This window comes from Oryx dammah, unplaced genomic scaffold, assembly GCF_014754425.2.
Source record: "Oryx dammah isolate SB20612 unplaced genomic scaffold, SCBI_Odam_1.1 HiC_scaffold_11210, whole genome shotgun sequence".
NCBI classification, from domain to species: Eukaryota; Metazoa; Chordata; class Mammalia; order Artiodactyla; family Bovidae; genus Oryx; species Oryx dammah.
The window spans coordinates 3,093,938-3,166,026 of record NW_024080603.1 but is presented as its reverse complement, the minus strand read 5'-3'; positions in this window follow the sequence as shown (position 1 = coordinate 3,166,026).

Below are 72,089 nucleotides of genomic sequence, written 5' to 3'. Positions count from 1 at the left end.
TGGGTGAGTAACTTAAGTTCAACTCAAAGGGCCTGAGAGGTGGACTTCTAGCACAACTCGTGGCTATATTTGGAAAGCCCTAACCAGCCTTAACTGCCCAGTGGAAATGAGGGCTGAGCCTGTGAACAAGAGCTAAGGGAACTGTAATCGTGGAGGTCATCCCCATGGACGCCACTGCAATGCTGCTGATCTGGGCCAACAAGGCCTTAATGCAGCAGTGGACACACGTTGCTTCTCATCTTTGAATGTGCCCATGAATCGCTTGCAGATCTTCTTGGAGTGTGCTTTCAGCAGGTCTGAGATGGGGCTGAGATTCTGCATTTCTAACATCCCTTCCAGGAATGCTGCTGCTGCTGCTCTGTGGATCACATCCTGAGCAGCAAGCTGTACAGGACAGTGGCCAATAGCAATACTTAGCAGCAGTAACAAAAGTTATAACCGTGGCCATGATTAGACTCATCAGATCTCAGACTCTGTTTCTGGGTTCTTCATGTGTTGTTCCCTTTGGCTTCTGAAAGAAGGATAAGGAGGAGAAGAATGGGACCTAATAAATTATTATGGTTTTCAAGCACTGTGGAGACCTGTGACAAAAATTTGGTGATAGAGGCATTAGGGGAACAGTGAACGAAAATCAGAGAAGTAAGCTAGTGAAATGGGTTGTAACCTACTAAATTCTCAGTATTGCCTCACCAGACTTTACAACTCTTGACTCTAACACCTGAAATGAAGATTTGGGCATTTTCATGGCCCTGGGTGGAAAGACATGGGCTGCAAGAGTAGTGATAGAGACTATTTTATCAAAATAAACGTTCAAATGTGAACTGTTCTCTGCTAATGCTGTTTGAAAAATTGCTCACTTAGAGGTGTTTCAAGACATTCAGCAATGGGAGAAGATTTTATTTCAAAGACTAAAGTGTATCTCGAATGTCACATATTAGATACTGACTCGGAGGAATGAATGGACGAGTGAATAAATGAATGAAGGTGATGATGAAACAGAGTTTTCTAAATCTAGTTAGATTTCTATTGACTGTGTTTTGAATATCTAGCAAGATACAAGAGAGGGTATAATGATTTGCCATTTAATTTTAATCATCTCCTTGTGGAGCTTCTTGCAGCATGCTTTTGGAATGCAAAACATTCATCTCAGAATTAAACGGCAGTAAAATCCACTTACTCAAGACGTCCAGAGAAAGACGTGCAGCTCAGCTCTGAGCCTGCATCCCGAGAAAGGAGTGTGTCTATTGAGATATACACAACTTTGCTGTTCATTTGTCTTACATGGTTTTCCTGGAGCCCTGATGATGAGGCAAATGCTATCTACTTTTCTTAAAAATGCCTCTGAGTCATGACAACCAGGAGGTAACGTGGGTCTGAGAGATAAATAGCCTATTTTAATGACCCTGGAAGTCTTGCCTTAAAAACAAAAACAAAAGCCCCAGTGGGAAAGTTTCTCTGCTCCTCTGCTTTTCCATTATAATAATCTGCAAGCAATAAATGCTGGAGAGGATGTGGAGAGAAGGGAACCCTCCTACACTGTTGGTGGGAATGCAAACTAGTACAGCCACTATGGAGAACAGTGTGGAGATTCCTTAAAAAAATTGCAAATAGAAATGCCTTATGACCCAGCAATCCCACTGTTGGGCATACACACAGAGGAAACCAGAATTGAAAGAGACACATGTACCCCAATGTTCATTGCAGCACTGTTTATAATAGCCAGGACATGGAAACAACCTAGATGTCCATCAGTAGATGAATGGATAAGAAAGCTGTGGTACATATACACAATGGAGCATTACTCAGCCATTAAAAAGAATACATTTGAATCAGTTCTGATGAGATGGATGAAACTGGAGCCGATTATACAGAGTGAAGTGAGCCAGAAAGAAAAACACCAATACAGTATACTAACACATATATATGGAATTTAGGAAGATGGCAATGATGACCCTGTGTGCAGGACAGCAAAAAAGACACAGATGTGTATAGCGGACTTTTGGACTCAGAGGGAGAGGGAGAGGGTGTGATGATTTGGGAGAATGGCATTGAAACATGTATACTATCATGTAAGAATCGAAATGCCAGTCTATGTCTGATGCAGGATATGACACGCTTGGGGCTGACACACGGGGATGACCCAGAGAGATGTTGTGGGGAGGGGGGTGGGAGGGGGGCTCATGTTTGGGAACGCATGTACACCTGTGGTGGATTCATGTCAATCTATGCCAAAACCAATACAGAATTGTAAAGTAAAAATTAAAAATAAATAAATAAATTAAAAAAAAAAAAAGAAAACTAAAAAAAAAAAATAAAAAAAAATAAAAGTATTTATTGTGTGGCTACTTTATCCCAGAACTTGACGACGGGGATATAAGGAGGGGCAGATTCGTGGACTCTCAGGGTGCTCACAGTCTTTGGGAGAGACAGAGATATACACAGAAATGTACAATATATAGTAAGTACAGAGAGAGGGTGTTCAGACTGTCTTGGGAACAGAGGAAAAACAACATGTTTTCACGATCAAGGAAGACTTCACTGAGAAGATGACATGTGAGATGGATCTTGAGGGGTAAATGGGGTTTTGACAGCAAAGAGGGAGAGGCATTTCATACTCACAGAACAGTAGGTGTTCATATAAAGGTGTAGAAATGTGGAAGAAGATGCTTAAAGTTGTAGAAATCTTGGTGAGACTTGGGAATGCTCTCAGATCTCAAGGGCTGGGAAGCCTCTGTTGATATCTAGATGACCTGACATTAGGACTCACATGCTCTACATAAGGAAAAAAAGTTAAAACTTCAACAAAGTTTTGATAGAATAAGTTTCAGATCCTTCCCCCAACTCTATCTCAAAGTAGGTTTGAGGTTCATTTCCCAGATTGGTAATCAAAAGAGGGACACAGAGTAAGGCTTCATAAGGTGATGTTTTTCTTTTGTCCTTTATCTGGAATAAGGGACCTTGAACATTTGGGATGCTTGGCTACAAGGATGCTCAACATATTTATGTTCATCTTGAATATTTTAGATGCAAGTGACAGAAAGCCCAACCCAAACATGCTCATGTTTCCAGGAGGTGGGAGATCACAGAAGGTCATCATAGAGGCTGCCCACAAGCTCACAGACTATGTCCAAGGGAGAATGGCCAGGTTCTATGCCAAGAAGACCAACTCACTTTTGGGTCTAGAGGAAGCCCACCTATGGCCACCAGGCAGTGGGGATGTGGGATGTGACTGCAGAGTGTGCCGCCACAATGCCCTTCTCAATTTAAGAGCCACAAAATGAAAAAGTCCTATTCCTCCTTTGAGTTCTTATTCCTCCACAATCCAAAGAGCTATTTCCTCTGAGAAAAACTTCTGGGCTCTCCATTCCTCTTCTAGACAAGTGGCTGGACTTCCTGTCTGGGATCTGCAACCCTTGTACATCTCATTCCCCTGGTGAGAGTGTATCTCCCTGGGTTACAGCTGTCCGTTTAGCTGTGCCATCAGACTGTGAGCTCCCGGAGGCTGACCACTGTGCCAGGCATGGGACATAGTGGTGAATAAAGGGCAGACAGGTCCTATTCCATATGAAACCCCGAGCTGATGGGAGAGTTAGGCATCACTGTGATAATTACATAAACAATTTGAAATCGTGATAAGTGCCGTGAATCCAAAGTCCAGGTGCCAGAAGAGAGCCACAGCACAGAGAGCTCCAGTCTGGCTTGCCTTTGTGTTCATCTGTGTGTGTGCACACTCAGTCGCTTCCACTGTGTCTGATTCTTTGTGACTCTATGGACTGTAGCCCGCCAGGCTCCCCTGTCCATGGGATTCTCCAGGCAAGAATACTGGAGTGGGGTGCTATACCCTCCTCCAGGGGCTCTTCCTGAGCCAGGGATCGAACTCACGTCTCCTACATCTCCAGCATTGCAGGCAGATTCTTTATCCACTGAGTGACCTGGAAAGCCCATTCATCTGTATATCACTAGCTTACGGCAGTGAGAAAGGTCCAGACCACTCACTGAGCAAATGTTTCTTATATGAAGGAATGAAACAAAGAATCTTTCAAAAATATGTTTATTTTAGTCTTCCTGCTTGGAATATATATTCTTTGAGCATGGGTGCTGTTGCCTAGCTCATATAATCCATACAATTTAAGCTTAGCAAATAGATCAAGAGTTTGGCTTAATGTGCTATTTATTTTCAATTATTATAATTAGTATGCTTAGTATGCTATGCAGGATTTTTTGTTGTAAATGGCAGAAACCCAGGTCAGATGAGTTCCAGCAAAAAAAAAGGGGATTGATTATAACTGGGAAGTCCCCGGGGCAGCACAGGCGTCAATCACGGGTCCTCACTGTCATCAGTACCTGACAGCCCCCATCTCTCGACTCTGCTCTCGATGAAGTCTCAGACAGGCTCTTTTTAGGTGATGACAGAAGTGACCACTAGCTGTTCTGGGTTTAATAACCACAGCCAGTGGAGAGCAGCACTTTCCTGAAAGCTCCAGCAAATTCCCAAGCCTGGCTCCTATTCTTCCAGCTTGGCGCTCTGTTCTCATCTAGACCAGTGGGATGCAGGATCACCTTGGTCAGGCCTGGGTCACGTGGCCACACTGAGTGTCAGGGCACCGAATGCCTCCTGCCCTCCCCTAACACAACCACATGGTCTGAGACTAGGTCAGAGGTGGTTTTGCATGGAGACACTGAGCTGCCCAAAATCCCCATCCAGATTTGCTTACACTCTAGGAGATGCAAAAGAGTATGACTCTTTAGACGGCAAAATCGAAGCCTCAAAATAAACTTTTGCCTAAACAAGAAAAGCCTTTCTATTATGATTGCAGAGTAGAGTTTCATGTTCTATAAAAGATCTAAAAATGAAAACTGAGTTAGATTGCTACATTTTATAACCTGCCATTTCCAGACAATGGATAAGTACTAATTATTTCTCCCACACCCCCTTGAAAGGCAAATAGTGCTATTAAAATAAATCTCTCACAGATTAAACAACGGAGAGGTTGTGACAACATCTGTATCAGAGATAAGACCCGTGCGTGTGCTATGTCGCTTCAGTCATGTCCGACTCCTAGTGACCCCATGGACTGTAGCCCGCCAGGCTCCTCTGTCCTTGGTATTCTCCAGGCAAAAGTACTGCAAGGGGTTGCCATGCCCTCCTCCAGAGGATCTTCCCAAGCCAGGGATTGAACCTGTGTCTCCTGCATTGCAGGTGGAGTCTTTAACCCCTGAACCACCTGGGAAGCTCAAATTAAGACTGGTATTAATGGCTTAAGAGCTCTGGGGTCATAAATTCTGGGTTAAACTCTCCCTTCGTCTCTAAGAGGCACAAATAAACCTCTTCATCTTCCTGGGCCATGATGATATAGCCCCCAGAGGCCTGTAAAGAGGGCCAAAATATATTCTTAAATGTAAAACTGATGGTCATGCCATTTCTTCAGCCAGCCAATCAGCATTTATTTGCCCTAGCACTAGAGATAAGAGTCTTGTGCTTGAGATACATGAGCCGAAACCAGCTGTGTAAATAAAAGATTGTGAAGAGATGTGTAGTTATTGAGATAAAGCCTGTTCCTAGGCATCTGAGGAGGGAGAAACTGGTTCTCCTAGTGGGTGTGGAGAAGGCAATGGCACCCCACTTCAGTATTCTTGCCTGGAAAATCCCATGGATGGAGGAGCCTGGTAGGCTGCGGTCCGTGGGGTTGCTAAGAGTCAGACCCGACTGAGCGACTTCACTCTCACTTTTCACTTTCATGCATTGGAGAAGGAAATGACAACCCACTCCAGTGTTCTTGCCTGGAGAATCCCAGGGACGGGGGAGCCTGGTGGGCTGCTGTCTATGGGGTCGCACAGAGTCAGACACGACTGAAGCGACTTAGCAGCAGCAGCAGTGGGTGTAGAGGCTAGTTCACAAAGCCAGAGGCTAAGGCTTGAAAGATGTGTGGATGCTCACAGGGTGAAAGGTGAAAGAGGCAGGTGACAAACACTGGGATACATGCCTGCCCAGCTCAGCTCACAACCCCCACCTCTAGACTGGTCCTCTGCAGCCATGCTTCACAGTGCTTGGCCTGTCTCTGCCTGGCTGCAGCTGACTGGACCAAGGTGGATAGCTGGCCCAGGACACAGTCTACTGGCTGAATGGAGCCAATCCGATTGTTTTTCTTGGGAATTTGAAGTTGAAAACTTTGGTCAGAGAGAAGAAAATGTTGGACCTTCAAGGCTATGTCAGCTTGGGGCCAAGGCTGCCGTGCAGAGGTGGTCCATTGGGATTTTCTACCTTGATATATAAATAGAAGGTTTGCAGGAAAATCTGAAGAATGAGAGTGAAGAGAAAAGCAGAGTGAGAGACCCTAAGGCCCAGGCACACAGATACACGTACACATACACACACGTACACACACGCAAGCACAAACACGTGAAGAGAGTGTCTGCACCTAGCTTCAGGGCCTGTCTTACAATGAATCATTTTTAATTAAAACTCAAGATTTTTGTTTGTTTATAACAAACAAACCTTGACGCAAATGGTTTTCCAGACACTAGCACAAGCAAAGTCCAAGAGATGCAGTCTCTTAATTCATGCTATTTTTCTCGCCTCCTTTTATTGTGTGTACTTTAAGTTCTTTCCTCCTCCTCCTTCTCTCACGGAGCTAATCTTTTCTGATGCTGATTCACATTTTTTGAGCCTTTTTTTGGAAAATGGACAATAGCTTCACATTATCCATCCCACCATCACCATTATCATCATGTTAGTACACAAAATTACAAATTAAAAAAGTCACATTTAAAATTTTTCTTTAAGTCACGTTCAGTCTAAGTTGGAACTTCCGTCCACCTGGTTGCTGGGAAATTTAGTCTCAGCTGCTGTCAGGTCACTATCAATCGAGGCTGCTATAGAAACATGTGAGGTCCTGCCACATCGTGGGGGCTGCCAGCATCCTTCACTGCTCACCATGACTTGCTCAGTCTGCAAGAGACCCTTCCTCATTTCCCAAACTTCCCTCAGAGGTATGCCCTCTCTCCCTTCCCCATGCATAATCCCCTTATTGGATACCTGTTCTGGAAAGCAAACACCCAGAAGGCAGTTCTTGGAGGAGAAACACTGAAATAAAAATGAAAATCTCTTTAACATGCCACCCAGATAACATTGCTTGAATGGTTAGTTGAACATATAACCATAAGTCAAGCATTGTGCTAAGAGGGTTATTTTCACCCAATTTTTAACAAAACTGTGAGAAGACATATATATAACATGTGCTGAAAGTTTTATGGGCTCCCCTGATCGCTCAGATGGTAAAGAGTCTACCTGCAATGCAAGAGACCCTGATTCAGTTCCTGGGTTGGGAAGATCCTGTGAAGAAGGGGATGCCTACCCACTCCAGTATTCTTTCCTGGAGAATTCCATGGACAGAGGGGCCTGGCAGGCTACAGTCCATGGGGCAGCAAAGAGTCGGACACAACTGAGCATTTAACACAAGTGTTTTACACACTTTATTTCATTTTAACCTGGATATTGCATCAACTCTGGGTAATGCATACTGTAATACACTGAAAGCATCTGGGCCACCAGGGAAGCCCAGTATACTACATATGCCATAATATTGTCTCTATTAAGGATGAGGACATTATGGTTTAGGAAGGTTAAGTAGCATTCCCAAAGCCACCCATGAGGACACAGCAGTGCAGACCTCCACACCGGGTCAGCCTTACCCTGGACTCTTTATCCGTGCTCCCTCCTCCAGCTGATTCAATTGAAGGACCTTATAAGAAGTGGTCTGTCACCTCTGCAAACAAAAGGTGTGTGAGTCCTCTGAATTAGGTGCTCCTAAAAGCTCCATTTCCTGAATTCTGTTGGTGCCATTCCTGGGGCTTTTCAGAGGAATTTGAAATTAGAAAAAAATGAAAATTTTACATCTTGAAAGGCCACTGTGTTTAACTTGAGATAATTCTTGTTCCATTTAGAAGGTTCACAGTCCCAAAGTGAGTTCTAGAGAGAGCGTCTTGATGTGAAGCTTGCCGTGGGTCTGGGGTCAGTGTTCTGGGATGGATGACCAGGCTGGTCGACTTATCAGAAACCAATGGCGAAAAGTGATAAGGTTCATTTTTTCCCAATGAGGTGCTGTCGATGAGGGGAGGAACTCCTGTGATGTGGCTGGAGGCGGCATCTCTGATCAGAAGTCGTACCAGGATGTCTGCTGTGGGTCATGGGTGGGACAGCCTCTAGAGTGGGCTGCACGCTTGCCTCCCCCAAAAGTCATACACTGAAGCTTTAACCCCAAAGTGATGTTTGAGGAGGAGAGATGGTTAGATCAGTGAGTGATGTCCTCAGGAATGGGATTAGTGCTCCCTTGAGACCCGTGCTCTCTGTCTGTCTCCCTGTCATGTGAGAACACAGCAAGAAGGTGCGTGCCTACAAGCCAAGTGGGGAGCTCTCACCTAGAAACAAGATGGCTGGCTCCTGGATCTTAAACTTCTCAAACTTCAGAACTGTGCGGAATACATTTCTGATGCTTAGGTCACCCAGTTGCTGGTGCTCAGCAGCCCCAGCTAAGACAAACATGTGGAGGTTGATGCTGATACCAGGGCGCTCAGCGGCAGGCTCCTTGGTGCCTCTGCTGAGAGGTCACTCTGGCAGAGTTTGGGCAGCCTGTAGCACTGGATTGATTTGTTTCTCTTCCTGTTTTAATTCAAACTTTCTTGCGATCCCACTGCTAAAAGAATCGTTCCCTGGCCCCGTCCTTATGGAACTTCCGGGAGCGGGGCAGGATGGAGCTGGGGGCAGGTCCTCTCATCCACGTGGAGTTCTTGTATTGGTGCCACTGCACCTCGTCCAGCCCAGTCCTGGTGTGGCAGAAGCACGCCTACTGATGGTCCCGAATCACCAGCGCACCAGGCTGCGGTCAGTCCTGGTGCCTTGAGCTATGGAGCTGGTTTCCAGTTTGAGTCTTTGACCTTAGCTTGCAGATGAGCACAGAATAGGAGCCCAGGAAATGTTTACTGAACTGTGAACAAATGGAGACAGACAAGTTTCTCACTGATGGCTTCTTTGTAGTACCATTTTTGTCAAGTTGAATAAGTGAGTCTGTAAAGGCAGCCCCTCCATAAATCTAAATTTATTGAAATAAAAATGGCAAATGGGGAAAAAGGGGAAACAGTGGCAGATTTTATTTTCTTGGGCTCCAAAATCACTGCAGACAGTGACTGCAGCCATGAAATTAAGACCCTTGGAAGAAAAGCTATGGCAAACCTAGACAGCATATTTAAAAGTGGAGACATCACTTTGCCGACAAAGGTCCATCTAGTCAAAGCTATGGTTTTTCCAGTAGTCATGTAGGGATGTGAGAGTTAGACCAAATTAAGGCTGAGCGCCAAAGAATTGATGCCTTCAAACTATGGCACTGGAGAAAACTCTTGAGAATCTTGGACAGCAAGAAAAAAAAAATCAAACCAGTCAATTCTAAAGGAAATTAACCCTGAATATTCACTGAAAGCAGTGATGCTGAAGCTGAAGCTCCATACTTTGGCTACCTGATTTGAAGAGTTGACTCATTGGAAAAGACCCTGATACTGGGAAAGTTTGAGGGCAGGTGAAGGGGGCAACAGAGGATAAGTTGGATGGAATCACTGACTCAATGCACATGAGTTTTATTAAACTCTGGGAGATGGTGAAGGACAGGGAAGCCTGGCATGCTGCAGTCCATGGGTCTCAAAGAGTCAAACATAATGTAGCAACTGAACAACAACAAAATGAAAATACTGGCAAAACCTTACTTTGCTTTTTATGTTCACAGGAGGCCAAATACATTTGATTTTCAAAAAAATATATTCTGCTTTGTTACTTACCATCTCAGTACTAAAAGGACAAGTCACATGGGCTTGACCAAAAATGGACATAAACCTAGGATTCCTAGGGCCCAATTGACGGCATCACATGAGAGCTGCTTGAGGCAGAGTAGCTCCTGTCCCTACTAGTATTACTGAAAGAAACTGGAGGAAAGAGGGAAGAGAGAAGAGAAGGAGCAGGAAAGAGAGGAGGCGGGGAGAGAAGCACGTGAAGGCTTAGCTGAGCAGAGCAGCAGGCGGAGGCATTCGGCTTCCTGGGAGGAAGGAGCATGTGCTTCATAGCAATGGCACTGAGCCTACTGACTCTCTTCCCTGGGTGCTAACTCAGCACAGGCGTGGGTGCAAGGGCCTCCACGGGCCCCTGGGAACAAACAAGCTTCTCCTGGTTCTGACTGTAGTCCTTGCTCAGGGCACTGGTCCCAGCGGGGGACAAGACAAATGACAACTGGGACAACGAAACGGGAAGGGTCTGCACTGCCTGACGGGCTCGGTGGTGGGCATTCGTCCATCCCTGATGTTAAGGACTGATGAGGACTGATGCTCAGTAGGGGGAAGAGAGCCTGCTGTTGGCTGAGGCCCGGCCATGGGAATAACATGAGGCCTGGGACCACTGGAAGAATACTCGGAATCTCAAGAAGCAGGAAGTTTGAATGAATCAAACCCCCACCGTGGCAGCCACCACAGCTATGAAAGAGGAGGTGGTGCTTGGACGGAGGTGGTGGGTCCCCAAGGCTATGGAAGTGGCCCACTCAGTCCAATGCAGGAGACCCTGCAAGCAACCCCGGGAGGGCAGGAAGTCTGACCTGTCCTGCTCACAGCTGAGTGCTCAGTGCCTGGAGCATGGCCGATGTCCTAAGTCAATGTCTGTGCCATAAACGTTCAGTGATTGTGAATATGCAGATGGGCCAGATCAGGGCTGTAGAGTTCACACCCCCAGCCTCTGCAGCTTCCAAGAAGCCAAACCAAAGCACCTCTAGCAATCTTCCCAGAACAGTCAGGACCTCATCAATGACTCTGAGCTTCCCTATTTTCAGAGCCTGCTTCCAATTCAGAACCAACCAGAGAATGCCAAATATGCTCCCCAAACCAGCATCTCAGGGACCTCAGTCTAGTTAGCCCACCTCCAGCCTCCCTACACCAACAGCTTCCCATCAGAGATAGTCTCTTCCCTTCTCCCCACTCCCCTGCCTGCCTTCGCATCTCTGCCCAAGAGAGGTGATGGTGGCTGACCCCCCCATCACTTCCTCTGTTGGAGGCAGGTGTCTAAGCAATTGTAACCTCTGCCTCTCAATGAATTCACAGAGCGATCCTCCCAGGAATGTGTTTTCCATTCCACAGTTGCAAAAACTGATGTCAGAGATGTATGACTTGCCAGGACTAAAATCCAGGGATATTTGACCCCAAAGCCCTGTGCTCTTTTCCTAGCTTGGTGTCAAATTGGGTACCATATTGCTTTTTGCAAAGAATCACAAGTGGTTTTCTTTCAGTTTTTCCCAGCTCCTTCTGACTGCCACAATGACGACGCAGAGAAACTTAAAATAACCATAGGATTTGTCCTTGGGGAGGCTTTCTGCCTGCACCACTCTCATCAGCTCTGACTAACGTTCCCAGGTTGGCCGGATGTCTCTGAGCCCTTCACTTCTATGCAGAATCCTCTGTGAGGTGGACTGTGTGAAATCCACCTGTGTTGTGAAATGGGTAGAGATGTTTTAGGCAGGCTTGTGTTACTTCTGAGAGCATTCTTGTGGGGCAAGCTGCATAGAAGTGGATTAATTGAACTCCTTCATTCATTACTCAGGCTTCCCTGGTGGCTCAGATGGTAAAGAATCCATCTGCAATGCAGGAGGTCCGGGTGTGATCCCTGGGTCAGGAAGATCCCCTGGAGAACGGAATGACAACCCACTCCAGTATTCTTGCCTGGCGAATCTCATGGACAAAGGAGCCTGTCCATGGGGTCGCAAAGAGTTGGACATGACTGAGTGACTAACACGTTCATTACCTGAAACCTTACCTTTACTGAGCACCAGCTGTATGCCAGGCCCTGTGTGCTGCGTGGGGCATGCGGCCCGCAGACCCCCTGCACCAGGATCCTGGTCCCCATCCCGGACCTCCTGAGTCGGTTTCTCCTGGGAGGCCTGAGGGTCTGCATTTCTAAAAAGCTCTTGGGGGACTGTTTATGTTTTCTAAAGCTGGACAGCCATTGGCTTCAGGAACAGGTGGCCCAGTTGAGGAGCTCACATTGAGATATGCAGCCAAAGTCATCAGTCTAGCTTTGAGTTAACTTGGGTTGGCCTCAGTTCCTCTTTATTCTACTCAATCTGGCTAAATGCCAAGCACTCCTCACACCTCTCTGCCTTTGCACATGGGTTTCCTGCCATCAGGAATGGCCTTTCTTTCATTCTTCACTTGGTAAGTTCATATGTATCCTTCAAGAACTATCTCCAATATCCCCTTCTCTGGAAAGACATCCCTGACTCCACTCTCCTGCCCCAGAAAATTCTCATGGTATTTTAGGTATCTTTCTTTTGAAATGGACATATTCTGCCAAGGCCTCATGACAAGAGACATCTTATTCCAAAGTGAGGTGAAAAAACATGTTGCATCACTAGCAAGGGAGGAACTCAAAACCTAGCTCTGCTTCTATTATCGCCTGCCTCCCATTAAAGGTGGAACAAATCTAAGAACTCACAGAATTTCTTCTGTGGTCCTCAAACCTGCCAGAGTCTTCTCCATGACAGCCTCACAAGCGCCCTCCCCTCTGCTTGCACCGTCCTTCCCCATCACCCCTCCATCCCTACGCTTCAACCTACAGAAGTCTTCCTCATTCCATGGGTCTCTGACCCCCCCTGTCCTGTTCCAAGGAGGAAAGGGCTACCCTGGTGCACTCCCTCCCAGTTGCCTGCATGTTTCTCTTCTAAGACTGATCTTAATAACAGTTGCAAATTTATCAGCATGGTGATTTGTGTAGCCCTTCGTCCACTGCTGACCTGTGATCGGACAAGGAATTTGCACCAGAGTGCCAATCACAATAATACTGCTTTTGTTGAGAAAGTCTTGCTATGGAGAATATGTCCACTGCCCTGAACAATGTGCACAGTTAATCTGGTACACTTCCTAGCACAAGCTACAGGGGGTGGGATAGATGGCCACAGATTTCAGGCCATAGTTTAGGAACTGGTACCCTAAACCACGACCTGATGCAGCTGTTGTTCAGAATATAGTTACTGGAGCTACACCCCCTGGGTTCAAATCCCAGCTTTGCTATTTACCGTGTGACTTTGACAAGACAACTTTGCTCCAGTTTTGTCTCTGAAATGGCTGTAATAATATTACCTTCCTCATACATTTGTCAGGAGAATTAAGTGAGTCTTTGGAAACAGAGTGCTTAGAACAGTACCTGGCAGATAGCTGGACTTTGCATGCGTAGCTGTCATCGCTAGAAGCTCTGTAAGAGCAGGAATGACATCCACTGGCATGCGACAGCAATGCTCAGGAGCGTGTGTTCTTGAACAAATGAGTAAATGAGTGTTCCATTGGCCCTGATCTCTTTCATCCACTGCTACTCACAGTGTTGCCCCTGTGGCTAGATAAGGAGTTTGAACCAGTGTCAATCACAATAATATTCCTTCACTGAGAAAGTCTTGCTATGGAGGAAATGTCGGCTGAACTCAATAGTGTGCAAAATGAAGCCGGTGCACTTTCTAGCACAAGCTAAGAAAACACAGACTATCTCCAAACTCAGGTTATCACACTGGTTTGGAGCTCCTTTGGATGGCTCCACTTGTGAAGGACCTGTCCCTTGAATGGGAATGATAGTAGCACCGATCCTGTAGGGCTGTTGGAATTAACCAGTCAAAGCACGTCATGAGCGTTACCGGAAGAAGACATGCCTGGTACTCAGCCAAGGCTCGGCAACTATTTAGCTGCCCTTATTGTTATTTTTTCCTGACTATTTCAAAAGAAAATTGTTCACAATTCTTTTTAGCTTCTCTACAACGACTCTGAGAGCTCTTAAAACACAAATCTTGGCATCAATTCGTTCCCTTGTGCCCTGAAGTCTTCAGGACAAGGTTTAATCAAAATCATATATATTTTTGCCTGGATGTATAAGGTGTCCCAAATGCTTATATTCATACACCTTATTTTATTTAATCTTCACCCCACTCATGAGAGGTAGGTAACACTATAATCCCATTTTATCAACGAGAAGACTGAGGTAAATGAGGTAGAATCAAGCTCCCAGATACAGCATGAGGGACCTTTACAGACCTGGCCCCTCCCTGCTCATCTCTCTTTCCCAAGAATGTTTGTGTGCACAGTGCTTCTCTCCATCCCAGTCTGGAGTCTCCTGTCTCAGGGATTTTGCCCATGGTGTTCCCTTCACCTGGAACACTTTCTCCCTGACCTTTATCTGGAAAACTCACATGTATTGAAACCTCAACCTGAACGTCATCTTTGGACTGATTCCCTGGCCTTCCTCTCTGAAACAGAGTTTCTTAGTTCTTCCTCTTGGCTATTGTAACCCTTGGTTAATCTTCTGGTACTGTGGTTATTATACTGAATTCCATGTGTTTCCTGGTATAAGAGTTCCTCTAAAAAGGAACTGAATACTGTTTTTCTTTGTGTCCCCAGCACTGAGCACAGTTCAGGCACCTAAAAAGACAAGAAAGAAAGGTTTGATGAATAACTGGATTAATTGGTCTTCCCAACATTTAAAATTCAACATTCAAAAAACGAAGATCATGGCATCCAGTCCCATCACTCCAGGGCAAATAGATGGGGAAACAATGGAAACAGTGACAGACTTTATATTCTTGGGCTCCAAAATCACTATGGATGGTGACTGCAGCCATGAAATTAAAGGACACTTGCTCCTTGGAAGAAAATCTATGACAAACCTAGACAGCGTATTAAAAGGCAGAGACATTACTTTGTTCACAAAGGTCCATATAGTCAAAACTGTGGTTTTTCCAGTAGTCATGTATGGATATGAGAGCTGGACAATAAAAAAGGCTGAGCAGTGAAGAATTGACGTCTTCGAACTGTGGTGTTGGAGGAGACTTTTTAGAGTCCCTTGGACTGCACAGAGATTCAACCAGTCCATCCTAAAGGAAATCAGTCCTGAGTATTCATTGGAAGGACTGATGCTGAAGCTGAAGTTACAATATTTTGGTCACCTGATGGGAAGAACTGACTCATTGGAAAAGACCCTGATCCTGGGAAACATTGCAGGCCAGAGGAGAAGGGGACGACAGCGGATGAGACAGTTGGATGGCATCACCGACTCTATGGACATGAGTTTGAGCAAGCTCCAGGAGACGGTGAAGGACAGGGAAGCCTGACTTGCTGCAGTCCACGGGGTTGCAAAGACACAACTGAGTGACTGAACAACAGCAACACTGAAACATGGGAGGATCATATGCTGATGATTCTATCACTCAGTACCTGACATGAAATATCAAAGCTGGACTCACCGCTTACTAGAGTAAGGGCGGCCATCCTGGTCAGGCAGTTCTCTGAGCAGAGCAGACTACTGATGTTGTACAAGGCTTTGGGGAAACATGTATTGAAGAGACTGGCTGACTTTTTAAAAATCAAAATATAGTTTCCTGGTGGCTCAGAGGTTAAAGCGTCTGCCTGCAATGCGGGAGACCTGGGTTCAATCCACGACTGAATGACTAACTCTTTCACTGTTTCACATAGTTGGTGCTCAATATTATATAAGTTACAGGTGTCCAATATAGTGATTCATAATTTTTACAGGTTATATTTCATTTATAGTTATTGACTGTGTGTTGTACACTATATCCTTATAACATTTTATTTTTGAGAGCCTTTAAAAAATGTAGCGGAGTCTAGTTGATTGACAATGTTGCATCAGTTTCAGGGGCACAGCAAAGTGAATCAGTTATACTTATACATACACCCACTCTTTTTTAGATTCTTTTCCCATTTGGCCATTACAGAGTATTGAGTACACTTTCCTGTGCTATACAGCAGGTTCTTATTAGTTATTTACTTTCTATATCCTGTGTATGTTAGTTGTTCAGTCGTGTCTGACTCTTTGCGATCCCAAGGCTCCTCTGTCCACGGAATTCTCCAGCCAACAATACTGAAGTGGGTAGCCATTCCCTTCTTCAGGGGATCTTCCTGACCCAGGAATCAAACCCAGGTCTCCTGCATTGCAGACAGATTCTTTACTGTCTGAGCCACTAGGGAAGATCCATAGTAGTGTTTATATATCAGTCTCCATCTCCCAATATATCCCTCCCCTGCCTTACCCTCCGATAACTAAGTTTGTTTGCAACATCCATGACTCTACTTCTATTTTGTAAATAAGTTCACTTGTACCTGTTTTTTAGATTCCACATGTAAGTGATAGCAAATGATACGTGTCTTTCTGTGTCTGACTTACTTCACTCAGTATGACAATCTCTAGGCCTATCCATGTTACTGCGAATGGCATTGTTTTGTTCTTTCTATGGCTGAGTAATCTTCCATTGCATATATGTACCTCTTCTTTATCTGTTCCTCTGTTCACGGACATTTCCGTCGCTTCCATGTCCTGGCTATTGTGAACAGCGCTGCAATGAACACTGGAGTGCATGTATCTTTTTGAAGTGTGGTTTTCTCTGGATATGTGCCTCGGAGGAGAATTGCTGGGTCATATGGTAGGTTCTATTTTTAGTTTCTTAAGGAACCTCCATCCTGTTCTCCATAGTGACTGTAGCAACTTACATTCCCACCAACAGTGCTGGGGTGTCCCCTTGCTGCACACCCTCTCCAGAATGTACTGTCTGCAGGCTTTCTGAGGATGGCCATTCTCACTGGTATGAGGGGATTCCTCACAGTAGTTTTGACCTGTGTTTCTCTAATAATTAGTGATGCTGTAATTTTGTTTTTTCATTGTAGCTTATACATAAGTTTTGCCTCTTATACATAATCGTTTGTACCTATTTTATTTTATACATAATATTTTGAACATAGTAGTTTTATTTTTACATATTTTATACATAATTGTTTATACCTCTTAATCCCTTAATCTTGCCCCTCCCCGTTCCCTCTCCCCGGTGGTTACCACTGGTTTGTTTTCTGTAAATGTGAGTCTGCTTCTGTTTTGTTCTTTTCACTAGTTTACTGTGTTTTTAATATTCTCCATACAAATTATATCATGCAGTATTTATCTGTCTCTGTCTGACTTATTTCACTTAGCATAACACCCTCCAAGTCTGTCCATGTTGCTGCAAATGGCAAAATTCCACTCTGGTTTATGGTTGAGTAGTATTCCATTATATATATTATATATATGCATTCCATTATATATATACATTATGAGTATATATACATACATTATATACATTTTATGTATATGTATATATGCATGACAATATGAAGCACTAATATTATATATATATACATGAATACCACACCTTCTTTATCCATTCATATATTGATGGACACTTAGGTTGGTTCCATGTCTTGGCCATTATAAATAGTGCTGCTATGAACATTGGGATGCGTATAACTTTTTGAATTCGTGTTTCTGGTTTTTTGGAGTATATACCATAATGACATATCTCTTCATACATGTCAGAATGGCTATCATTAACAAGAACACAAATAACAAATATTGGGGAGAATGTGGAGAAGAGGGAACCCTTGTACATTGTTGGTGGAAATGTAAACTGGTGCAGTAACTGTGGAAAACTTTGGACATTTCTCGAAAAACTGAAAAACAAAAAGCAAAATAAAAAAAGGAAAAATGGGATTGGTTGACTTTTAGAAAACTCATATCAGTTGATATTGTTTATAGAAGTATAATTACTTAAAGTTGATAGTTGTTGATATGTTTCACTCAAAGACATCATTTTATGGCATGAGTTTGTCCCAATTTGACTGAATTTCAGAAGCAAGAGGCTGACTGTTTGCAAAAGCAGATTCGCTGAAGCAAGTTGTCACTGATTAATTGAACAGATTTTAAATCGCTCCTATGGCCACTTGTTACCATGGCTACAGAAAAATCCTCTTTTCCTAAGTTTTAGGTACTTAATTTTTTCTCAGAGAGAAAGTATTTATGGTCCAATATATATTAGCAATTTTAGTTAATGCAACTAACTTTCATGGGCTCCAGATTTCACAATTTCATATGATTCACAGAAACACACTCTTTGTTTTACGATTACAAAATCAAGATTCTGTATCAGCATTTATATATTAAGTGTTTCCAAGAAGTTCAATTCTAATGTTTTCCCAAGTTAATAACTTCTTAGAATCAGACTATAAGTGGTATTTAACCTCCAAGCTTTGAAAAATTGTATGATGTTGTTGGCAGATCACAAATAGAGACAGGATGCCTGAGTTCTGGATCTTTAGGGAAATACTCATTGTACGTTGTTTTTTTTCAGTAAATGGACAACATTCAAGAAAGTCTTGGAATTTCATACGAAAATATAACATCAGCCAGAAATTAGTAATCACTTTTTCTGAGTGAGCCTGCTTCTGCCCCACAGGCTTGCTGCTGCTGCTGCTAAGTCGCTTCAGTCGTGTCTGACTCTGTGCGACCCCATAGACAGCAGCCCACCATGCTCTGCCGTCCCTGGGATTCTCCAGGCAAGAACACTGGAGTGGGTTGCCATTTCCTTCTCCACCACAGGCTTAGAAAATGCCAAAAAGTCCCATAGAGTGTGGCTTATGTGGGAGCAATGACAGAAGGAGCCCGTGAGGGGTCCTTGTGAGAGTGAGAGTCCCCGAGGCTTTCCTGAGGTCTCTTCTCTCCCCAGTGGCTTGCAGGAAAAGGGCTGGGTGCCCTGGGACAGCATTCACAGCTCGTATTAATGAGCTATCCTGTGACCTCAAATGCTCGCTTTCGATGGAGCAGGGAGCGTACGGCTGCCCAGGCCACTGGTGGCCCTTCCATGTTGCCCAAGGCAATGGTCAGTTCCTGTGTCTGCCTTACTTTCTTGAAGCATCTGATTCATTTCCTCCCTTCTTCTTTCTTTCCTGGCTTCTGTGATTGCACACTCTCCTGGGATCCCCTCCTCGTTCAAGGGTGACTCATTTTCAGTCTCTTTTCAGCTCCTTCCTTCTCTCCTCCTCCATCTCTCAAAGCTGGAAGCCCACAAGGCCCTCTGGGGGCACCCTCTTTTCTGTGCATGCAATCTTTCCTTCAGGGTCAGTCATATGACAGTGACTCCCAACTGCATATCTCTGGTCTCTATGCATCCTTGAACTTGATACTTGAACACCCACTGCACCTCTGGAATGTCCACTTGGGTGTTTAATTGGCATTCTAAAAGTAGCACTGTCAGATTAAACCTCCTGATTCCTTCTCCCAGTTCCCCTCTGTCCTCCCACTCCTTACAAATATGCCTGTTTCTGGCCTCCCCACCAAGCAAGTGGCTTAGCTTAGAATTGGATGTCAAGGCTGATTCTCCCTGTTCCCTGAACCCCCACAACCAATCCATCAACAATCCTGATGACTCTTCCTCCCAGACACACTCCAGCCTGCCTATGTCTCTCCTTCTCCTCCAGCTCCACTACCAACCAGGCCATGTCTACCCGCTGCCTGGACCATTGCAGTAGTTTTTCTGCTGGGTTTCCTTCTTCCACTCTTGCCTCCTATGGTTTTGCCTCCTTGGTGGGATGTTATAGATGTGTGAACATTCCAGTAGCCATTGTTTGCCTCTGAATCAAACCCAAGCCTCTTTCTAAAGCCCACCAGGCTTGCTCTAATCTAGTCCCTACCTCTATTCCAGCTTCTTCCTGCATCATCGTCCGTATGCTCAATACACTCCAGGTCCACAGGCCTTTTTATGTTTGTCATACATATCACACTTCTTCCCTTTCAGAACACTGGCCTTTGCTGCATTCTCTGCCTCAAGACCTCTTTTCCCAGATTTTTCACACACTTTCCCTCTCTTCATTCAGGTCTTAGTTCAAATATTACCCCTTTCAAGAAGGTCTTTCCTTACTCCTTCATCTAGACTGGCTGGGTCTCTGGCAGCTGTGAGGTGTCACATTTCTCTATTTTATTTTCATCACAGCACATCACACTCAATATTCTCTTGTTTATTTATTGTTGGTTGTTTCTCAGCTTGAAAGTCAGCTCCAGAGAGCAGAGACCTGTCTGGCCTCTCTGCCTTGTGCCGCACTATGGTGCATAAGAGCTGGATTTGTGGAAGACAACTGATAAATATCAATTGCATAAGCAGTTGAATTATAATGGATGATTTGTTTTTATTTCAAATTTTCCAAAATGAGTTCTCATTATTTTATAACAATAGAGTAAAATTTTAAATTGATTGAGAGAGAGAGAGAATTAACCAAATTCTTGAAGTCTAAAACAAGCTGACAGAGTGAAAAGTCTTCTTAGGTTGGTAAAGTATACATAAGGCAGTCCCTCAACCAGGTATTGGCTTCCTAGGTGGGTTAGTAGTAAAGAATGTGCCTGCCAGTGCAGGAGGCACAAGAGATCTGGATTCAATCTCTGGGTCAGGAAGATCCCCTGGAGTAGGAAATGGCAACCCACTCCAGTATCCTTGCCTGGAAAACTCCACGTACAGAGAAGCCTGCTGGGCTACAGTCCATGGGGGTCACAAAGAGTCAGACACAACTGAACACACACACACACACATGCATGCACACACACACACACACACATAGAACCAGGTTTATTAACCTGAAACCATTCTGCCTGAAAGGAAGAGGCCTTGTGCTTAGTCTTTATATTTATCTCCATTTTTCATTCAATTCTTAGAACAAACTTAGAGCAGCAATTATCCTCACTTTGCTCACCCACTCCCATTCCATCCTCCCTACCATCATTTTACACATAAAAAGACTGAGGCTCAGAGAGATAAGGTCATTTATCCAAAGTTGTGTGATTCATAAATGGCAAGACCAGATGTTAAATTTAGATCTCTTCAGAAGGCTGTAACGATTAAATTTGGCATTCTAATTCCTAATGGAGGATGTGAAATCATGAAGCCAACCTCAATCTGAATCCAGTTTACCACATGCTTTCCCACCTACCACCACTTTTAAGCCTCACAACAACAAAACGAGTTATTGTCCTTTATCTTTTACCCCTTAATCTCACTCAATTTCAGATGAGAAACTTGATGTCCTGGGCTGTAGACAGTCTCACAAAGTCACTCAGCTGGGAGTGAGAGAGCCAGGTCTGGCTACAATTCGACTGTTTTTCTCAGATGCTCCAATGCCCCTGAGTAGACAAACCTGTGGTTTTTTGGTGCTGACTTCTGTCCTCTCAAAATGGGGAGGCTAACTCGGTAGCATTTCCTATTTTGCTACATTACTTCTGATGCCCATGCCTTCCGCATTTCACATCCAAAGAATATTAAGGAGGAAGGGAAGGAAGAGCCTATTTATTGAGCATTTGCTATGTGCCAGGGGCTTTAGTTCCACATGGTATTATTGTTGCACATGGTATTTTGTTTAGCAGCAGACCTGATCAGACTGACTTTGTAAAAGAGGTTTTGGTAAACTCACTGGGAGAGAAACAAGCTTGGACCAGATTCACGTGCAAAGAGAAAAGAAAGTTGGGAGGGAAAGCTGTCCTGCAGAAGACTCTGTTGACAACATCAGCAGGAAAGTCTTGGGGAGAATGGGAAACACTGGGCGAGCAGTTTGAGGTCATCTTCTGTGAAATGAGGGCTTCTCAGGTGACACCAGTGGTAAAGAACCCACCCGCCAGTGTAAGAGACATGAGAGATGAGGGTTCAATCCCTGGGTCAGTTAGATCTCCTGGAGGAGGGCAGGGCAACCCACTCCACTGTTCTTGCCTGAAGAATCGCACGGACAGAGGAGGCTGATAGGCTACGGTTCACAGGGTTCCAAAGAGTCAGATGCAACGCATACATGCCCTGTGCAATGCGTGGTGTAAAGCCAGTGCTCGTCTTCCTCCTTTGACTTCAGTAAAAAGCCCATTGTTCATTATTGTTCTGAAATCATGAATGAAAGCACAGCAGAGCTCAGCCCTACGTCAAAGGTAGTCCACAGTCAATCTGGCAGCTGCCTGGGGTGAGGTTGCATCTACTGTCTCTAGTCCTCTTCACTTCCTTAAACCAAAGCTTTCATGAGTCTCATCACAGAATGGAGGATGACTCCCAAACTAGGGAGGAGGAAATCCAAGAGGATTCATGACTTCCCAAAGATCCTATGCTGGTGAATGGTAGTGGAATTCTTCTGCCAGAACTGAAGCTTACCCTGCAGCATTTTAGTTCCAAACTGCTCGATGGCAGTAGCTTGAATTTTACCAAGTCCTGTCAGCTGTGGATATAAAAGAGGTCATAGAAACCCTACAGATAGGACTCCAGGGGTAAGCTGCCCCCATCTGCTAAGAGTTTCATACAAAGAAATTCTCCTTTACCCGAAGAGGTTTCTTGAAGCTCTCAGGGTGACTCACAGAGACTCACATATACAAGCCTGCTTCTGCTGACCCACCATGCCTGCTTTGTCAGTTATCACACTGCATTTTTGGGGGGCACTTGCTGCCACTAGGTATAGCATTTCCCAGGGGTGGTAACCAATGATCCATAAGGGCGCAAAAGGTGTTTTAGAGCCTTGACCAAATTGGAAAAGGACTTCTTCTTTGGATTTAACCTCATTTTGGAATTATTTTTAATTTTGGAGGCATGGAATTTCAGAACTCTGCTCACCCAGACAATTCCTAATCAGCTCATCCTACTTTTAGCTCTCTGCTAAAGATGGTTAGTTTTATATGTCAACTTGATTGGGCAAAAGGTTGTTCCGGTTAGCTGATGTAACATTATTTCTGGGTGTGTCTATGAAGGTGTTTTTGGGAGAGATTAGCTTTTGATTTTCAGACTGAGGGAAAACCTCAACCCTCACCAATGTGGGTGGGCATCAGACAATCTGTTGGGGCCTGAATGGAACAAAACGTGATGGAAGAACAAATTCTCTCCCTTTCTTTTTAGCTGGGAAGTCATCTTCTCTTGTCCTTGAACATCAAAGTCCCTGGTTCTTGGACTTTTGGACTCTGACGCTTACATTGGTGGCCCCTAGTTTCCAAGCCTTTAACCTTAGACTGGGAATTCCATCAGTGACTCCCTTGGTTCTTGGTCATTTGGACTCAGACTGAGTTATGCCATTAGCTTTCTTGTTTCTCCAGCTTGCAGACCATAGATAATGGGATTTCTTTATTGGCCTCCTGAGGTGAAGAACTGGTTCACTGGAAAAGACCCTGATGCTGGGAAAGATTGAAGGCAGGAGGAGAAGGGGACGACAGAGGATGAGATGGTTGGATGGCATCACCGACTCAATGGACATGAGCTTGAGCAAGCTCCAGAAGATGGTGACGGACAGGGAAGCCTGGAGGGCTACAGTCCATAGGGTCACAGAGAGTCGGACACAACTGAGCCACTGAACTGAACTGACAGGTGCCTCAGACAATCCTTTTCATAAATATCTTCATATATCTGTCTATCTACCTATCCTATTTGTTTTGTTTCTTTGGAGGACACTAATACACTTCAAAGTATAGCAAAAACCCTGAGGTGGCAGCACTCACTTGGACAGAGGAATGCACACGAGTGTCCGCCCACAATCTATCACCTGTCTTGGTGGACACGACAAATTGCCTGTTTGGAAAGAAGGAAATCTGCTGCTGCCATTTTTCAGCTCCCCTAGAGCAAAAATGGTGGGTCGATGATGGAATCAAGACATCATTTCTGAGATACTAAAGGATAATTCCCTTTTTTATTTTCTAAGGAAAAGCAAGTCATCCAGCCTGCAAAATCAAGGGACTTTGAGTAAGGGCGACTGAAGCTTTTATATTTTTTCCTTGCCTCAGTACGGTTGATCTTCTGAGAGACAGGAATGTGGGTTGTACTACAACTGACGTAGGAACAGCCGAGAGCTGTCTCTATTTGTCAGCACTATCTTTCACAGTAGAGAACAAGTTAATAAACTGTACATGCTCCAGCCTAGAGAAGAGTGTTGCACAATGGGGGCACCATTGCTGGAGCCGGAGGTGAATTTGTTCATTATTGTTCATTCCACACGTAGGCATTGTGTATTCACTATGTGATAGACACTTTGTTGTCCTTGAGAATACTTCTCCGACAGCAAAGGCTTTGTCCTGGGCCAGCCCAGATGAGTTCCCTCATAGGATGCTTCATGCTTTTCCCACAAATTGTGTGCCAGACCTGCCCCGGCATGTACCCATTCCATCCATGGACACAGCTTGAGTTATTTTCTAGGGGGTTCCCTGCCTCCCTGCAATTAGGGCTACAGCATTTCTCAGCCCCATGGCTACAGACTTTGTTGCCAGATTCTCTTACACAAATCTGACTCTAACACTCCAGGTAGGACTTCCACTTGCTATGTTAATTCTAAGCAGACTTGAAGAAACTTAGTGTTTCTATAGCTTATCAAAGTCACTTGTACCTCTCATTCTTCTACAAAGTTCTGAGCTAATCACCTCTAGGGAGATCACTGGACTTGCATCTCATGTCAGGGCCAACACAGCTCCAATGAGAGACTGGTTAACACGACAGCCTGAAGGTTCCTTCTTTCGAGGGCACTGCAGCTGCCTGCCTGTCATTATCCCCTACTCACCCCGGCTGCTCTATGGTTGTCCTCGCCAGACAAATGAAGTCTGCGAAGTCCACCCAATTAACAGGAAATTTATTGCAGGAAATTTGAGTCAACCCTCCCTTTGCCAAGTTTAAGGTGGCAGTCATTAAGGAGAGGTGCTTCGACGTCTGCTCCTCCTCCCTCAGGTGGGCGACTGGCAGGCAGACCTGGAAAGCAGACCACTCAGGTTGTCCCTGGGCCACTCTGGACTGTGGGCTGCCCTGCTTATTTAATTACAAAACCCAGCACACTCTCATTATGAATTAATTTGTGACTTGGAGCCAGAGAACACACACGAGATCTGCCCATTTGACGGTGGCTCATGGGGGAATGACATGGACAGAGGAACCCGGCGGGCTTGCAAAGAGTCAGACATGACTGAGCAGGTAACACTTTTTCACTTTGTGCTTACTATTTATAAATCACTGTCCTATAATTTATTCTACCATTTATCAAAATCTAGCCATTTGCACATGGCCATCTCCACACTTGCCACCCCTATACCTGGTAATAGCTCTGAACACCAGGTTGTGGCTTTGTCCCACTAATATTATTCAGTTAACTTGGGGGGAGAAAAAAAGCTATCCTTCAAAAGGAAAGCTCTATGCCATCACCTTGGACTTCCCTGGTGACCCAGTAGTTAACAATCCACCTACCAATAAAGGGGATACAAGTTCAATCCCTGGTCTGGGAAGATTCCACATGCTCAAAGCCAAGGCTGTTGTTCTTACTCTTTTGAAAAGAAAATGTTGGGGTAAGGCATTAAAGATATTAGCACATATTAAGACCTCTCTTTGAAGCAGTCTCAGAATGTCTCTTTTTTTTTAATTTTATTTTTTACTTTATTTTACTTTACAATAGTATATTGGTTTTGCCATACATGGACATGAATCCACCACGGGTGTATACGAGTTCCCAATCCTGAATCCCCCTCCCACCTCCCACCCCATATCATATCTCTGGATCATCCCCATGCACCAGCCCCAAGCATCCTGTATCCTGCATCGAACATAGACTGGGACTTTGTTTTTTACATGATAGTATACATGTTTCAATGCCATTCTCCCAAATCATCCCACCCTCTCCCTCTCCCTCAGAGTCCAAAAGTCTGTTCTATACATCTGTGTCTCTTTTGCTGTCTCGCATACAGGGTCATCATTACCATCTTTCTAAATTCCATATATATGTGTCAGTATACTGTATTGGTGTTTTTCTTTCTAGCTTACTTCACTCTGTATTATTGGCTCCAGTTTCATCCATCTCATTAGAACTGATTCAAATTTATTCTTTTTAATGGCGGAATAATACTCCATTGTGTATATGTACCACAGCTTTCTTATCCATTCATCTGCTGATGGACACCTAGGTTGTTTCCATGTCCTAGTTATTATAAACAGTGCTGCAATGAACATTGGGGTACACGTGTCTCTTTCAATTCTGGTTTCCTCGGTGTGTATGCCCAGCAGTGGGATTGCTGGGTCATAAGGCAGTTCTATTTGCAGTTTTTTAAGGAATCTCCGCACTGTTCTCCATAGTGGCTGTACTAGTTTGCATTCCCACCAACAGTGTAAGAGGGTTCCCTTTTCTCCACACCCTCTCCAGCATTTATTGCTTGTAGACTTTTGGATCGCAGCCATTCTGACTGGTGTGAAATGGTACCTCACTGTGGTCTTGATTTGCATTTCTCTGATAATGAGTGATGTTGAGCATCTTTTCATGTGTTTGTTAGCCATCTGTATGTCTTCTTTGGAGAAATGTCTATTTAGTTCTTTGGCCCATTTTTTGATTGGGTCGTTTATTTTTCTGGAGTTGAGCTGCATAAGTTGCTTGTATATTTTTGAATTAGTTGTTTGTCAGTTGCTTCATTTGCTAATGTTTTCTCCCATTCAGAAGGCTGTCTTTTCACCTTACTTATAGTTTCCTTTGTTTTGCAGAAGCTTTTAATTTTAATTAGATCCCATTTGTTTATTTTTGCTTTTATTTCCAGTATTCTGGGAGGTGGATCATAGAGGATCCTGCTGTGATTTATGTCGGAGAGTGTTTTGCCTATGTTCTCCTCTAGGAGTTTTATAGTTTCTGGTCTTATGTTTAGATCTTTAATCCATTTTGAGTTTATTTTTGTGTGTGGTGTTAGAAAGTGATCTAGTTTCATTCTTTTACAAGTGGTTGACCAGTTTTCCAAGCACCACTTGTTAAAGAGATTGTCTTTACTCTATTGTATATTCTTGCCTCCTTTGTTGAAGATAAGGTGTCCATAGGTGTGTGGATTTATCTCTGGGTTTTCTATTTTGTTCCATTGATCTATATTTCTGTCTTTGTGCCAGTACCATACTGTCTTGATGACTGTGGCTTTGTAGTAGAGCCTGAAGTCAGGCAAGTTGATTCCTCCAGTTCCATTCTTCTTTCTCAAGATTGCTTTGGCTATTCGAGTTTTTTTGTATTTCCATACAAATCTTGAAATTATTTGTTCTAGTTCTGTGAAAAAATACCGCTGGTAGCTTGATAGGGATTGCATTGAATCTATAGATTGCTTTGGGTAGTATACTCATTTTCACTATATTTATTCTTCTGATCCATGAACATGGTATATTTTTCCATCTATTAGTGTCCTCTTTGATTTCTTTCATCAGTGTTTTATAGTTTTCGATATATAGGTCTTTAGTTTCTTTAGGTAGGTATATTCCTAAGTATTTTATTCTTTTCGTTGCAATGGTGAATGGAATTGTTTCCTTAATTTCTTTTTCTACTTTCTCATTATTAGTGTATAATTATACCTTTGGTACAATCCAAAACCATCCGTCTTCTGTGAATGTTCCACAGACAGTATATTGAGAAATGGTGCACTACACTCAGTGAGCCTCGGACAGTCTTGGCTGGAAGGTGCTGTAATCCCATTCTACAGAGGAAGATGTTGAGGATACTGGATAGAAGGTGATCCACCCACTATCACAGACTGAAGAAGGGCTACATTTTTCAGTTTTACTCACTCTGACATTTCTGGCCAGGTTTCACGGTTGACCAGAAGGTCTGATCTTGGGCTCTCTGCCCATTTTCCATTCTGTCCCCAAGGCAGCTTGGAGACCTTTAAAGATGTTCTTTTTCCTGGGAGGGACAGAGCCTTCTTGTATGAGAGAGTGGAGTGGACATTTCACAGATGAAATAGACTTGAGAAGCCCTCCTCTGGCCAGAGAGTCAATCTGCGAGGGTAGCCTGAGCATTATACAAAGATGAAGATACTGCATTCCTAAAACTTCCTAGCAAGCCACCATGGTCCCAGAACCATTATATCCCATCCAGTGGGAAATGATGGGGCAAGGAGGGGTTAACGTTTTGCAGTAGACCTCAGAGTGATCCAGCCCTCATCCCTTGGCCTGTGTTTCCTCTCTCACAACTTTTACTCCTATTGTCTTTGCATATGCTGTCCCTCTTCCATCTGTCTAGAGTGGCATGCCCAGGACTTCTCCTCTTCCAGCCAAAGTATGTTCATGTTCAGAGACACTGCTAAACCTCTCCTGCATAAGATCTTTCCAGATCCCATGGTGATCAATACTGTTCCCTCCTTCCTGTGCTCCCACAACATTTGGTATATACCACACTGATAAGAGCTGGAGGAGGGCATGGCAACCCACTCCAGTATTCTTGCCTGGAGACTCCTGTGGACTAGAAGTCTGGCGGGCTACAGTCCATAGGGTCACAGGGAGTCTGACACGAATGAAGTGACTTAGCATGCAGCACACATGCACAGGGATGAGACACCCCTCTGAACCCCCAGAACAGAATGTAAGACTTAACCAAGAGGAGGAAGCTATGAACACACATTGCTATACTTTTAATTGAGTATTGCAACTTCTTGTCAGCAACCCCTACTCCCGAGTTTATGAACAGCTGTAATGGAAGACAGAGACTTATTAATAATTTTAGTTCCTCTGACAGAGCTTCAGTTCCAGGGCAGTCTCATTATTTGCTGAAGTATGCTGAATAAATAGTTGTTACATTGAATAAACCTGGGTGGATATACTTCACAGCTTGTGAACTTTGAAAAATTGTTTTCATGAATGTGATTTAATTGATTTCAAATCAACCTATTTCCTAGACATTCATCAAGCACTTCTGATAAGCCAGGCATTGTACCAAGTGTGAAATACAAGATCAGTGTGGCTTTTCTGTTCTTGGGAAACTCAGATGCAAGTGAGGCAGCTGAACATAAACATAAATAAGCACAATAGAGTACGAGGGGTGAGAATGGAAGCAGATTCAAGAGAGAAAGACTGTGCACAAAGCCAGTGGTCACTTGGAATAGGCAAGTGGCAGGGCGGACTTCAGGGAGAAACTGACTCCTGGATTGAGCTCTGAACATGATAAGGACTTAAGTAGAGCACCTTCCAGGCAGAGAGAATGAAACAGAGGTATAAAACCTCAAGGGTCTTTTCACAATATCCCAAACTGATAGAAATTACTTTTTTATTCAGACATGTTCATTAAATGCTTACAAACACAGACTCCATGCTAGGCACTGCAGTAGTGAAAAAGACAGGTAAGGTCTCAAGGGTCACAGAATTTTCACTCTGGAGCAGGAGACCATTAACAAATCCCCAAACCAATGACTAAAAAGGACTGTTTCGACTAATCGTGGCATAAAGTAAACAAGGCATGTGATAGAAAATGAAGGGAGAAAGTCAGCAATAGTTAATAGCATTTAGGCAAAGGCTTGAGGATGGGAATTTAGAGCTGACACCCAGTGGATGAAGGAACGTTGTCTTATGAGACCCAGCTGAAGAGCATTCCAGAGAGAACAGGATCTGCTAACCCATGAGGGTGGAGAAGGCAATGGCACCCCACTCCAGTACTCTTGCCTAGAAAATCCCAATTGCAGAGGAGCCTGGTAGGCTGCAGTCCATGGGGTCGCATGACACAATTGAGCAACTTCACTTTCACTTTTCACTTTCATGCTTTGGACAAGGAAATGGCAACCCACTCCAATGTTCTTGCCTGGAGAATCCCAGGGACGGGGGAGCCTGGTAGGCTGCCGTCTATGGGGTCACACAGAGTCGGAGACGACTGAAGCGACTTAGCAGCAGCAGCAGCAACCCATGAGAGCAAGGGAGCTTGGTGTGTTTCTAAAACAAAAGAAGTTCACTGTGGTTGGAGGGAGGTGAGCCCCAGCTTTGTTGGGGATACAAAGTTGGCATGATTAAAGGTTGAAGGCATGAAGTCACTTGCAGATTGTGCTCGGGATCTTGGGTTGTAACCCAAATGCAGCTGGAAAATATTTTTCTTAAGTTGTATTTTAGAGAAGATGCTTGAGAGTCCCTTGGAAAGTAAAGAGATCAAACCAGTCAATGTTAAAGGAAATCAACCCTGAATATTTTGAAAGGACTGATGCTGAAGCTCCAATGCTTGTCACCTGATGAAATCAGCTGACTCATTGGAAAAGACCCTCATTCTGGGAAAGACTGAAGGCAGGAGAAGGGGACAGATGATGAGATGGTAGGATGGCATTACTGATTCAGTGGACATGAACTTGGGCAAATTTCAGGAGGTGGTGAGAGACAGGGAAGCCTGGCATGCTGCAGTCCATTTGATCACAAAGAGTCAGACACAGCTTGACAATTGAATAACAGCATATATACAGGGGACTATTCAGTTCAGTTCAGTCGCTCAGTCGTGTCCAACTCTTTGCGACCCCATGAATCACAGCACGCCAGGCCTCCCTGTCCATCACCATCTCCCGGAGTTCACCCAGACTCATGTCCATCGAGTCCGTGATGCCATCCAGCCATCTCATCCTCGGTCGTCCCCTTCTCCTCCTGCCCCCAATCCCTCCCAGCATCAGTCTTTTCCAATGAGTCAACTCTTCTCATGAGGTGGCCAAAGTACTGGAGTTTCAGCTTCAGCATCATTCCCTCCAAAGAAATCCCAGGGTTGATCTCCTTCAGAATGGACTGGTTGGATCTCCTTGCAGTCCAAGGGACTCTCAAGAGTCTTCTCCAACACCACAGTTCAAAGGCATCAATTCTTCGGTGCTCAGCCTTCTTCACAGTCCAACTCTCACATCCATACATGACCACAGGAAAAACCATAGCCTTGACTAGATGGACCTTAGTCGGCAAAGTAATGTCTCTGCTTTTGAATATACTATCTAGGTTGGTCATAACTTTTCTTCCAAGGAGTAAGTGTCTTTTAATTTCATGGCTGCAGTCACCATCTGCAGTGATTTTGGAGCCCCCCAAAATAAAGTCTGACACTGTTTCCACTGTTTCCCCATATATTTCCCATGAAGTGATGGGACTGGATGCCATGATCTTCATTTTCTGAATATTGAGCTTTAAGCCAACTTTTTCACTCTCCTCTTTCACTTTCATCAAGAGGCTTTTTAGTTCCTCTTCACTTTCTGCCATAAGGGTGGTGTCATCTGCATATCTGAGGTTATTGAGATTTCTCCCGGCAATCTTGATTCCAGCTTGTGTTTCTTCCAGTCCAGCATTTCTCATGATGTACTCTGCATAAAAGTTAAATAAGCAGGGTGACAATATACAGCCTTGACATACACCTTTTCCTATTTGGAACTAGTCTGTTGTTCCATGTCCAGTTTGAACTCTTGCTTCCTGACCTGCGTACAGATTTCTCAAGAGGCAGGTTAGGTGGTCTGGTATTCCCATCTCTTTCAGAATTTTCCACAGTTTATTGTGATCCACACAATCAAAGGCTTTGGCATAGTCAATAAAGCAGAAATAGATGTTTTTCTGGAACTCTCTTGCTTTTTCCATGATCCAGCAGATGCTGGCAATTTGATCTCTGGTTCCTCTGCCTTTTCTAAAACCAGCTTGAACATCAGGAAGTTCATGGTTCACGTATTGCTGAAGTCTGGCTTGGAGAATTTTGAGCATTACTTTTCTAGCATGTGAGATGAGTGCAATTGTGTGGTAGTTTGAGCATTCTTTGGCATTGCCTTTCTTTGGGATTGGAATGAAAACTGACCTTTTCCAGTCCTGTGGCCACTGCTGAGTTTTCCAAATTTGCTGGCATATTGAGTGCAGCACTTTCACAGCATCATCTTTCAGGATTTGAAAGAGCTCAACTGGAATTCCATCACCTCCACTAACTTTGTTCGTAGTGATGCTTTATTACTCAGCCATAAAAGGAATGAAGTTGTGCCATTTGCAGAGATATGGGTGGACCTAGAGACTGTTCCAGAGAGTGAAGTTAGGTCAGAAAGAGAAAAACAAATATCATATGTAACACATATATGTGGAATCTAGAAAAATGGTGTAGCTGAACTATATGCAAAGTAGAAATAGAGAAACAAATTTATGGATACCAAGGGGGGGGAAAGGGGGTAGGATGGATTAGGATTTACAGAGATACTTGTCACTCATGGTGGGGAATTTGACTCTTTGAGCTGAGTGTTAATAAGGTTTTCATCTTACTCATCTCTTGAGTTCTGGGACAGAGTTGCCAGATGGTTGGGGAGGGGTCATGGTTAAACGGCTGGGATGCTGGTTTTGAACAGGGAAAAGGTTTGGGGCTCTAGCAGTCTTAAGTTCAGATTTTGGACTTTCCATTGACTAGTTGTGTGACCTAGGGAAAACTGTTTATGCCTCTAAGACTCAATGTTTATAACTGTCTAGAACAGAGCCTGACACATACTAAGTACTCAATAAATTTTGTTTTCCTTCTTCTCTTCTCCTTTTTCCCTTCTCCACACTTGCTAGAATAAAATGCATGCTCCTATTCTTAAATGTGACAAGCTACTTTGCAAACTGGGCTTATGGACTCTGAATACTTATTTGCTTCCAATAACAAAGACTTAAAAAAATTGAGCAAGTCTGTAATTGCCATATTGGGCTAACTCAATCAATGCTCATAGGGAGAAGCATCATTTCCAAGGAATGGTTCATTGTGCCATTGGAAGTAAACCATTGGGTTTACTTCCAGCCTCATGTTGACAATGTAAAACAGTTTACATTTATTGTCAATTTACTCTGTGCTACACATTTCAAAAACATTGTCTTACCTAATCCCTATAGTCTTAAGAGTAGGGACTCAGCCCATTTTACAGATGAGGCAACTGAGGATCACAGAAAAGAAGTGACCTGTTTAGTGACACAGAGCTGGAACTCAATCTGGATCCATTATCCTCCAGTACTACCCTCTTTATCTCCGCTGCTACAAGTCTTGGGAAGATGTGGTCATGTGGCTGTTGAGGGAAACATTGTCCAAGAGATCTTTATTAGGTACTTGAGACTCAACCAGCCAATCAGAAAATTATATTGATTAATTAGGGAATAAATATGCTGAACCTGAAATCAAGTTTTTATGTCAGAGCTAAAACCTTCAGCTATAACTCTCCAAAAAATGCTGGATTTTTAAAAGGTCTTTTAAAAAACCATTTGCATAATTCTGTTCTATTGTTTCAGTCTGTTTACAACTTCACCAAAAAAGTCCTTTCTCCTGCATAGGTCCATTTATCTTTCAGGCAACACTGAGCCTGCTACTCAAAGACCAGACAGTGGGGAGTCACATCCACTGTTACCTACCACCTCTTCTTCTTGGCCTTTTCCATCTTCAGCCTGTAAGATGTTTAGACTTTCCATCACCACTCTTCTGATTGAAGGAATCAAGCAAAACACGAGGCATTCAAATGAGTTTGTGTTTTGGCCCCAAGCTGGCCAATGCTGAGGGACACCTGACCGGATAGGCTGGCCTCTCTGTTTCTCAGTCAACTGAGTGATTCCTCCTGGCTCCTAATTTCTTTATCTCCAGGCGTAAGGCCAACACCACAACTGCTGAGAGAAGTCATGGACTTATTGACAAGCAGTCCATCTTCTCAAATGACCACAGGAGAGTCAGGAATCAATTCTAGCCCTGGGACTAATTTCACCCATGGCTTTTCTAACTTCTAAGAATATGAATCTTCAGCACAACTTTTATCCCATCTTAATCCATTGGGCATTAATTAGTTTCAAAATGAATGTATCACATCTTTCACCTTGCTTCTTGAAATTTTGCCTTAGAAATTCAGAATTTAAACTTTTAGAATATTTATTCATGCCCTTCAATATCTGGCTCTTTGGGCACACTTTTCATCCTTTGGGCTTATACTTATTGCAAAAGCAAAGGGTTCTGTGGACCAAAAGAAATTACTAGCAGTAAAAATTTACTTTACTCCATGTTTATTTTGTCAGAAACAAAATAATAGTGTCCAAGCTATATAAGGTATATGATGATATTATGTTCATCTCGACTTTATAAAAGAGAAAGAGGAAGAGGAAGTGATAGAGGTAGAAATTAATTAGGGCTTTCTTAATTGCTCAGTTGGCAAAGAATCTGCCTGCAATGAAGGAGACCTCAGTTTGATTCCTGGGTCAAGAAGATCATCTGGAAAAGAGATAGGCTCCCCACTCCAGTATTCTTGGGCTTCCCTTGTGACTCAGCTGGTAAAGAATCCGCCGGCAATGTGGGAGACCTGAGTTCGATCCCTGGGTTGGGAAGATCCCCTGGAGAAGGGAAAGGCTACTCACTCCAGTATTCTGGCCTGGAGAATTCCATGGACTATACAGTCCATGGAAAGATTGAAAAGAATCCAGTCCATGGATTGAAAAGAATAGGACACGACTGAGCCACTTTCACTTTTACTTTCATAGAGGTTAATGAACTTGCCTGAGTCCTCATAGGAAGTCACAGAACTGGGATTAATCCCCAGGTCTGTCTGACTCCACAGCTTATTCTGACTGCTGCTTTTTATTGCTACAGCCTCTAATTAAGTACCTAAGCACTGTGCTTCACAAGAGATCGCCGAAGGGAACAAACATTCATGGTGAGGTGTCAAGCACTGGGCAAGAGTCATCCCTGTTTTACGGACAAAGAAGCTGAGGCTCAGAGACTGAAGTGACTTGCCCAAGATCAAGTGACCCGGTGGTGCAGCTGGGGCTGGAGCTCTAGTCCCTCTGAGGCCTTACACTCTTATTTATCTAGAGCAGCAGTTCTTGTGGTTGGAGCAGCAGCATCTAGGAACTTGTTAGAAATGCAAATTGGTGGGCTCTGCCCCAGAACTACTGAATTAGACCCTGAGCTATTTAATGCATGACCTCTTTGACTGTGTGGATCACAACAAACTGTAGAACATTCTTAAAGAGCTGGGAATACCAGACCATCTGACCTGTCTCCTGAGAAATCTGTCCAGTTAGAACTGGACATGGAACAACAGACTGGTTCCAAATCAGAAAAGGAGTCGGACACCACTGAGCGACTGAACTGACTTTTTGAAATTCCCCAGTGATATTTCAAATATAATTGCATGTACAAATAAATCTTTTTAATTTTTAAAAACTTTTTGTTTTATGTTAGAGTATAGTTGAGTAACAATGTTGTGTTGGTTTCCAGTATACAGCACAGTGATTCAGTTTCCCATTTAGGTTGTTACATAATATTGAGCAAAGTTCCCTGTGCTTTACAGTAGGTCTTTGTTGGATATCCATTTTAAATATAGCAGTGTGTACATGTCATTCCAAACTCCCTAACTATTCCTCCCCTTGCTGTCCACTGGTAACTTCATTATCTAAGACTCAGTTTGTTTCTGTTTTGTAAATAAGTTCATCTGCCTCCTTTTTTTAGATTCCACATATAACTGATATCATATGATATTTGTCTCTCTCTGTCTGACTTACTTCACTCAGTATGACAATATCTAGGTCCATCCACAGGAGAAATTATGTATTTCCTGACATGTTAATAAACAAGGATGGCACAGCCATCAGCAATTCTGCCTCCCCGTCAGTCAGTTCAGTCGCTCAGTTGTATCCAACTCTTTCTGACCTCATGGACTGCAGCACACCAGGCTTCCCTGTCTATCACCAACTCCCGGAGCCTCCTCAAACTCATGTCCATTAAGTTGGTGATGCCATCCAACCATCTCATCCTCTGTTGTCCCCTTCTCCTCCCACCTTCAATCTTTCCCAGCATCAGGGTCTTTTCAAATGAGTCAGTTCATTGCATCAGGTGGCAAAAGTATTGGAGTTTTAGCTTTAGCATCAGTCCTTCCAATGAATATTCAGGACTGATTTCCTTTAGGATGGACTGGTTGGATCTCCTTGAAGTCCAAGGGACTCTCAACAGTCTTCTCCAACACCACAGTGCAAAAGCATCAATTCTTCAGTGCTCAGCTTTCTTTATAGTCCAACTCTCACACCCATACATGACTACTGGAAAAACCACAGCTTTGACTAGATGGACCTTTGTTGGCAAAGTAGTGTCTCTGCTTTTTAATATGTTGTCTAGGTTGGCCATAGCTTTTCTTCCAAGGAACAAACATCTTTTAATTTCATGGCTGCAGTTGCCATCTGCAGTAATTCTGGAGCCCAAGAACATTAAGTCTGTCACTGTTTCTATTGATTTCCCATCTATTTGCCATGAGATGATGGGGCCAGATGCCATGATCTTAGGTTTTTGAACGTTGAGTTTTAAGCCAAGTTTTTCACTGTCCTCTTTCACTTTCACCAAGAGGTTCTTTAGTTCTTCACTTTCTTCTATAAGGGTGGTGTCATCTGCGTATCTGAGGTTATTTATATTTCTTGTGGCAATCTTGATTCCAGCTTGTTCTTCATCCAGCTTGGCATTTCACATGATGTACTCTGCATATAAGTTAAATAAGCAGGGTGACAATATACAGCCTTTTCATGCTCTTTTCCCACTCTGTTTTTTCCATGTCCAGTTCTAACTATTGCTTCTTGACCTGAATAAAGATTTCTCAGGAAGCAACTAAAGTGGTCTGGTATTCCCATCTCTTTAAGAATTTTCCAGTTTGTTCTGATCCACACAGTCAAAGGCTTTGGTGTAGTCAATAAAGCAGAAGTTGATGTTTTTCTGGAACTCTCTTGCTTTTTTGATGACTCAGCAGATGTTGGCAATTTGATCTCTGGTTCCTATGTATCTTCTAAATTCAGATTGAACACCTGGAAGTTCATGGTTCATGTACTATTGAAACCTGGCTTAGAGAACTTGGGGAATTACTTTGCTAGCGTCTGAGATAAGAACGATTGTGTGGTAGTCTGGACATTCTTTGGCATTGCCTTTCTTTGGGATTGGAATGAAAACTGACCTTTTCCAGTCCTGTGGCCACTCCTGAGTTTTGCAGATTTGCTGGCATATTGAGTGTAGCACTTTCACAGCATTATCTTTCAGGATTTGAAATAGCTCAACTGGAATTCCATCGCCTCCACTGGCTTTGTTCGTAGTGATGCTTTCTAAGGCCCACTTGACTTCACATTCCAGGATGTATGGCTCTAAGAGAGTGATTACACCATCATGATTATCTGGGTCATGAAGATCTTTTTTGTATAGTTCTTTTGTGTATTCTTGCCACCTCTTCTTAATCTCTTCTGCTTCTGTTAGATCCATACCATTTCTGTCCTTTATCAAGCCCATCTTTGCTTGAGATATTCCCTTGGTATCTCTAATTTTCTTGAAGAGATCTCTAGTCTTTCCCGTTCTATTGTTTTCCTCTGTTTCTTTGCACTGATCACTGAGGAAGGCTTTCTTACCTCTCCATGCTATTCTTTAGAACTCTGCATTCAGATTGGTGTATCTTTCCTTTTCTCGTTTGCCTTTTACTTCTCTTCTTTTCTCAGCTATTTGTAAGGCCTCCTCAGACAGCCATTTTGCCTTTTTGCATTTCTTTTCCTTTGGGATGGTCTTGATCACTGCCTCCTGTACAATGTCACGAATCTCTGTCCATGGTTCTTCAGGCACTCTGTCTACCAGATCTAATTCCTTGACTCTATTGGTCACTTCCACTGTATAATCGTAAGGGATTTGATTTAGGTCATACCTGAATGGTCTAGTGGTTTTCCTTACTTTCTTTAAGTATGAATTTGGCAATAAGGAGTTCATGATCTGAGCCACAGTCAGTTCCCAGTCTTGTTTTTGCTGACTGTATAGAGTTTCTCCATCTTTGACTGCAAAGAATATAATCAATCTGATTTTGGTGTTGACCATCTAGTGATGTCCATGTGTAGAGTCTTCTCTTGTGTTGTTGGAAGAGGGTGTTTGCTATGACCAGTGTGTTCTCTTGGAAAAACTCTATTAGCCTTTGCCCTGCATCATTCTGTACTTCAAGACCAAATTTGCCTGTTACTCCAGGTGTTTCTTGACTTCCTTCTTTTGCATTCCAGTCCCCTATAATGAAAAGGACATCTTTTTGGGGTGTTAATTCTAGAAGGTCTTGTAGGTCTTTATAGAACCATTCAACTTCAGTTTCTTCAGTGTTATTGGTTGGGCCATATACTTGGATTCCCGTGATATTAAATGGTTTGCCTTGTAAACGAGGCAAATGGTTTGCCTTTAAAATTTTTTTATATACCAATTGGAACCCAGACAAAGCTGCAAACTCTCATCCCTATCTGACCTTTCTTTCCACATGTAGAGCTTCATGGGAAAAGGACAGTCTGCTGTGTAGAGTCCATATGTAGAGTCAGGAAAAAACAATACCTTCCATCCAGCAGCTATCAGGCACCTGCCACTGCCTCCTCCACTCCCTCTGGTGAACCAGGAACTACTGCTGAGAAAAATCCAACGGCAGAATGCTGGCCCCAGGGAGCTGAGATGCATATGGCATGAATGATTGCATTGAGCCCAGATTCTTGCATCTTCCCATACACAGAAAAGTGCTAAATTCCTTAAATTGGGATATCTGGTTTTCCTTAATAATACTTTGATATTTAAGCTCCTTGCCCCTCATTGCAAACATCTATATAACCTGACTCCTCTGCATGGCCTCCTCGGAATAGTTCTTTCAGGGCTACTTGAGATGCTGTCTCTGGGGCTTGACGTTCTAAAAATTTCCACCAAACAGAACATAACTCTCATCTTTTAGGCTATGACCATTTTTTTTTAGCTTGACATATGTTGCTGAAAATGGCATGATTTTATTCTTTTCGATGGCTGGGCAATATTCCATTGTATATGCGTACCACATCTTCTTTTTCCATTCCTTTGCTGGTGGATATTTAGGTTGTTTCCGTATTTTGGCTATTATAAACAGTGCTGCAATGAATATTGGGGTGAATGTATCCTTTCAGACCATGTTTTTCTCTGGATATGCCCAGGAATGGGACTGCAGGATCACGTGGTCACTCCATTTGTAATCTTTGAGGACAACTCCATACTGTTCTCCACATTGACTGTATCAATTTACTGTTTACATTCCCACCAACAGTTTAGGGGGCTTCCACTCTCTCCAAACCCTCTCCCACATTGATTGTTTGTGGATTTTTTGATGATAGCTATCCTGACTGGTGTGAGGTCATATCTCACTGTAGTTTTTATTTGTATTTCTCAAATAATCAGCAATGTCATCAAAACAAACAACCCAATCAAAAAAAAAAAAAATGGACAGAAGACCTCCACAGACATTTCTCCAAAGAAGACATACAGATGGTCAAGAGGCACATGGAAATATGTTATATGTTTTTCAGTTTCAGTTTCTTTGTAAGGAAAGCAATACTGATCTCTATATTAATTTTCAATTTGCTATTTTTATTGTCATCACTTATCCTAGATATCTGCCTGGGTGAGTATACAAAGATTGGCAGCATTCCTTTCCTGAAGCAGCTTTAGGGAAAGGGAAGTCGCTCAGTCATGTCCGATTCTTAGCGACCCCATGGACTGCAGCCTACCAGGCTCCTCCATCCATGGGATTTTCTAGGCAAGAGTACTGGAGTGGGATGCCATTGCCTTCTCCATCAGAAAGTGATAGGGGTGTGAAAATAATTAAGATGGTGTAATATAGCACATATGGAGGTATACGTTAGATAGGGACATCATGGAAGGCCTTCCTAAAAGTTGACAGTTTAGTTGATGCATAAAAACTATCCAGCTATCTAGGAGAGGAGTGTTCCAGGCAGAGAATGCAAGTGCAAAGGCTTTCTTCCTTTCACCATATATGAAACAATGGAAGCAGCTTTATTGAAATATAATTTACATAGTATAACATTCATTGACTTTAAGTGTACAACTCAATGATCTGTAGTAAATTCCCTGGTTGCACAGCCATCACTGCGGTCCAATTTTGGTCTTCTCCTTTACCCCTAAAAGGAACCTTGGGCTCATTTGCAGTCACTCTCTATTCACACTCCCACCCCTAGCAAACAATTTGTTGCCTGGGAATTTTCTGATTCTGGACATTTCGTATGAATGGAATCATGCGATATGTGGCCTTTTGCATCAAGCTTCCTTAACTGAGCACAGGGTTTTTGCGGCTTATTTGTGTCACATTCAGTTTTGGTCCTTTTATGACTGAGCAGCCGTCCGTGGCAACGATGTACTATGTTGATTTCCGTTCACCAGCTGATGGACATTCCCGTGGTCTCCAACTTTTGGCTATTATGAGTAATGCTATGAACATTCTTGGACAAGTCTTTGCGTGGATGTGTATTTTCCTTTCTCTTCAGTGAATTCTTTTCACTGGAGAGCCTGTTTCTGTTATCTAAATGTACTGTAAATTATTTAAGCGTTTAATTTGGGGGACCTTAACTTTCTCTTTTTTCTGTCTGTCTTTCTGCCTGTCTCTCTCTCTCTGGCTGTTATAAAAATGCTGCCAGAGATATTCTTGTGTTTGTGCTATTGTTTCTGTAGCATCAAAAACACATAAAAGGGAAAAGATTTACAATAGGCAAGATATAAACAACATAAGTGTCCCTCAGTAGATGAATGGATAAAGAAGACATCACACACACACACACACACACACACACACACACACACACACACAGAGGAGTATTACTCAGTCACAAAGGAAAACGAAATCCTGCCGTTTGTGACAACATAGGTGGGTCCAGAGACTAAAGTCAGACAGAGAAAGACAAACACTGTATGATTTCACTCATATGTGGAATCTTAAAAAAAAAAAAAAAAAGAACAAACATAGCAAAATAGAAACAGGAGTTATATCTACAGAGACCAAACAGGTGGTTGCCAGAAGTGAAGGGGTTGGGGAGGAGGGAGACTAAGAGGCAGACTTTCAGTTGCAAAAGAAATGAATTATAGGTATGAAATGAACAGTGTGGGGAATGTCGTCAATAACTAAGTAATTTCTTTGTGTGGTGACACATCATAACGAGGCTTGGCATGGTGTTCGTTTTGAAATGCATAGAAATATCAAATCACTCTGTTTTGTAACAAGAACTAATACACTGTTGTAAGTCAATTATACCTCCAGAACAAACAAACAAACTCATAGAAAAAGAGTCAGATCTGTGGTTGCAGAGGTGGAGATGAGAGGAGGGGGAATTGGATGAAAGCAGTCAAAAGGTATAAACTTTCAGTGATAAGATAAATAAGCACTAGGGATATGATGTACAACATGATAAATATAATTAGCACTGCTATATGTTATGAGTTTGGGTGAACTCCGGGAGCTGGTGATGGACAGGGAGGCCTGGCGTGCTGCGATTCATGGGGTCGCAAAGAGTCGGACACGACTGAGCGACTGAACTGAACTGAACTGATATGTTATTTATGAAAGGGCTTCCCTGGTGGCTCAGCGGTCAAGAATCCACTTGCTAATGTAAGACACATGGATCCCATCCCTGAGTTGGAAAGATCTCCTGGAGAAAGAAACAACAACCCACTCCACTATTCTTGCCTGGAAAATTCCATGGACAGAGGAGCCTGGAGGGCTACAGTCCATGGGGTCACAAAAAAAGTCAGATGCGACTTAGCAAATAAACAACAACATTATATATGAAAGTTGGTGGGTGGCACAGTGGTAGAAAATCAGCCTGCAATGCAGGAGATACAAGAGACGTGGGTTTGATCCCTGAATTGGGAAGTTTCCATGGAGAAGGAAGTGGCAACCCACTCCAGTATTCTTGCCTGGAAAATTCCATGGACAGAGGAGACTGGCGGGCTACAGTCCTTGGGGTCACAAAGAGTCAGACATGACTGAGTGTGCACACACCCACACATTGCAGCATTGAAAACCCCCCAAAAGAAAATGAAAATTCAGAAGCATTACAAATCACTGGACATGGCCAATAGGCACATGACCAATAGGCTCACACTTCAAATTCACCCTCCTAGTCAGTGAAGTGATTGGTAGGGCACCTGGCTTTTTGCAAGGAGCAGAAGTACTGGCCAAAGGAGCTGTAGGTCCTCCTCTGGGGAATGGGTGGATATCCAGTCTTCACTGTATGACTCGACATGTTGGTCTCCACCATGCTGATCAGCATAACAACTGCTCCTTATTTAGCACTTATGGAGTGCCCAGCACTGTTCCAAGCCTTTTGAATGAAGTATGTTTCCAAGTCTTTCAGTAACCCTGAGAGACAGATAAAATAAATCCTATTTTACAGAACAGGGAGCCGAAGCTGGGAGAAGGGAAGAGACTTGTCCAAGGTCACACAGGTAAAAAGTGACAGAATTTATCTGAGAACTGCAAGAGAATTTCCAAGAATCAGAAGGCAATGCACACTCTGTGTGAATACACTAGTTTCATTCTCTCGCTTCCTGTCATGGTTCTGATGCTCAAGAAGGACACATACTCTTGCTTTCTTTTCCAACATCTTCCATCAGCTATAAGACAAGATCCTAACTTCTAACCGGATGTGACAGTCAGCCTCCAAGATAGCCCCAGCAATCCTTGCCTCGTGGTACACGGGCCTCCTCCCACAGTGAATCAGGACTGGTCTGGAGGACCCATAGATTGCCGTGGAAGTGATGAATGGACTGACAGCTGAGGCTTGGTAACAGAAAGCGTTCTACTTTCCATTTTGTTCTCTTCAATCATTCACTCAAGAGGAAGCCAGCCTCCATGCAATGAGGACCCCCAAGCAGTTCTCTGGAGCTGAGAGTTGTGGGGAACTGAGACCCCAAGCCAGCATTAACTTGTCAGCCATGTGAGTGGGTTACCTTGAAAGCGGATCTTCCCCCCAGTTAAGCCTGTATCCTTGGTTGACACCTGATAAAATTGCATGAGGAACTTGGAGCCAGAAGCACCCAATTAAGCCACTCCTGGACTTCAGACCCATAGAAATTCTGAGACATGAGAAGTGATATATTGTTTTAAGCCATTCAGTTCAGTCGCTCAGTCAAGTCTGACTCTTTGCGATGCCATGGACTGCAGCACGCCAGGCTTCCCTGTCCATCACCAACTCCCGGAGCTTACTCAAACTCAAATACATCAAGTCGGTGGTGCCATCCAACCATCTCATCCTCTGTCGTCCCCTTCTCCTCCCGCCTTCAATATTCCCAGCATCAGGGTCCTTTTAAACCATTAAGTTGTGGGATATTCTGTTACACACAATAGTGAACTAATACATCTTACTTCTCAGGGCTTTGTAACTTCACCTCTCGTCATCTCTCCATTCTCATCATACTCCCTAACCCAACACACTGTGAACTCTGAACACCCTCTGTTTGAACTCCTCCCAGACTTTGTATATCCTGTTTCCTTTGTCTGGAATGCTCTTTTTCCTTCGTTCTTTGCAAAACCATCCACGAATTCTTGGATATCCACAGATTTCTACACCACTGCTGACTTCTTTGATTTCTTAGTTCAGACCCAAGTCCTTCGTCCTCCCTGGTGTGGCCACTGTACTGTGTGCATAAAGACTCCAACACTTACTACAGAATTTCCCAGCTGTTTCCTACCTTATCTGTCTCTTCCCTAAGACCTTGAGACTCCTGACAACTCTTTGTCTTGCTCAAATCTGGTAAGAGTAAGTACTTGGTGAAAGCTTGTCAGTTGAGTGAATAAACACTGGATGCCTCTGTCAGCTTCTCTGCAAAGCACCTGTTGGATGGTGTGTGTTAATGTGCTGCGGTATGAAACAGCCAGTTTGTATCTTCTCAGGCTGAAAAGCAGGAGAGCCTCTGCCGAGTATGGACACACCTCTCATTAGTGCAGACAGAAACGCTCCCCTACCGGGAGCACTGCAGCCATCTATAGGCTAGGGACCAATTAAGTCTTACGTGACATTATCAGGCCACATACTTTCAGCCCAGGAGAGAAAACGACTGTGTCAGGATGAGACAAACACTCTTCACCATCTGCTTTTCCCAAGTTTTCCCAAATAACAATGACTAAGAATTGAGAAAAAACACCTTCCAAATATAAGTTGGTGAAGTGTTAGTCACTCAGTCGTGTCCCACTCTTTGGGACCCTGTGGACGGTAGCCTGCCAGGCTCCTCTGTCCATGGAACTCTCCAGGCAAGAATACTGGAGTGGGTTGTCATTTCCTCCTCCCTGGGATCTTCCCGACCCAGGGATCAAACCCCAGGTCTCCCGCATTGCAGGCAGACACTTTACCAACTGAGCTACCAGGAAAGCCTAGTGGTATTCAAAAAAATAGTGGACTGGTAAACTGGCTATCAGCTTAAAAAAAAAAACAAAATAAAACTCTGGTCTGTAGTACGTGCTGATTCCTACAGTGTAGATTCTCCCACGTCCATGACCAGTCTCAGGTTTCCAGTGGTTTAACAGTCAGGCAGTAAAATTCTTAAACTTTACCTCTTGGCTGTAGTGAGCTGATGCTCTGACCCCGGCGAAAGTAGAGTAGGACCAGGTGGCTAGCAGTGTGAATACTGCACCTGCTGCCTGGGTGTGTGTCCCAGCTTCTCCGTGTAAGGACTCTGTGGCCTTGGCCGTGCTACCTTCTGTTTTTGTTTTTTGTTTTTTTTTTAGTTGAAGTGAGATTGATGTTGGGCTTCCCAGGTGGCTCAGTGATAAAGAATCTGCCTTCCAATCAGGAGACACGAGTTTTATCCCTGGGTTGGGAAGATCCCCTGGAGAAGGAAATGGCAACCCACTCCAGTATTCTTGGCTGGGAAGTCCCATGGAGAGAGGAGCCTGGCAGGCTACAGTCCATGGGGTTGCAAAGAATCGGACACAATAGTGACTTGTTGTACAATATTATATGAGTTACAGGTATACAATATAGATGCATAATTTTTACAGGTTATACTCCATTTGCAGTTATTATATTTTGTCTATATTCTTATAGTTTATTTTATACATAACAGTTTGTACCCTAAACTTTTCTCCCTGTGTGGCCCCCTTCCCTTCCTTCTGCACGCTGGTAACTGATACTTTGTTCTCTGTGAGTCTGCTTCTTTTTTTGTTATATTCACTAGTTTGTTGTATTTTTTAGATTTGATATAAAAGTGATAACTTACAGCATTTTTCTTTCTCTATTTCATTTAGCATAGTATTTTCCAAGTCCATCCATAATCCTGAAAATGGCAACATTTCATTCTTTTTGTGGCTGAGTAACATTCCATTGTGTGTGACAGCACTTCTTTACCCATTCATCTGTTGATGGACACTTGGATTGCTTCCATATCTTGGCAACTATAAATAACACTTCTATGAATATTAGGGGGTGTGTATCTTTTCAATTAATGTGTTTTTCTTTTTTTGGAAATATAGCCAGGAGGGGAATTGCTTGGTCATATGTTAGTTCCAGTTTTGGTTCTTTTAGGATTTTAGAGTTTTTCTATATTGCTTTCCACAGTGGCTGTCCCAGCGTACATTCCCACCAATAGTGTACAAGTGTTCCGTTTTCCCCATGTGCTCACCAACATTTGTTACTTGTGTTCTTTTCGATGATAGTCATTCTGACAGGTGTGAAGTGATATTTCACTGGGATTTGCATTTCCCTGATATTAGCGATGCTGAGCATCCTTTCGTGTTTGGCCATGTCACTTTAATGCTTCTTGGTCTTCTCATCTGTAAAATGATCACAGTTCTGGGACCCATCTCAGTATCATCTTGAGCATGAAAAGAGACAGTACATGAAGGATACTTAGCATAGTGTCTGGCACCTGAGAAAGAGGAGGTAGGTGTTACAATCATAGAAAAGAAACAGCAAATCATTTGGAGTCAAACGTCTGGGCTCCAGTCCTGGTTCTGACACTGGATTACTACGTGACCATGGCAATTGGCCTCAGCTCTCTGGGAAATGGGGCTTCCCAGCTGGTTCTAGTGGTAAAGAAACTGCCTGCCAATGCAGGAGATGGAAGAGATGCGGGTTTGATCCCTGGGTCAGCAAGATCCCCTGGAGGAGGCCATGGCAACCCACTCCAGTATTCTTGCCTGAAGAATCCCATGGATGCAGGAGTCTGTGTGCGTTGCAGTCCACGTGGTCGCACAGAGTCAGACATGACTGAAGCAACTTAGCCCGTGAGACAGTGACGGTAACCTGTATGGGACATTTATTAAGTCCCGGGCACCACACCGAGTCCTCTGCCTCTATCTTTATCGTCTTTCCCACAAACCCCAGGTAGTAGATTCTTGTATGACCCCATATTTTAAGTGGGGAGCTGAGACTAGGAAAGGAACAGTAATTGGCCCAAAGCCATCAGCTTGTGAGTTCTAGGATTTGAAGCCTAAATTACTACACTTAATGCCCATTTCTTTCATTAGCAGCACATATTTAATGAGATCATGTAGCAGAAACATTTCAAGAACTACAAAGCATAAGAAACGATGGATATTGTGGTAGCCATTCCTTGACTATAGAAAGCATGTTTATGGAGCCTTGATTTCCTCCAGGTGTCCTACAGTGCCGGCTGGGCAGACTCGGTCCCAGGCCTTGCAGAGCCTCCTGAGGGGAGGAAGTGGTATCAGGTTTCCCTTTTTTTTCCCCAGCAAAGCTGGGAAAAAAAGTTGGAATTCTCATTTCCCAAATGCTGTATATGCAGAGCTAGCAGGATCCACACCTCTGGCTGGCAAGCAGAACCCAGCTCTAAGACAGCAGTCCATGTTACAAGTTCCTAGGCTGCTGGATTCTTGGAGGTGGGAAGGGAGCAGACATCCACTGGGAACTGGGCCAGGCTCCCAGATGCTGGCTCCTTTTACCATCACCACAGCCCCGTTCAGCAGGGATGGTTTCCTATGTTTCTCTCTGAGCACGATTGCCCACAGTAGGTGAGAGCCAGGCTGGTACCCTAAGGGGGGTCCGTGCTCCACCCCCATCACAGCTGCTGCAGGCGGGCTTTGCTCACTGGACCCCCCCCCCCCAAGCCTCTTTCCCCCCACCTTTCCCCAGGCCCACACACTAGCAAGAAGCACGAAGCTCCCTATCACTGTGGATGGGCTAATGCAAAGGGACAGCAGCAGCAGAGGGCAGAGGAGGCATGCCATGCCCGGGCTCCACCCTCTTCTCCCCTGTCGCTCACCACTGCTGGTGGCTGCTGGTGCTCAGAGTCACAGAGACGCTGCCCCATCCCAGCTCTGTTCCCAATCCTCAACTACTGCTTAAAGCAACATGCCTGCCTGAGGCAAGCAAATGGTCCTACCTTATCTCAAGACCTTGGTCCTTGTTACGGTGCATGACAGGGGCCACTCAGCTACTGGATTAAAAAAAAAAAAGACAGCTTGCTATAGCTTGTCTGTATTCCTTTACTGTTATGAGTATTAAAAGAAATCCAGCCACTGAGGATTCCTAAGAGATTTACCTTCAATGAATCGCTCAGTAGCTGAGCTAGCCAGCCTTGCCCAGGTGCTATGCTCAGTCGCTCAGTCGTGTCTGACTCTTTGCGACCCCTCTCGACTGTAGCCCGCCAGGCTCCCCTGTCCGTGGGATTCTCCAGGCAGGAATACTGGAGTCGATTGCCGTTTCCTCCTTCAGGACCTTGCCCAGGCACCTGTCGCCTATCAGATGTTTCTTACTCTGTGCCAGACCCTGTGCTGCAGGTCAGAGGACAAGAGAAATGAAACAGTTGTCCTGTGGGGCTCCTAGCCTGTGGTTCCAAGTCTCTGGGACCCAGAACTGCAGTGGGTTGCACAGGAGCTGGGAGGGGAGGCAGTGGCCAGAGTGTCCCTGTAGACCACTTTCCGAACTTAGCTGGGAAGCAGAAGAGAGCACATTTGAGGTTGGAAGCAATGACGTCAGAGGCGAGGCAGAGGCTGGAGAAGCAGGAGAAGGAGTGATGTGGAGTTCAGGGGGAGCGGCAGGGAGAGTGGGGAGAGGAAGGGGGGCCACCTCTTTTTGCCTTCATGAAAGGAAGTACTGATACAGAAAAAAGAAAAATCAGTACTTTTCTTGATCCTTATCTGGGGCAAAAAATTTCAGTTTGGATATTAGCCAGACTGGGTTCCGGATGCCAGAGTGATGAGCTTTGGTTTTCAGAACTGGAATCCCTGCTCATCCATAGAGCTGAGATGGCACTCTCATCTGGGGCTGGGGAAGATTTAGCACCATCAGCCCTCCACCTTCACATCTCCTTCACTCTGCCTTTTGGTACATCTCCTCGGCTATACATCCCTGGGTACCATGTTATCTCTTTTATCCCTGCAAATGACTTTTTTTTTTTCAGTGCTCAGCAGTCTAAATCTCCCCTAACACTTATCCTCTGTGCTGCTGATTCAATGTGTATAATTCTGGATGTAAAATGATGATGTTTTTCTGCTAATGATATTTCCCTTCAGAGAGAGGATCCGTAAGAGGTTAGTGGATACAATGAACAGTATATTCTATCACTGAATAAAGGCGGATACATTACTCCTTTGATGTATTCTGGGATAAAAAAGAAACGAAATGGATCGTCTCCCTGTTCTTTCCTTTGAACCTTACAGAAATGAAAATGTAATCAGAGGTTTTCAGGCTGAAGATAACTTGAAGAGGAGACACAAAGTTCTATGGCTGAGACTGTCTAAGAAATGTATTATGCACACTCCGAGCATTTGGAGCAAACTGGATGTTCAGAGTTGAATGGTCATGATTACAGTTTTGCCTTTTCAGAAACTCAGGGACCACTGGTGACTCAGTCGATTTCAAAAGGACAATATTCTGAGATGTTGGTCAAAGTTGTCTCGCAGTTCATGCCTGCTCCACTCCTTTGTACCCATTTCGCATCTGCCACTTTCAAGGAACACATACCCTGCACTCAGGAGGAGAACATGTATAACCAAGAAAAATTATTGGTAGATTCCAAAATAAACTCTTAAAACACAGAATAAGTTTCTTTAAAATTTAGGCTACTAACTGCAAGAGTTTAGAATTTTGAGACAGAAATGCTTTATCTTTCTTTCTTTTTTTTTTTAAGTTACACAATTTGGCTTCATAAAGCCACTGGGCTGGAGGACTTAGTGTCAGTGATTGCTTTCATGTACATGGACTGTGGTAGAACAGTTTCTACCTTAGACTTAGTCAATATCATGTTGGTTATGGGAGAAACAGGAGATGAGGGCAGAGAGGGAGGCCTATGGGAAATAGTTCTAAGAGAACCTCAGCCAGAGTGCTGGGATGGGAACAACAGAGGTCTCAGATGTGTCTGCAGGGACCAGAATCAGAAGGCTCCCATGATTCACAACACATCTGAAACCCTGGGAAGAAACAGCCTGGCAATGCCTCAGGGCCAGCCTGAAGGCAGAAGAGCAGTGGTTGTTGCAGGGCAGAGGCTCCTCACCATGCCTGTGGTCAGGAGAGGAAGCCTGGGTGGTGGGTGTGCTTCTCAAATCTAATTTAGATCATCCTGGGAGAAGGAAAGGAGAAAACAGAGAAAGAGGAATCTAAATGGATACAAGAGTGTGAATTCTTCTTCTTCTTTTTTTTTTGCCACGCCACCTGGCATGCATTCTGGGATCTTAGTTCCCTGAGCAGGGATTGAATTTGTGAATTCATGTCCCCTGCAGTGAAAGTGTGGATTCTTAATCACTGGACTGCCAGGGAAGCTTTTTTTTTTTTTTTAAGTGACTGAGTTTACCTTGAACTTGCATGATTCAGTTTCTCCCCTCCCAGAAAGATATGAGTGCTCAGAGTTCTAAGTTAAGTTAGATCATAGACAAAAATGTCTCCTTTTTGCCTGCCTGAGTTTGAGGCTGAAATTCAAATTCATTACACAAGTAGGAAGATATTGACAGTATAGCATAGTGAACCCTAGAGTTTAGGTGAAAGCTGAAGAAGCAGCCAGAGCATTTTGGGTGGGAGAGGAAATCTGTAGTTCTTCTAGCCATAGCTCAGTTCATCAAGGTCACTGGCTATAAAACCTCAGAGCCAGAAGATCATTAAAAATGATTTAATCCTGCTCCATTTACAGATGGGCACTGGAAGCTCAGTTCAGTCCAAGTTCATATAAGCAGCCCAGACAGAATCAGCCTGAATCTCGGGATTTCTGACAACTGGTCCAGAACCGTTCCACGTCACCATAGTAACAACATCCCCCTCTTGCTCTTCTTCTCCTTATTCCTTGGGTAGTTTCAGAGAGTGGGAAGATGTTTAGAGACTTTTCTGGATTTGAAAGGAAAATGAACACTGAGTTAATATGACCTTAATAGGAATATGAAATCCCACTAGAAAGTTCCTCTGTGATAACGGTAGAAAAATAAATTGATCCTGAAGCATTCTGCGATCCTCCCAAAGGATCTCACCTTTAGCACTCAGCCAAAGCCACAGTCTCAAGTCTGGAAAGAACACTTGAGTAGGGAACCTTAAATCTCTTCCTAGCTTCAGTGGGAAAGATGATCACCTTTCTAGTCACAATCAGTCCGTGGTGTTTGCCTGAACTGCTCAGACAACAAGATCAAAGGCTACTCGTAACTTTAAATGAGGAGATGACATGGTTTGTGACAGTTTTTCTTCTGTGAGCCCAAAGTACTGCCATTATCAAGATAAATGCAGGAGATAGAGTTGCTATAACTTGTAGTTTTAACTTATATAACTAGTATGGACTTCATGTTTTCATGTTGGAAAGTAAGGACAAGATAGGATCTAAGACGTGTCATAGGATTTGACCCCACAAGGGTAGTGTCATTTATTGGTATGTGCAATTATTGTTTGGGTAAGGGTTTCCAGTCTACCATGCACCTCTCACACATGAGATGCTTTTCCATGTATAATAAGGGTCTGTGTTTCACTAATAGGCTCAGGAGTTGAGGTTACTTTTCTAAGGTCACAGAGCCTATAAATGGCAATGGAATTTGAACACTGGAAGTTTACCTGACTTCCAAGCCTGCACTCTCTTCTCTATATTCGGAATGTCTGAAACACAACAGCCCCAATTAAAGGTTGCTAGCCATAGAGATAGAGTAATCTATCATCTAATCTGGGTCTATTTTGAGAGGAAAGATTTGTGGCAGTGCTACTATGATTAAGTCAGGTCAACAGGTGACAACTAAGAGTGTCCTTAATAAGCCCAAATGCACCCTACATAGTGGCCAATCACAGTGTCCCCAAGCCTTCTTTACTGGTTCCACCCAATACTGCCAGGCTACATTGATGAATGAACCGCTTGTGTGGTTCCATGCATGCTCCCCAGTGCCTTTGACATTCCTTTTTCTAAGGGTGTATCACACAGAACAAGAGCAATTTTCCCTTTACCTTTCTTCCATCTAGACTTTGGGCTCCTTGGGGGAGACGATCACTAGACTATCTCTGCCTCTCAGTGTAACTTGGAGCTTGGAACAGTCTTAATGTTAACTCAGTAGTGGTTGAATGAATGGTCTAGTTTGGATTCTCTTGTTCAAAGGGCTCTGGGACACATCTCTATGTCTCATGGTGGGGTAGACAGCAGTTTCTTGAAATACAAACAAAGGTTGATTGTGTTCTGTACTTGGTGATATGAATTTCTCTACATTCATTGTGAGAAATATACCTGCCTCTAATGTTGATAATTTTCTATTATTTCATTAATATTTTAAGTAACAAGATATTGCTATGCTATGCTAAGTCACTTCAGTCGTGTTCGACTCTGTGCGACCCCAGAGATGGCAGCCCACCAGGCTCCCCTGTCCTTGGGATTCTCCAGGCAAGAACACTGAAGTGGGTTGCCATTTCCGTCTCCAATGCATGAAAGTGAAAAGTGAAAGTGAATTCACTCAGTCGTGTCTGACTCTTCGTGACCCCATGGATTGCAGCCTACCAGGCTCCTCCGCCCATGGGATTTTCCAGGCAAGAGTACTGGCGTGGGGTGCATTAACGTAATAGTAATATTTGCATGACACTTTCACATCCATTATCTAATTTGACTCTTACAATAGCCCTATGATAGAAAGAACCTGTAATGGGTGTTTATTCCTTTTATCTGGGCAGCACCTTTTACTTCTGGAGTCAACATGACCACCTTTAGTAAATCATATCTCATATCCTCCTATCAGCCTCTCACAAGTGTTGCGAAGGTGAGTTGTCACCTTCTTCTACCTTGCCTCCCTAGGGCGTGACTAGGAGTGGTGATGCAGAGCTAGGCACATGACCCAAAGTAGGTGACTTAGAGTTCTCCCCAGGGCAGAGCGCCCTTTTCTCTCTATTAGTGAAGATGGGGAGAGGTGAGCCCCAGAGCTTTAGCAGCTACCATTCCAGCTTCTTGGAGAGTTTCAGTTCTAAGAGCAAAAAGGCCAAGAGAAGTACATGCAGAGAAGTCGTATTAGAGGAAGAGAGAGAGAGCTCTGATACGGTCTGAGTCCTTGGATCCACATCCTCTGTTTTTCCAGAAATTTGAAAGGCCTAATAAATCCCCTCTTTTGCCTCAACCACATCAAGCTGGGTTTCTGTTATTTGCAACCCCAAAAGTTCTGACTAACTTAAAGTTATATTCCCATTTCATAGACAAGAAAGTTGAGGGTCTTAGTTGCTTGCTCAAGATAAAATGCCAGATTTAGGAATTAGGAATAGAAATAATTATGTTCTTCAGATGCCAAGTTGGGTCTCTCACTAAGCAGTACATCCTTCCTCCAGGGGCCTTTTCTATTTGTGGGCTTTCTTATCATCAAAAAAGAAATTTCTCTTCCCATTGACTTTCTCAAGGTGAACTCTCAGATTTTGCTTCCCAGGAGAACCTCACACCCTCAGATATTTAATAACATATTTTGTTGCTTGGAGAGGGAAATGGCAATCCACTCCAGGACTACTGCCTGCAAAATCCCATGGACAGAGGAGCCTGGTAGGCTACAGTCCATGGGGTCACAAAGAGTCAGACACGACTGAGCGACTTCACTATTCACTATTTTGTTGCTAATCCATTTTCCCTGTTTAATTAAGATTCAACTCAGTTACCCTTTGGTCACTTAGATGAAGTCAAAATGTTTTGAGGCAGTATGAAGTCAATATGGCCTCCTGCCTGGAGATGTCCTGAGAGCTCAGGAGGAACTCAAATTCTAAACCAACTTTGGACTTTATCCTAGACGAGTGATGCCAAAAAAGCCTAGCCATCTGTATCCTAAGGGAGTCCAGATGTTCCTGCCTTCTGAGGGTGTGAGCTTGGCCATGTGGAGTTCCATGATAAAATGAGCCAAATAAAGTTGCAGCTGCCGAGTCCTTATCATCTTTTCTCACTGTCCCTTTTCCATGGAGCTACCTGCTCTGTGCCATGGCTTTGATTTTGTTCAAAAATGGCACTGCATGCACCAGGAAGACAGCATTTTTATCCTTGTTTTTGTAAGTTATTTGTCTCATCATTTGCATTCTATTAATTGGGAAACACCCAGAAACCTCAGTCTGAAGTGGAATGCAACATTCTCAAAATTCCTTCAGGAATTTTTTTACAAAAGGGAGCACTGAGGCTCAGGGAGGCAAAGTAAATATGAAAATTCTATACTTTCAGTCCAGAAACTTCTTTTCTCTCCAGGCCCATATGTTCTCTAGCTTCTTGGACATGGCCACCATCGATTTATCCACAAAACCAACATTTCTAAAGTGAACTCATCACTTTTATCATCCAAGTCTCTTCCCAGTCTCAGTTTACGATCCATAACTGATCCATCCACCCATCTGCCTACTCATTAATCTCCATTCATTCAGTTGTTCAAGTCAGAAACTTGGGTGAATACCAAAAGTGTTAGTGATGGATTCAGGCTTCCGTTTGACCTTTACACCACAAAGTTCGTTACTGTAACTTCTCTCACTTCTCCATATATCATCTTGGTTTTAATGATTTTATCTGTAAAATGACAATTTGAATACCGAGTCGAATGTGTGACACATTGCATTGCATTTTTGGTAGCATGGAAAAGAGCATGTGTGTATATTATATATAACATGGTGTTTGGCCCTTGACCATTTAGTGAATTAGTATTATTATCACTACTATTTGCACTACTATTGATGACACTTTTACCTGTGCATCTGGAGGTGTATATGCACCAAACACTTGGTATATGTAGATATTTACACATATATACATGTATTATATGTTCACAAGTTCACATATATAAATGTGCACATGTACATGAATATGTGTGTGTATGACTAACACACGGACAGGCAAATTGACTAAATGAGATTTTCAAAAGAATATGTCATTCCTTCCCCAGGGAGAGTCCTTGTAGGTTCACATTTGTGTAGAAGTATTTTAGGTATTATCTAAATAGTAAATTTATATATTATTATATCTGACAAGATACACGATTCCAGGTATTCTAAACAGATATTTAGGTCATGAACGAAATCATTATTAGAGTTGGACATGACTTAGCAGGTGAATGGCAACTGGTTATCTGGAATTTATCCTGTGCTGTCACTGTGTTAAGCGCTTCAGATAGGTCACCATTTAGTCTGTGCAATAACACTGAAGAGCAAGACTTAGAGTCTCTGCGTCACAGGTCAGGGCCATGGTATTTAGAGGTTAGCCCTCGCTGCAGGTCACATAGGCTGTCTGTGGCTGAGCTGAGACCCTAGTTCCAGAGCCTGGCTTTTGCTCCCACCCTGTGTCCTCATCACTACAAACCAATTACTATTTAGAGACACCTCTGCCTTCAGGGTCCTTTTCAATCAGTTGCAGTTGGTAGTTTTCCAGTTCTGGGTCTCCAAGGTCACAATAGCAGTCTCATGTCTCTTTTTGATCAAGGTCAACTGTTGCTAAGTGATGGTTTTTTTCAGATCTCTGCAAAATGGCATTTGAATAGCACTTTACCTCCCAAAGGATCCCCAAATCCCTTCTCAGGTTGCCCTTTCCAGAGGCTGCATTTAGGGTCTTACCACTGTCTGGCAGCTTGACTGACTCTGTGTTTGGGGTCCCAGAGAAAGCTAAGATGGGCAATGCTACTCTTTGAACCACAGAAATGCAGTGGAGAGAGTTCAGAAATGAACCAAGCCAGGTCCATTTTCAAGGTACCCAGTATATACACATTTTCGCCTCTGGCTCTCCATGTGAAATGATGGAGAAAGCTGTATTTACCAGTGCTTCAGTCAGGAGAGAAACACTTTAAAGAGCATTCTCTAGACATTGTGCCTGCAAAGTTGTCTTCTAAGTTGGACAGCGTTGAAAGTGTTAGTTGCTCAGTCGTGTCCGACTCTTTGCAACCCCACGGACTGTAACCCCTCATTTTCCTCTGTCCATGGGATTCTTTAGACAAGAATACTGAGTGGATTGCCATTCCCTTCTCTAGGGGATCTTCCCGACCCAGGGATGGATCCTGGGTCTCCTGCATTGCAGGCAGATTCTTTACCATCTGAGCCACCAGGGTGGGTCCATTAACTTATTCATTTACTGAATGCATCCTGCTTGAGAAACACTGTTGTCAAGGGCTCACATTTAATCCTCACTACAACTCAGATAAGTGCCATTATTTGTTTTACAGAAGAAGAAACAGATGCAGAAAGGTGAAGCTTCTGGTTTAAGGCCATACAGTCTGAGAGTGCTGGAGCTGGGTTTTGAATCCACACACTTGACTCCAAAATTGGAGGTTCAACCACTCTGCAAATGGCCTCTGATACCAGCTGGATGAGGAAAGACGGTGGGGACAGAGGTGTCGTGGTGACTTGGAATCAAGAAGGGACTTGGGAAGGTCATGTCCAGTAGGGACTTGTGAACATGTAGGTTTTCTATGAAATGCAATGTGATCCTGCCCTAGGGTGCCAGAAACCTTAAGTTTAAAATGTCACAATAAAAACACTATATGTTTGGTGCAATAGACAGTGTTTTGGGGGGGAAGCTGTTGATGCAGCTGAGTCTGTGCTGGCATTGGTTGGGGGTGAGCCTGCCTGTGAGGATGTGGGAGTCAGCAGCCACCTGGGTTACAGGAATGGTGCCAAGCAGGGGTGAAAAGGGCACCATTCAATCCCATTGTACCATCTAACCCACCATTAAGTCTCTTCATTAACAAGGAGATTGCACGTGGTTGGCTTCCTTAAAGAAGCTTTTCCTAACTAGTTTAAGCTTAGTAGAAAGCCCATGACATTTGGGATTTGAATTCCATTTAAGTGTTGCCAGGAGGAAGGTAAAAAAACACACACAGAGCACTGAGCAGCCCTTCAACTCCTACAGCATCAAAGCACTTTAAAAAGATCTCTAAAGAGGCTCTGGGGGTTTTGCAAATTTCTCTTACAAAATAGCATTTTTGTCAGAAACAAGCGAATCAGCAATGCATGAATTAAAATCCTCTTGAAATCCAGATGGATTTTAAGATTGAGGATGAGAAATTTCTTTCCCAAAAGCCAATGAAGTCAGACCATGGGTGGGCAAGGGAGGGTTGAAGGGGACCATCTCTATAGCACATCAAAGGATCTGTTAGAAACTTTTTTAACTCTCAGGAAATCATGAAGTAACAGGCTTCAGAAAGTTTTGTAAACCAGTTGGCCCTTTTTGTTCAAATCACTCTGTTCTTATGAAATACTAGTTGATGATCTCCTGTGTGTAAGTGTGTGTTAGTTGTTCAGTTGTGTCTGACTCCTTGTGACCCCAGGGACTGTAGCCCACCAGGCTCCTCTGTCCGTGGAATTCTCCAGGCAAGAATACTGGAGTGGGTACATTTCCTGCTCCAGGGGATCTTCCCAGCCCAAGGATTAAACTCGGTTCTCCGGCATTGCAGGCGGATTCTTTACCATCTGAGTCACCAGGGCCGCCCAAATGACCTCCCAGGTGACTCCAAAATTTCGCCAAGACAGGCCTCGTAAGTGCAAGTACAAATCTGCACTCTGATCATTTTTCACTGTGAAAAAATGGCCGCTGACATTATGTACAGCCTCTTCTGGTCTGTTTACCAGGGCATGTCCTCACTCAAAGACCTACGGTCTTTGGGATAGAGATGCTACATAATTGGTGTCCTACATAGGTTCGAATAGCACTGACAAGCTTATTCCAAAATCAATCTTGTTTACTCCAGCCTCGTGGCTAAAACACCAGCGGGGTTTCAGAGGTTGAGGCAGCATCCATCCCTGTGAGGGACTGGAAAGAAGCTGCCCCAAGCACTTTGGGGTGAAGATGCTCCCTCCTCTTGCTACCTCTCCGACAACCACCCCAACCTGCTGAGGGGTCCAGGGCTGTACAGTGGGAATCCTGCTCCCAAGCATGTGTGCGAAGGGGACTGCGTTAGGCATAACCTAATCCATCTCTTCCAGTTCTGTCAGCGAAGGAGAGGTTCCATTTAGGAAAGAGGCATTCAATGAACATGTATTGAACCCAGTTTCTGTTGCCTTTACTTATGCTTTTTTATTTAATCCTCTTAAAAGCTTGGAGCAGTTTTCTTATGAATATTATCCCCATTTTTGAGTTGAGAAATTTCGGGTTCAAGAATAACCACTTATTTGAGACCCCTGGGTCTTTGGACTCTGAGGTTCAATACACACTATTCTGCAACACTGCTCCTTGGGGGAAATGTTGCTGGGGGAAAGGTAGAGTGGGTGTTTTATAGATATACTTCCTTGAAGACATAGGTATAAAACCAACATCTCAGTGTACTAACTAGCCAAAGAAAGCATTTATTGAGTGCTGTGTTCTAGAAATGGTTTCAAGTGTGTAACTCATTTCATTTCCAGAATAGCCCAATGTTTTTATCCCCATTTTACATACAGGGGAGTTTGGCACAGAACAGGGAGACTAAGGGACTTATCTAAGGTCAAGGATAAGAGGGGGTTAAAACTAGGATTCAGAGTCAGACAGTAAAGTTCTGGCTGCTTTTTCTCCCTAATTTTGTTAGGAAAAATTTCAAACACACAGGAAATTTGAAATAATGCTGCATATCTAACCCCTAGATTCTGCAGTTGTTAGCATTTTCTACATTTATTTTACTACATATCTGTTCATCTCCCCATCCATTAATCCATCTTATTTTTGATGCATTTCAGAGTAAGTCACAGACATCTGTATACCTCTCCCCTAAACACTTCAGCATGGATATCCTTACCTAGAGTTAAGCATTTTTTCCCAGGTTTTTTAAAGATAAAATTTACATAGAGAGAAATGCACAAATCTTAATGGTAACTTTCGGTAAAATCCCACAAATGTGTACACCTGTGTTACAACATATAGAACAAGATGTAAAACATTCCCATCACCCCAGAATTTTCCTTCACATCCCTCTAATCAATGTCTATCCCACTTGCTCCCAGGAAACCACTGTTCTGACTTTTTTTTTCATCATAGATACGTTTTTCCTTTTTAGAGCTTTATATAAATGAAATAACCCAGTGTGGATTTTTTTTTTTTAATGGCTGGCTCCTTTCCCTTGGCATAATGTTTCCAGATTTTTCCATATTTTGTGGTATGTATAGCTTGGTTTTATCTTGCTGAGTGGTGTCCCATTGTACAGATATATCACACTCAGTTTATTCATTGCTTACTTATGGATACCTGGGCTTTCCCCTCCCCGTTGGTGCTGCAATGACTAGCGATGCTGTGAACATTCAGGCACTAGTCTTTCTGTCGACACGGGCTTTCATTTTGGGGTTACAACTCAGGAGTGAACTTGATGGGTCAAAGGTGGATTTATGCTTAGTTTTACACAAGACTGTCAGACTGCTTTCCAAAGTGGCTGCATACTTTGTATCCCCAGCAGCAGTGTGTGAGGGTTCCAGTTTGGATGGTAAGCAGCTAGCAGTCTGCTCTGCTGCCTCTCCAAGTGCAAAGCCAACGAACATTCTCAGTTGAATGAGTTCCTAAAGGTCAGAAAGAATGGATCTGGCTTTAGTAGAGATGACACCTACTGGGACAGGGGAAAATTCATTTTCAGCTCTTCAACTTATTTTCCCCCAGAATCTTAGGGGCTGCACCAGCAAATGCACAGCCAGTGTGTCTAGCGCTCTTGCTGGGTGTCTGGCACTCGGTAATCTCTTTTGTATATTTCAATATATGAGTGCCATATGGCCCTTCCTTCTTGAAGTCAGGAGCTATATTCGCTCCTATCTCACCAATTCAATGGACAGGAACTTGGGAAACTCTGGGAGACAGTGAGGGATAGGGTGGCCAGGCGAGCTGCAGTCCATGGGCTCGCAAATGGTCAGGCACAACTTGGCGACTTAAGAAAAACACTTCACAGATTAGGGAAGTGAGGCTCGAGGTGGTGAGTAATTCACTTGTGGCCTTCACCAGAGGCAAAGCTGAGATTTGACCCTACTCTGTCTGACTTCAGTCTGAACATTTTCTACTTTATTCCAAAATCTTCTGCAGCAACGGGGGACAAATTGAAGGAACCTAGGGATAGTTTAGAGATGAATCTATACATATTGGGGCCCCAAAGCTCCTGATTCCTGGGTAATCTGTAACAAACAGAAGATATTTTGGACCAGAGTGATGGATGCAACTTTCCTTGGTAACCTTGCTGTTGAGGACTTTGTCCTTAAAGGAAATTTGGAACAATTGCAGATGTAGAGACAGAAAATGTTCTACAAGTAGTAGATTGATTCTGCAGTGAGCAGTTGCAACTCTGAAATAAAGAAGTGACCATCTTGGGCTCCGGAAACTCATATAGGGGCTGTATATCAACCTAGAAGGGTGGGATGGGGAAGGAGATGGGAGGGAGTTTCAAAAAGGAGGGGAAATATGTATACCTATGGCTGATTCATGTTGAGGTTTGACAGAAAACAGCAAAATTCTGTAAAGCAATTATCCTTCAATAAAAAATAAATTAATTTTAAAAAGAGAGAGAGACATGACCATCTTGACACAGAGTGGTATAGGAACAAATAAGGGGAAAAAACACTCAGCATGGGAAGCAAAGAAAGGGAAAGTCATGTCTTTAAAGGTAAAAACTGGAAGGCATCTAAAGATCTACCTACAAGGGGCTGATTAAAAACAAAATAATGGTGCATCCATGCCATGGCAAGGAATGAGACCCACCTCTGTGAGCTCTTATGCAATAGTGCCCTGTATATACTTAAAAGGGCTTCCCAGGTGGCTGAGTAGGTAAAGAATCCGCCTGCATGAGACACGGGTTCGATCCCTGGGTTGGGAAGCTCCCCTGTAGAAAGGCATGACAACCCACTCCAGAATCCTTGCCTGGATAATCTCATGGACAGAGGTGCCTGGCAGGCTACAGTCCAAGGGGTCGCAAAGAGTCAGACACGACTGAAGTGTCTGAGTATGCATGCATACACTTAAAATCAGCACAATACAGACAAGGTCAATTATTTTCTGTAGAGTATGAGCTTATTTGTATCGAGAAGAATTCTTTTATTCTTATAAAGCACATTTCTAGGAGAACATTTTCTTAACAGTGGTTACCTCTGGAAGAGAAAAGTAAGAGGTGAAAGGCAAGACAGACTTTTCCATGCTTACACTATTCTAAACTCTACATTTTTAAAAACACTGGCAACATGTAGAAACAACTGCAAAAGAAGGGTGAGCTGGAAATCTCTGCAGACAACTTCTTTGTCTCAGAGTCCCAGGAACGATGCCAGCTTCTTCTCTATGGGGAGATGAGGGACCCTCACTCGGGGGGAGCTTTCTCTTCAGTCAGGACTATCTGTGTGCAGAATGAGGCTTTGCACAACTTCAGGGAGCACCATGTCAGCTCCAGGCTGCAGGAAAAGCACTACTCCTGGGGGGCTGGAATTGTGGCCCCTGACACCCCTGGCTGCATGGTCTGGGTTCAATCGTGCTGAAGCCTGGCCTTCTGGAACATTCTCGGCCACCTTGCTCTGGGGCGACTGAAGAGAGACGCTTCCTCTGCCTGAGCAGTTGGCCCCTGTCCCTCTATTGGGACGGAGGACTCATTCAGTGACAGCCTCTTATCATATCACACTCTGCCCCTCGGGAAGGGATGCATCTAAATCCACAGTCAATCTCATCATTCCACAGCTTCAGACTTTCCATGGCTCTCCTGTGCCTCCAGGAGTGCACCGTGCTTCTCTGCATGCTTTTAAAATGCTAATTCCTGGGCATCCCCTGAACGTTTCATTCTCTGAATGTTTTAAATCTTGGATCTTGGGGGCCGGAACCAGAATTTGCATTTTTGCAAGTGCTACAAGTCGATTTTGATATGAATCTTCTTCAGACCATGAACTGAGAAATATCAAAGAAATGCCAGAACTTTTCTGAACCACATTTAAGGCCCTGTATAATCTCTGAACAACTGTCTCTTCCACATATCCACCTTCAGCTTATACTCCAGTCATTAGGAATCCCTTGCCTGTCCTCAAACACTAGGCTTTCTTCCTTTCCTTAGCACATGGTGACTCCTCTGCCTGGAATGCCTTTCCCCTTGTTTGTTGCTTGGAAAAGGTGTGTTCAGCTCCCCAGGCCCAGCCCTAAGGAAGTCTCCTCTCTGGCAGGGTGGACACTCTCTTCCGGCCTCCCTGAGACCCTTCAGTCCTTCTCCTGTGCCAGGAGCTCCCCCGTCTGCAGGCATTTCCCTGAGCTGTGAAGATCTTAAGGCAGGTGTGTCTCTGCGTCCTCAGGGCTCATCTCCCCGCAGCTGTGCACCAGACTCAGAGGTCCGAGGGCACAGGAAATGACAGAGACAGGAGCCAGGCTGGCAGATTCAGGTCCCGAGTGACTGAGTACCCGGAGAATGGAGAAAAGGCAGATGGAGGCAAAGCACCAGAAGACACGTCAGGACCCAGAATCTGAGTCCCAGGGGCCAAAAGGAAACTCCTCTGGCCAGGCTTCTGGTTTCCCTCTAGGCTTGGCCAGAGCCACTGGGACTGCAGTTGGGTTTCAGAAACCCTCTGTGGTTTCCTAGGTCCAGACATCCGTTAGAGGTCTCAGTGAGAAGCTTCCTTGTTGATGGAGGACCATCTTGTTTCTCCCATCCCTCAACAGCTCCTTCTTGCCTCCAAGTCCCTTCAAGTGTCTCCCACCCATTAGGTTGCCCCCCGCATGCCCCAAACCTGGATGTTCCCTCTCCTCCACCCACAGAGCCCAAGTCCTGCCGCACGTCACCTCTTACACTCTCCTGCTTTCCCTCCTTGCTTCCTCATCCTAGCTTTTGTCTGAGCTCAGGCTTTCCCCACCTGGAGAGCTCAGGCACCCAGGTTTGTAAAGAAACATTTCTAAGCAGCAGCTGACAACACGCCCCAGGAAGACGACAGACCTCCCACTTGCAGAGTTTTTACCAAACCTTTAAAGGTTGCTGTCTTCTACCCTGCAATCATCCCACCAAAGCTGTCAGGAGCATCACAGGAAATGAAAACCTGCAATGAGCACAGTTCACACGAAAGAAAGCTGCCAGTCGTCGGTGCGTCATGGGGACGCTGGGTCCCGAGATGAGCTTCTCGCAAAGAGCAAACTGCCCTGCAGCCTTCTCACCCTCCGTGTTCTTCTCCCTCTTGACCCCCAAGGGGTGCCTGCAGGATTGGAAAATTCTTCGGCTTTGATGGGAGACAATTTTGCTTCAAATTTCAGTTCTGCAGCTTTGGGACTCTTTCAAGTCATCTCAACTTTCTGAGCTCAGTTTCCTTGTGTGTAAACTGGGGATGTCATTAACCCCATAGGCTTGTGTTATATGCGGTTTAACAGGCAGAGAGCTGAGCACAGGAGCTGGGGAGGACCAGATACTCAATAAATGATGGTTCCCTTCTGACTTTTTCCTGATAGCCCCCCATCTCTCCATCATCTCCTCAACTAGGAGTAGGCTTCAGGACAACGGGATTCGGAACATACCCTCCATAGACAAAGCTGCCACTCCTTAGCTGTGCTGCCTTGGGCGAGTTACTTCGCTGCCCCATGCCTATTTCTCCATTCGTAACATGGTGAGAATAATAGCACCCAATACTACGTGTTACTGTGACATTTCAATGGATTGAGCATAAAGTGTCTATAAAGCAAACTCTCAATTAATATTAGCAGCTACTCTAATTCTTTATCTGTTCAAAATTTAGTGAGTGCTTATAGCTTCCCTGGTGGCTCAGGGGGTGAAGAATCTGCCTGCAATGCGGGAGACCTGGGTTTGATTGCTGGGTTGAGATGATTCCCCTGGAGAATGGAAAGGCTACCCACTCCAGCATTCTGGCTTGGAGAATTTCATGGACCATAAAGTCCATGGGCTCGCAAAGAGTCGGACACAACTGGGTGACTTCACTATAGCCTGTTGGGGATTTTGGAGGACCTGTAATTAAGGTGGAGAACTTGTGCTTGTACCTCAGATACCCTTGTCATAAAGAACTGTTTCCAATGCTGTGTGTTCTTTCCCCTAGAAAAACATGAGCACATTCAAATGTGACTAGCCTGATGCAGCACTGATAGAATGCAGTGTAGGCAAGGGGAAACAGGGCTTTGCAGAGAAATAGCCCCAAACTTACATCACAAGCTGTGTGACATTGGACAAGAGGCGTCGCCTCTCTATACCTTGGCTTTCTCATCTGCAAACAGGAATGCTGATACCCACGTCTCAGAGCTTGTTGATAAAGATACAGAGAAAAAAAAAAGGATGATCCCATCACGTTAGCATCCTTCTTCTCATACCCCAAGCCACCTATGTTCTTAGGCTTTTCAAGAATTGTTAGAAAGCACACTGCCTAACCCCAGAGGGCTGGCCAGCTCAGGGGGATGCTGATTCAGAAAGTTGACCAAAACTGTTCTGAAGTCCCCCTGAGGAAACTTCCTGGCACAGCCCCCAGGACTTCCTCTGTTCTTGAACTGCTGTGTTGCCTTCTCAGTTCTGACTCACCAGTAGCATCTAGGGCTTTCTCTTTCCTCATAGGTGTGGGTGGTTGTTTTGCCTCTGATTTCAGCATCTCATTATCCTGGGACTCCATCACTCAGTCACATAGTGTCAGACCCAGATCACTCAGACATTTTCCACCCTCACAAGCAGGACCCTATCTTCAATGATTCATAGACACCCCTCACCCCATCCAAAGATCACACATCCTATGGGGCTGGAAGGAGCAGGGTAGAGATAAAGATCATGACTGGTCATGTAACCATGTGCCAGAAACTGCACACCTATAGCTCTGATTAACTTCTATAACAAGCCAGTGATGGAGGTTTTATCATCATTTGACAAGCTGATACTCAGAGAGATGATACTATTTACCCACTAGTGCATGGTACAAGAGATATATGAACCCAGGTTCTTTTTAAAAAAATCATGCTCATAACCATTACACCACATTGCCTTTTGCCATGCTGAACTGCCTCTGAAGTGGTTCTCCTGGTATCAGCATGTCGTTGCCTTCCTATCACTCTACAGGTCAGGTGAAAACACAGCACGTGTGACCACACGCACATCCATGCACACACATTTCCAGTGGTGAGATTTCAAACCCTGGGATACATCCTGTGTTATTAGTTATTAGTATGGTATCTCCAACTGCTTTTTTAAATTAAAATATATGATTTTTGTTTTTTTTAGAGAAGAAAATGGCAACCCACTGCAGTATTTTTGCTTGGAAAACCTCATGGACAGAGGAGCCTGGTAGGCTACAGTCCCTGGGTTCACAAAGAGTTGGACATGACAACAATTTTTATTTTTTACTTAATTTTTTTAAACTTTAAAAAATTTTATACAATTTTTAAAGGTTATACTCCATTTATAGTCATTATAAAACGCTGGCTATGTTCCCTGTTTTGCACAATATATCCTTGCAGCTTCTTTTATACATAATAGTCTGGACCTTTTAATTGCTACCCCTGTATCACTCCTCCCCTCTCTCCACTGGTAACCACTAGTTTGCCTCTACATCTGCGAGTCTGTTTCATTTTTTTGTTATATTCCCTAGTTTGTCATATTTTTTAGAGTCCACGCGTAAGTGATATCATACAGTATTTGTCTTTATTTCACTCTTCCCAATTGCTTTTGACTTGAAAAAAAAAATCACTCAAGAAAGCTTCAAGAATATGGAAAGAAAGAGAATGTGTTGAGAAACCACTATAAAAACATCTGGGACCCTCTCCCTTGTGAGTCAGTTGGCCAAAAGCCCCCTGTCCTCTGGTCCCCTGAGTCCACATAAGGAAAGGAGCTGAGACTGTGACTGCCAAAGGTAGAAGGAAGGAAGGGAGGAGGGAAAGATGGAGAGGGGAACAAGGGAAGTGAGGGTGACTTCAGGCCAAGCCCTAGGGGAGTGATGTCCTTTGGGGTCTTGATTACAAATATAGCCTCAGCTTTCTCATCTGTAAAGTGGGCACAGGTCTGCATTACTATGAAACACATGTTCATCACACCACCACCTGCTGGTTGCCTCCTGAGAAAATACAAGCCCTGGGCATTTGAGAACAGGTTTATAAATCGCCTTTTTACCTATGAAGAAACGAGGCTCCATAAAGTTAAACAATTAGACCCGAGACCCACGGCTAGCAAATCCCAAAGCCAGATTCAGGTCAGGGTGCTGCTTGCAGAGCCTGTCTCCTTTCATCAAGCGATGCTTTCTCTCTGTCAGGAAGAACCCCAGCATCCCCAGAGGACATCCCTCCCCTAGGGCTTGGCCTGAAGTCGCCCTCCCTTCCGTTGCCCCTCTCCATCTTTCCCCTCCCTTCCTCCGTTCTGCCTTTGGCAGCCACAGTCTCAGCTCCTCTCCTTATGAACACTCAGGGGACCAGAGGACAGGGGGCTTTTGGCCATCTGACTCCCGAGGTAGAGGGTCCACTGTCAATGTCCAGGTAAGATTTATATTCAGTGCCAAGAAACACCCTACATTTGGCGTGAAATTTCACTAGATGTTTTTACTTGGGGTAACCAACCTGGGGAGTAAGAAAATAAAGGAATGAATCTGCTTTCTAAAATGGAGTCTAAATCGTTCTTTGAACTCTTGAATAATTTGAAAAAGACAGAGAGCTCCAGACTTATTTTGAAAGCATAGCTGCCAATCGGTTTTTTTCCTGTCTCAATTCCTCACATTTTTTGGGTTTGGCTATTTCTCCTCTATTTGGGATGAGAAGGCTGTGGTGACAGTAGATTCCCATGGCCCATTCCCTCTGCTCTGTGATGGGTGTGAAAGGAAAAAAAGAAAAAAAAAAACGTGTTGCCCAGTCCTCGTCCATGTTTAACTCTGCGCATGCAGTCATGCTGTTTGTTCCAAGTGCTCGGAAATACAAAAATCCAATTCCTTGCCAGATTTCTAGGGGAGAGAAGGATGATGCTAACAAGCAAATTTTCTCTGTTTTGTAAGAGTTGGGGTAAAATGCTATGACATCCACCCTAAATAATGAAAGTAGTTGCCTTCAGATTTCACAGTATCAGTGCTTTTCTGAGGATGCACAATAGTTTTTACTTTGGATGACTGATGAAAATTTTGTACTAATTTCTCTTTAGTTGTCTTGTCTGCTTGGGATCTGAAGACTGATTCTTCCATCTGAAAGCTAGAAAGGCATTATTTTGTTTTCACACTGAGGAATGGACTTTCTTCTAAGCCATCCAAATAAGCCTGCATGTCCTCCTTCTCCAGCGTTGCTGCAATGTGAGTGTAAAGCCTCTGCCTGCCTCCCGGGAAGATGGTTGGGAAAATCTCCCATGCTCGTAACTGGGTTATGGGGTTGGCTCTGCATTTCGGGGGGGCAGCACCATGCTGAGTACTCACCAGGCAGTGTGGATGAGAGCTGATGCTGCCCATGGGGACTCCAGTCCCCTTGGAGCCCTATGAGTAAACAATGATTTCAGATAACAATGTTTCCCACATTTGTTGCCATTGCAGCCAGAGAATTCAGAGTTATAGAGCTCAAAGGTTTTGCCTTTTGAGGAAACTCCCACTCCAGTACTCTTGCCGGGAAAATTCCATGGACGGAGGAGCCTGGTAGGCTGCAGTCCATGGGGTCGCCAAGAGTCGGACATGACTGAGTGACTTCACTTTCACTTTTCACTTTCATGCATTGGAGAAGGAAATGGCAACCCACTCCAGTCTTCTTGCCTGGAGAATCCCAGGGACAGGGGAGCCTGGTGGGCTGCCGTCTCTGGGGTTGCACAGAGTCAGACACGACTGAAGCGACTTAGCAGCAGCAGCAGCAGCAGCAGCAGCAGTGATCATTTGGCCCACGTGCTCCATTTCACAGGTGAGTCAAGTGAAGCCAGCAAGATGAAGTAACCTGCATTTCGACAGTCAGTTAATTAGCAACAGAGTCAAGACTCAAATTATGACCTTTTCCTGACCATCTACCTTCTGTGAAGCTTGGAGCTAACATGTTAATGTTAAAAGCCCTTTGGTGCAGTCAAGGTGAGGTGAAGTCACTCAGTCGTGACCGACTCTTTGCGACCCTGTGGACTGTAGCTTACCAGGCTCCTCCGTCCATGGGATTCTCCAGCCAAGAATACTGGAGTGGGTTGCCATTTCCTTCTCCAGGGGATCTTCCTGACCCAGGGATCGAACCCAGGTTTCCTACATTGGAGGCAGACGCTTTAACCCCTGAGCTACCAGGGAAGATCCCATCAAGCAGCTTTTAAAACCTAAGATCCCAACAAAAAAGAAAAGGAGGAAAGGAAGGAAAGGAAAAGAAGGAAGAAAAAAAGGAAGGGAGGGAGGGAGAAAAGAGGAGAAGAAGAGGGAAGGAAACAATGTTCTCAGGCTCCCACTGGCCTCAGGAGAGGGCTCAACTCCTTAGCACATAGAACCCAGCTGAACGCAGTTTCCTATGTTCGCAGTGCTGTTTCCAGCCTCTGCGTCTTCGCGTGTGCTATTTCTTCTTCTGGGAAATTCCTTTCCTAGATCACCGATCAGCTCCTCTGGGAAGCCTTTCACCAGACTCCCCAGCTGTGACAGGTGTGACCATTCCCTTTCCAGAGCTTCTCTGAGTACACGCTCCATGAGCGCCCTGAGGAGCTTCTAAGCTATGTGCATTGAAGTCTGCGCTTCAGGCTGGGAGCTTCTCTGAGGCAAGGAGCAGGTTTTGTCATCTCCGTCTTCCTAGGGCCTGGCACAGGGTTGGCCACAGAGCGGCTGCGAATGAATGATGGCTGGATATATGCATAGTCTCTTAACACTGACTACTTTGCAACCATGGTCCCTTGTTCTGATGATAAAATATTGAAAATTTAGATCAAGTTAGTGGCACAAAGATTTAAAGCCGATAGTACCAACTTCAGTTTTCTGCCTCTTTTTCTAATCATATTTGTTAAATTTAAAAAATAATATGTACTAATCCAGTGCCAAAGAACTCTTTTCTGAGTGCAGACTTACCAGGCATACGCAAATAAATCAACATTTTTCCTGGTGATGCATAATCGTCTATTTACCTACTAACTGCCCATTTTCTAAGGAGGCAACTGATTACTCATCTACTTAATTAAAGTATCTTTTTGTTCTAACAGGAGCTAAGTTAGGTGATAATTATTGCTGGCATTCCCCAGCATCTCCAAGACTGAAGAAATGTTGACACATTGCAGAAATCCTCACTAAGTACTATTTCTAAAAGCGATATTGCTAAAAATCAAATTGAATGTGCTAATTGACTAGTACTTGGGCCTGAAAAGTGAATCTTCAAATTCAGACTAAGCCTACACAGGCTAGGAAAAAATTATAATGAGAACAATGAATGTTTGTATGTGCTTGACTACTAGCATCCCTTTTCGTGGTTGACAAACTGAGGCACAGAGAAGGAAGTACTCCCTCATGGTCTCATCCAGGTAACGAAACACTAGAGCCTGGGATCTTGCTGGACTTCCTCCAAAGAAAGGAACTAATGCTTACTGAATGCCTACCAGGTACCAATGTTTTTCCTGTACATCATATAATTAAGTCTCACAAGAATCCTCTATTGTCTCTGAAATCAAATAATTTTGGTTTTAAATAAAGCATAAATAAAAAAGTCTCCCAGGAGGAAGTCTTTGTCCCATTTCCCCCTCTACTTCCATTGCTCATGCAAGGACACTATGGCTGGAGTAGCAGCAGCCATCTTGTGACCACGAGGCGACAAACCTACTTTCAGAGGATGGTGAAATAGAAAGAATAAAATGAGTCTCAGTCACTAAGTCTTTGATGCAAATTTGGAGCTATTTAACTTCAGACTTTTTATTAGGTGAGGTAATTAAGTGACTTTTTAAAAAGTATACATTGGTCAATAATTCTATTAGCTACAAATGAAAGCATTCTTGTTTGATATAAGAGCTTTGAAAGGCTCCCGAGTCCTTACTGCTAGCTCCAGAATACTCTTTCTCCAAGGTGCTCTTCACTATCCTATGTGAGCAGAGGCAGAGGAGCTTGTCACCATCCTGCAGAGAGTGGAGGTGGCCTGTGTCTCACTTTAGGGCTGTCACACTAGCCCCAGAACACGCAGAGCACTGATGAAACCTCCACGGGGTGTCAGGTCACACTGACGGCTCCTCGGGTCCCACTCATGAGACCTGGGTGTTGTGCAAGTTAAGCTCAACCGCTTCCAAACAACACCTTGGATTACACACACAAAAGAAACTCCTAGGGAAGAACTTTATTTTCATGGTCTCCCATAAGTGTATACCCACACAAAAATAGTGCCTTCACACACACACAAATAATTCTGAGAAGAACTGAACTTTGGGATATTTTGGGAAAGCCTTGCTAGTTGAAGAAATGCAGTCTATTCATTTTCTATCTTTAATAGAAATAGATGCACATTTTCTGTCTCCTCAGGGTCGCAACGATTGAAGTGCATCGTATTTTACTGGCATCAACAGTAAAATAAAATCTTTGGCTGAATGCAACAATAAGAAACTACGATGTAAAAGTAGGAAGAAAACAAACTTCAAAATCTAAACGTGGTCTCCAGTGATGCCAGATTTTACCAATACCTTCTGTTTTGAAGAAAATTTAAAAACAAAGTTATTTTTTCCATGAAATCTATATAACTCTGTTTTCAAAATTGGGAGGCATGGTGGATTTAATAACACAAAGAACCATATAACTCTCCCTCTGCTGTTTTCTTCAAATGACCTAGGTTCAGAGAGGTTATACGACTTATCTAAGGCTACCCGGCTAGACAGGGCAAGGCCTGGAGCTATAGTCGGATCTTATGCCAACAACTATGCTCAGTTCATTATGGAAAGCAACAGACCTCGATGCAATGGGAGATGCCAAAATTCCATGCTCTTGACCATTAAGCTTCACTCTTCATCCAGCCCTACTTGAAGCAAGGAGGGGGTTGAAACCCAAAGCAGACATCATTTTGCAGAATCCCTCCCTCAGTTTAGATGTTGACATGAGCATCTTAGAGAGATATCAGTTTCCCGACGTTCCCTGGGCTCTCCACCCAGTCAGCAAGGATAGGCCAGGCAAATCCTTGGGCATCAGTGGAGGTTCATGTGTAGCTTTTGGGGAGCCAACATAACTTGCTGCACTTCAGCAGAAGAGTTTACAGGGTCCAGCTGCTGCAGGCTGCTTCTGGGAACATGCTTTATGTCATGAAGATTATATACCTACAACCAAAAATGTACCTACATAGACATGTTAGTTTATGAATCCTCCTGTCGCCTCAAAGAGGTGGGAATCATTACCTTCATTTATGAAAGACAAAGAAACCAAGACTCAGGGAGGTGGAGCGCCTGCCAGAGGACACACAGCAAATAAAGGAGAGGATTTCCAAATGTTGGTTTCCCAGACAACTTCCACACGCTCCATGAGTGGCTTTCGAGTCTTTCCCAGCCTGTGATTAGCACAGACGGGACATCTGGTTATTTTATTATTATCTTTTTCACTTTAGTTCTTGACATCTTCACCGACTTGGAGGACTGGAGTCTTCAAAGTTGTCTCACTGGCCTTCATTTTTGTTTGAAAAGTTACCATCCCCCTCCTCCAGGTGCCATCAAAGCTTGCAGTGACCTGCTCTTAAGACTTTCAGCGAGAGGTGAGGAGCGGGGACACATCACACCTACCCCTCCCACATCAGCAGTCAGCAGGCAGACAGTCCCACCTCAACCCGGCTCCACCAGTCCCCAGGCATCTGAGAGCTCTTCCTCTCAGGAACCAATGCCGGTGGGCCTTTTTGTATACTAACATGTAACATTATGTATGCTGACCCAAGTGTTCCATCTCTTTGTGCTCTTCACCATGACTGACATTGTTTCAAAGCAGAAACAGAAATAGTCTTGGTCCTGACATTTATGCAGCAAGTGGGTGTTGTTTATTGCTGAGCAATTAGGACATAGATTAACATAATATCACTTCTCAACTTGAAAATATCAGACAGAGTTCTGCAAAGGAGAGAGCTCCCTCAGGCCCACCCTGCTTCCCATTGTCTTTTTGCTTTTTCCCTCCTCCACACCCATCCACCCACCTGCCTTGAAATATGCTATTTCAAATTTAGAGTTCAAGAAAGTTTGTGTAATCTATGTCATAAAAAGAGATGTCTTTTTCTTCCACTGCAGAAGCAGCCCACGGGTACCTGTATTCTTAATCAAAAAGGCAATCTCACTTTTTGTCCTTGAAAACTGTTTTTCTTAAATGTCCCTGCCCACTTTGGACTGGGAAAAGCTGAGGTCAGGAAATAGGGCCAGACTGTTTATACCGCTTTTCTTGAGTGACATCCCACAGTTTTGAATTCACTGCCATCTTCTGTGAAGGGCACTTACATCTTAGAAGTTACACTTGCCTTTTCAAGGGAAGAGAGTCTCCTCAGGTTGATCTCTGCAAACAGGTGCTGGATAAGAGGGAGACATCTTTGACAATTGGATTTGCACGGTGGGTCAGAGACCCTGCTGGAGGTTGCAGTGGGTACTTGTCACCAGTTTTCTGCACCCTAAGGGATCCATCCAATAGTGTGGCCTCCTCGTGTGAGGACAGTCCTCTGGTTAGCACGCTGTGTCCTCACAGGCACTGCCTTCCTCTGCTTACCTCTGCTGCTGCTACTGCTGCTGCTAAGTCGCTTCAGTCATGTCCGACTCTGTGCAACCCCATAGATGGCAGCCCACCAGGCTCCCCCCGTCCCTGGGATTCTCCAGGCAAGGACACTGGAGTGGATTGCCATTTCCTTCTGCAATACTTGAAAGTGAAAAGTGAAAGTGAAGTCGCTCAGTCGTGTCCGACTCTTTGCGACGCTGTGGACTCCAGCCCACCAGGCTCCTCCGTCCATGGGATTTTCCAGGCAAGAGTACTGGAATAAGTCCCTGTAAAGCCAGAACTGTAACCAGGAAGGGTTCATTTTACATTTACACTGAATCTGCTGCTGTGGCTTTAACCCTCACTTTGCCACTTTCGTAAGCATACATGATGGCCTGCCTCAGGGAGGTAACCTGAGTTGCCCACACGTGAAGGACTAAGAAAGTGAAACTAACACATCCCATGCCCAAGGCTTGCCATTCCAAGGGACTTTTGCCAGGATTCAATAGTCTTTTTACTTTGTTTCCTCCCCTCCCACCCATCTCTGATCCATAAAAGAACCTGGCAACCAGGCCCCGACAAGATGGTTCTTTCGAGGCGTTAGCCTGCCAGCTTCTTGACCAGCTGGCCCCGAAAAAAGTCTCTTTCTGGCCTCAGCCCCTCGTCTCTCAGGTTCATTGGCCTGTCGTGCAGCGAGCAGAGCAAGCTTGGACTCTATCAGTTTGGCTTAGCCAGCCAGGAGCCTTGCTGCTTGTGGCTAGCTGATCTTGATCAAGGAATACTGGGACAAGACCCTAGCAGCTGCTGGGTCTGCTTGTCCTGAGGGCCTTTCCTTCAAGATTACCTGCA